The sequence below is a fragment of the Haliotis asinina genome, chromosome 4 (assembly GCF_037392515.1).
Source record: "Haliotis asinina isolate JCU_RB_2024 chromosome 4, JCU_Hal_asi_v2, whole genome shotgun sequence".
Taxonomy (NCBI): Eukaryota; Metazoa; Mollusca; class Gastropoda; order Lepetellida; family Haliotidae; genus Haliotis; species Haliotis asinina.
The window spans coordinates 60,855,797-60,917,086 of NC_090283.1; the positions used below are offsets into that span (position 1 = coordinate 60,855,797).

A 61,290-nucleotide genomic window follows, 5' to 3' on the forward strand; every position below is an offset into this window, starting at 1 on the left:
TCATGGTCATTATCTCTCATGCCATATACTTCTTCATGTCACACTTTCATCTGTGTTCTATCCTTTTGGAATGAACTTACATATATTGCTTGATCTGAACACAAGGGGTTAAACATTGCCAATGCAAACAACATACAATTCCAAAGCAAACTTTCAAATTGGCATCAGCACAAGTCAGTGGCATTTCTTATTCAAGTCAAAGCAGAAACAACTCAAAACATCCGAAGAACCTAACAGGAGACAGTGGTCATCTTTGAAATTGGCATTGTATAAACAAAGCAACATTTACGCATGATTGACTTCAGTGACATTTTCCTGTGCAACTCTCCAACGGAAATGCCCCATATGTATTCAAGGTGTACTTTCTATCCAATTTAACGTGCATGAATGGTCTTCCAACTATATACAATGTATATACATGTTTTATATGGTAAGGTTGGAAACAATCTGACGTCCACCCAGTGTTGTCTCAGAAGGACTATATTCACACACACACACACACACACACACACACACACACACACACACACATACAGACAGACAGACAGAGGTCTTCGGTCTTCGACAATTCGTGCTATATTTTAATGATGTATGAAGCGATAGAGAAATTTGGAGGTTAACAAATAATGTGCTACGTCAAAGAGATTCAGACCATACATTCAATACTTTGACTTGTCCTACTTTAAGAGAGATTTTCTATTATTATGCAACTAGTTTTATCATTCTTAGTTATTACAAATATAAGTTACGTCAGTCGGAAGACGATTTTCCTGCAATGATTTATCAACGACCCTCTTCCTCCACCAACATAAGTCAATGCATTTGAAGTTAGATGACAAACGGCACCGTTAGATTAATCCCGACTTCATCAACAAAGGCTGATTGATATTCCCCGGAGATAACGAGATTGGATTGCTTGAACTTTCCTCAGACCTCCCTTTACCACAGTTAAGCTTGTTTTGACAAGAACATGATTGGTGCTTCAAAGTGGACAGTGAGATCCCCTTTCGATCAAAGCCCAATGAGGTTGCAGTATAGCTTTGATCTCGCCACTGGCTTCCAGAACGCTCTCTTTGATCTCTAAAGCCCCACTTGTTTGTACTAAGGGACAGTATAAAGGCTTTCCAGGTACCAGTGTACTTCACTCCATCTCAATCTGCAGGACCGATTACACCCTCTTTCAATTATCACAGTATTCGCCCCGACTGCAGCCTACAGTTGTGTAGAAAAGCCCTACAACATGGATCCAGTTCAAGTTGCCATCAAGCTGAGAGGTCTCCTTCTTGCCCATGACAATGCAGTAAAAGAGATCTTGACCTTAGGTATATATCAACCGTCCTTATCTGCCTGTAGAAATGTCAATGTTTAGCATCTTCAAATTGAAAATCTTTTATGACTTTATGTTGATGATTTCTGCCAAGACTTCTAATCTCCCCGTTTAACCTTTTTCAGACATGCAGGTGTACAAGCTGATGCAAAAGATGACGGCCAACTCCTCCAACAAGTGTATAATTCGAGGTGAACAGCTGATCCAGAGACGATGGGTGTTGGAAGGTGTCAAGGAGATGTTTACCATCTACAGACAAATCAAGTGGCAAGAGGTACAGGCCTGCGTGAATGCCATCACCAAAGATGCTTCTGGAGAAAGTGATACAGAGGCGGATTGGAATGCTGAAACTTCCTTCAGTGACGATGATGCTTCCTTCACCGAACTCCTGGTCGACAGCTCATACAGTGAGGACGACGAGGGCCAGGAAGACTTCTACAGCAACGACAGCAGCTACGATATGATGACTCTCAGTCGAGCTTTGTCTGTAGACGACTGTGCTCTTGATAGACACGCTTAAAAGAAATCACAAGTTCCTGGCCACATCAAGTAGTGCTACATTAACTTTATTGTTGTTCTTGTTCCGAATGTTGTGCCAAGAGCATCCCGTTATATTGTAACCAGGATTGGTTGTTGATGGTTATATTCATGAAATAAAAGTATGAAGTCGATATCATAACCTTTCTCATTTTTGTGACAAGTTCGCGACATCGTGAGGACAGCCATAGGTGTAGAAAGCTGTTTTGATACTATGAAACAAACGATTCACGCAAGATGATATCTCATGCCTTTGGTCATATTGCTTGGGTTCTGACGGTGTCATATCCCTAAAATCTATCCACTCCAATCAATGTAGTGAAAGGTCATCAGTAATAACCAACTGAAATGAAACACATCTGGATATTGGCGATGGAATTCCCATCTTACACAACTTCGGCTACACCTATGTATAACATGCCCAACCGTTGGCATTTCTTTGACCATATCCATGACGATGACATATCCAAACAATTAAAGGAAACCACTAAAAACACTCATGGTCATTATCTCTCATGCCATATACTTCCTCATGTCACATTTTCATCTGTGTTCTATCCTTTTGGAATGAACTTACATATATTGCTTGATCTGAAGACAAGGGGTTAAACATTGCCAATGCAAACAACCTACAATTCCAAAGCAAACTTTCAAATTGGCATCAGCACAAGTCAGTGGCATTTCTTATTCAAGTCAAAGCAGAAACAACTCAAAACATCCGAAGAACCTAACAGGAGACAGTGGTCATCTTTGAAATTGGCATTGTATAATCAAAGCAACATTTACGCATGACTGACTTCAATGCCATTGTCCTGTGCAACTCTCCAACAGAAATGCCCCATATGTATTCAAGGTGTACTTTCTATCCAATTTAACGTGCATGAATGGTCTTCCAACTATATACAATGTATATACATGTTTTATATGGTAAGGTTGGAAACAATCTGACGTCCACCCAGTGTTGTCTCAGAAGGACTATGTTCACACACACACACACACACACACACACACACACACACACACACACACACACACACACACACAGAGAGAGAGAGAAAGAGGGAGAGAGATCTTCGGTCTTCGGTCTTCGACAATTAGTGCTATATTTTAATGATGTATGAAGCGATAGAGAAATTTGGAGGTTAACAAATAATGAGCTACGTCAAAGAGATTCAGACCATACATTCAATACTTTGACTTGGCCTACTTTAAGAGAGATTTTCTATTATTATGCAACTAGTTTTATCATTCTTAGTTATTACAAATATAAGTTACGTCAGTCGGAAGACGATTTTCCTGCAATGATTTATCAACGACCCTCTTCCTCCACCAACATAAGTCAATGCATTTGAAGTTAGATGACAAACGGCACCGTTAGATTAATCCCGACTTCATCAACAAAGGCTGATTGATATTCCCCGGAGATAACGAGATTGGATTGCTTGAACTTTCCTCAGACCTCCCTTTACCACAGTTAAGCTTGTTTTGACAAGAACATGATTGGTGCTTCAAAGTGGACAGTGAGATCCCCTTTCGATCAAAGCCCAATGAGGTTGCAGTATAGCTTTGATCTCGCCACTGGCTTCCAAAACGCTCTCTTTGATCTCTAAAGCCCTACTTGTTTGTACTAAGGGACAGTATAAAGGCTTTCCAGGTACCAGTGCACTTCACTCCATCTCAATCTGCAGGACCGATTACACCCTCTTTCAATTATCACAGTATTCGCCCCGACTGCAGCCTACAGTTGTGTAGAAAAGCCCTACAAAATGGATCCAGTTCAAGTTGCCATCCAGCTGAGAGGTCTCCTTCTTGCCCATGACAATGCAGTAAAAGAGATCTTGACCTTAGGTATATATCAACCGTCCTTATCTGCCTGTAGAAATGTCAATGTTTAGCATCTTCAAATTGAAAATCTTTTATGACTTTATGTTGATGATTTCTGCCAAGACTTCTAATTTGCCCGTTTAACCTTTTTCAGACATGCAGGTGTACAAGCTGATGCAAAAGATGACGGCCAACTCCTCCAACAAGTGTATAATTCGAGGTGAAGAGCTGATCCAGAGACGATGGGTGTTGGAAGGTGTCAAGGAGATGTTTACCATCTACAGACAAATCAAGTGGCAAGAGGTACAGGCCTGCGTGAATGCCATCACCAAAGACGCTTCTGGAGGAAGTGATACAGAGGCGGATTGGAATGCTGAAATTTCCTTCAGTGACGATGAGGCTTCCTTCACCGAACTCCAGGTCGACAGCTCATACAGTGAGGACGACGAGGACCAGGAAGACTTCTACAGCAACGACAGCAGCTACGATATGATGACTCTCAGTCGAGCTTTGTCTGTAGACGACTGTGCTCTTCATAGACACGCTTAAGACAAATCACAAGTTCCTGGCCACATCAAGTAGTGCTACATTAACTTTATTATTGTTCTTGTTCCGAATGTTGTGCCAAGAGCATCCTGTTATATTGTAACCAGGATTGGTTGTTGATGGTTATATTCATGAAATAAAAGTATGAAGTCGATATCATAACCTTTCTCATTTTTGTGACACGTTCGCGACATCGTGAGGACAGCCCTAGGTATAGAAAGCTGTTTTGATACTATGAAACAAACGATTCACGCGAGATGATATCTCATGCCTTGGGTCATATTGCTTGGGTTCTGACGGTGTCATATCCCAAAAATCTATCCACTCCAATCAATGTAGTGAAAGGTCATCAGTAATAACCAACTGAAATGAAACACATCTGGATATTGGCGATGGAATTCCCATCTTACACAACTTCGGCTACACCTAAGCATAACATGCCCAACCGTTGGCATTTCTTTGACCATATCCATGACGATGACATATCCAAACAATTAAAGGAAAGCACTAAAAACACTCATGGTCATTATCTCTCATGCCATATACTTCCTCATGTCACATTTTCATCTGTGTTCTATCCTTTTGGAATGAACTTACATATATTGCTTGATCTGAAGACAAGGGGTTAAACATTGCCAATGCAAACAACCTACAATTCCAAAGCAAACTTTCAAATTGGCATCAGCACAAGTCAGTGGCATTTCTTATTCAAGTCAAAGCAGAAACAACTCAAAACATCCGAAGAACCTAACAGGAGACAGTGGTCATCTTTGAAATTGGCATTGTATAATCAAAGCAACATTTACGCATGACTGACTTCAATGCCATTGTCCTGTGCAACTCTCCAACAGAAATGCCCCATATGTATTCAAAGTGTACTTTCTATCCAATTTAACGTGCATGAATGGTCTTCCAACTATATACAATGTATATACATGTTTTATATGGTAAGGTTGGAAACAATCTGACGTCCACCCAGTGTTGTCTCAGAAGGACTATGTTCACACACACACACACACACACACACACACACACACACACACACACACACAGAGAGAGAGAGAGAGAGAGAGAGAGAGAGAGAGATCTTCGGTCTTCGGTCTTCGACAATTAGTGCTATATTTTAATGATGTATGAAGCGATAGAGAAATTTGGAGGTTAACAAATAATGAGCTACGTCAAAGAGATTCATACCATACATTCAATACTTTGACTTGGCCTACTTTAAGAGAGATTTTCTATTATTATGCAACTAGTTTTATCATTCTTAGTTATTACAAATATAAGTTACGTCAGTCGGAAGACGATTTTCCTGCAATGATTTATCAACGACCCTCTTCCTCCACCAACATAAGTCAATGCATTTGAAGTTAGATGACAAACGGCACCGTTAGATTAATCCCGACTTCATCAACAAAGGCTGATTGATATTCCCCGGAGATAACGAGATTGGATTGCTTGAACTTTCCTCAGACCTCCCTTTATCACAGTTAAGCTTGTTTTGACAAGAACATGATTGGTGCTTCAAAGTGGACAGTGAGATCCCCTTTCGATCAAAGCCCAATGAGGTTGCAGTATAGCTTTGATCTCGCCACTGGCTTCCAAAACGCTCTCTTTGATCTCTAAAGCCCTACTTGTTTGTACTAAGGGACAGTATAAAGGCTTTCCAGGTACCAGTGCACTTCACTCCATCTCAATCTGCAGGACCGATTACACCCTCTTTCAATTATCACAGTATTCGCCCCGACTGCAGCCTACAGTTGTGTAGAAAAGCCCTACAAAATGGATCCAGTTCAAGTTGCCATCCAGCTGAGAGGTCTCCTTCTTGCCCATGACAATGCAGTAAAAGAGATCTTGACCTTAGGTATATATCAACCGTCCTTATCTGCCTGTAGAAATGTCAATGTTTAGCATCTTCAAATTGAAAATCTTTTATGACTTTATGTTGATGATTTCTGCCAAGACTTCTAATTTGCCCGTTTAACCTTTTTCAGACATGCAGGTGTACAAGCTGATGCAAAAGATGACGGCCAACTCCTCCAACAAGTGTATAATTCGAGGTGAAGAGCTGATCCAGAGACGATGGGTGTTGGAAGGTGTCAAGGAGATGTTTACCATCTACAGACAAATCAAGTGGCAAGAGGTACAGGCCTGCGTGAATGCCATCACCAAAGATGCTTCTGGAGAAAGTGATACAGAGGCGGATTGGAATGCTGAAACTTCCTTCAGTGACGATGATGCTTCCTTCACCGAACTCCTGGTCGACAGCTCATACAGTGAGGACGACGAGGACCAGGAAGACTTCTACAGCAACGACAGCAGCTACGATATGATGACTCTCAGTCGAGCTTTGTCTGTAGACGACTGTGCTCTTCATAGACACGCTTAAGAGAAATCACAAGTTCCTGGCCACATCAAGTAGTGCTACATTAACTTTATTATTGTTCTTGTTCCGAATGTTGTGCCAAGAGCATCCTGTTATATTGTAACCAGGATTGGTTGTTGATGGTTATATTCATGAAATAAAAGTATGAAGTCGATATCATAACCTTTCTCATTTTTGTGACACGTTCGCGACATCGTGAGGACAGCCCTAGGTATAGAAAGCTGTTTTGATACTATGAAACAAACGATTCACGCGAGATGATATCTCATGCCTTGGGTCATATTGCTTGGGTTCTGACGGTGTCATATCCCTAAAATCTATCCACTCCAATCAATGTAGTGAAAGGTCATCAGTAATAACCAACTGAAATGAAACACATCTGGATATTGGCGATGGAATTCCCATCTTACACAACTTCGGCTACACCTAAGCATAACATGCCCAACCGTTGGCATTTCTTTGACCATATCCATGACGATGACATATCCAAACAATTAAAGGAAACCACTAAAAACACTCATGGTCATTATCTCTCATGCCATATACTTCCTCATGTCACATTTTCATCTGTGTTCTATCCTTTTGGAATGAACTTACATATATTGCTTGATCTGAAGACAAGGGGTTAAACATTGCCAATGCAAACAACCTACAATTCCAAAGCAAACTTTCAAATTGGCATCAGCACAAGTCAGTGGCATTTCTTATTCAAGTCAAAGCAGAAACAACTCAAAACATCCGAAGAACCTAACAGGAGACAGTGGTCATCTTTGAAATTGGCATTGTATAATCAAAGCAACATTTACGCATGACTGACTTCAATGCCATTGTCCTGTGCAACTCTCCAACAGAAATGCCCCATATGTATTCAAAGTGTACTTTCTATCCAATTTAACGTGCATGAATGGTCTTCCAACTATATACAATGTATATACATGTTTTATATGGTAAGGTTGGAAACAATCTGACGTCCACCCAGTGTTGTCTCAGAAGGACTATGTTCACACACACACACACACACACACACACACACACACACACACACACACACACAGAGAGAGAGAGAGAGAGAGAGAGAGAGAGAGAGATCTTCGGTCTTCGGTCTTCGACAATTAGTGCTATATTTTAATGATGTATGAAGCGATAGAGAAATTTGGAGGTTAACAAATAATGAGCTACGTCAAAGAGATTCATACCATACATTCAATACTTTGACTTGGCCTACTTTAAGAGAGATTTTCTATTATTATGCAACTAGTTTTATCATTCTTAGTTATTACAAATATAAGTTACGTCAGTCGGAAGACGATTTTCCTGCAATGATTTATCAACGACCCTCTTCCTCCACCAACATAAGTCAATGCATTTGAAGTTAGATGACAAACGGCACCGTTAGATTAATCCCGACTTCATCAACAAAGGCTGATTGATATTCCCCGGAGATAACGAGATTGGATTGCTTGAACTTTCCTCAGACCTCCCTTTACCACAGTTAAGCTTGTTTTGACAAGAACATGATTGGTGCTTCAAAGTGGACAGTGAGATCCCCTTTCGATCAAAGCCCAATGAGGTTGCAGTATAGCTTTGATCTCGCCACTGGCTTCCAAAACGCTCTCTTTGATCTCTAAAGCCCTACTTGTTTGTACTAAGGGACAGTATAAAGGCTTTCCAGGTACCAGTGCACTTCACTCCATCTCAGTGTGGAGGACCGATTACACCCTCTTTCAATTATCACAGTATTCGCCCCGACTGCAGCCTACAGTTGTGTAGAAAAGCCCTACAAAATGGATCCAGTTCAAGTTGCCATCCAGCTGAGAGGTCTCCTTCTTGCCCATGACAATGCAGTAAAAGAGATCTTGACCTTAGGTATATATCAACCGTCCTTATCTGCCTGTAGAAATGTCAATGTTTAGCATCTTCAAATTGAAAATCTTTTATGACTTTATGTTGATGATTTCTGCCAAGACTTCTAATTTGCCCGTTTAACCTTTTTCAGACATGCAGGTGTACAAGCTGATGCAAAAGATGACGGCCAACTCCTCCAACAAGTGTATAATTCGAGGTGAAGAGCTGATCCAGAGACGATGGGTGTTGGAAGGTGTCAAGGAGATGTTTACCATCTACAGACAAATCAAGTGGCAAGAGGTACAGGCCTGCGTGAATGCCATCACCAAAGACGCTTCTGGAGGAAGTGATACAGAGGCGGATTGGAATGCTGAAATTTCCTTCAGTGACGATGAGGCTTCCTTCACCGAACTCCTGGTCGACAGCTCATACAGTGAGGACGACGAGGACCAGGAAGACTTCTACAGCAACGACAGCAGCTACGATATGATGACTCTCAGTCGAGCTTTGTCTGTAGACGACTGTGCTCTTCATAGACACGCTTAAGAGAAATCACAAGTTCCTGGCCACATCAAGTAGTGCTACATTAACTTTATTATTGTTCTTGTTCCGAATGTTGTGCCAAGAGCATCCTGTTATATTGTAACCAGGATTGGTTGTTGATGGTTATATTCATGAAATAAAAGTATGAAGTCGATATCATAACCTTTCTCATTTTTGTGACACGTTCGCGACATCGTGAGGACAGCCCTAGGTATAGAAAGCTGTTTTGATACTATGAAACAAACGATTCACGCGAGATGATATCTCATGCCTTGGGTCATATTGCTTGGGTTCTGACGGTGTCATATCCCAAAAATCTATCCACTCCAATCAATGTAGTGAAAGGTCATCAGTAATAACCAACTGAAATGAAACACATCTGGATATTGGCGATGGAATTCCCATCTTACACAACTTCGGCTACACCTAAGCATAACATGCCCAACCGTTGGCATTTCTTTGACCATATCCATGACGATGACATATCCAAACAATTAAAGGAAACCACTAAAAACACTCATGGTCATTATCTCTCATGCCATATACTTCCTCATGTCACATTTTCATCTGTGTTCTATCCTTTTGGAATGAACTTACATATATTGCTTGATCTGAAGACAAGGGGTTAAACATTGCCAATGCAAACAACCTACAATTCCAAAGCAAACTTTCAAATTGGCATCAGCACAAGTCAGTGGCATTTCTTATTCAAGTCAAAGCAGAAACAACTCAAAACATCCGAAGAACCTAACAGGAGACAGTGGTCATCTTTGAAATTGGCATTGTATAATCAAAGCAACATTTACGCATGACTGACTTCAATGCCATTGTCCTGTGCAACTCTCCAACAGAAATGCCCCATATGTATTCAAAGTGTACTTTCTATCCAATTTAACGTGCATGAATGGTCTTCCAACTATATACAATGTATATACATGTTTTATATGGTAAGGTTGGAAACAATCTGACGTCCACCCAGTGTTGTCTCAGAAGGACTATGTTCACACACACACACACACACACACACACACACAGAGAGAGAGAGAGAGAGAGAGAGAGAGAGAGATCTTCGGTCTTCGGTCTTCGACAATTAGTGCTATATTTTAATGATGTATGAAGCGATAGAGAAATTTGGAGGTTAACAAATAATGAGCTACGTCAAAGAGATTCATACCATACATTCAATACTTTGACTTGGCCTACTTTAAGAGAGATTTTCTATTATTATGCAACTAGTTTTATCATTCTTAGTTATTACAAATATAAGTTACGTCAGTCGGAAGACGATTTTCCTGCAATGATTTATCAACGACCCTCTTCCTCCACCAACATAAGTCAATGCATTTGAAGTTAGATGACAAACGGCACCGTTAGATTAATCCCGACTTCATCAACAAAGGCTGATTGATATTCCCCGGAGATAACGAGATTGGATTGCTTGAACTTTCCTCAGACCTCCCTTTACCACAGTTAAGCTTGTTTTGACAAGAACATGATTGGTGCTTCAAAGTGGACAGTGAGATCCCCTTTCGATCAAAGCCCAATGAGGTTGCAGTATAGCTTTGATCTCGCCACTGGCTTCCAAAACGCTCTCTTTGATCTCTAAAGCCCTACTTGTTTGTACTAAGGGACAGTATAAAGGCTTTCCAGGTACCAGTGCACTTCACTCCATCTCAATCTGCAGGACCGATTACACCCTCTTTCAATTATCACAGTATTCGCCCCGACTGCAGCCTACAGTTGTGTAGAAAAGCCCTACAAAATGGATCCAGTTCAAGTTGCCATCCAGCTGAGAGGTCTCCTTCTTGCCCATGACAATGCAGTAAAAGAGATCTTGACCTTAGGTATATATCAACCGTCCTTATCTGCCTGTAGAAATGTCAATGTTTAGCATCTTCAAATTGAAAATCTTTTATGACTTTATGTTGATGATTTCTGCCAAGACTTCTAATTTGCCCGTTTAACCTTTTTCAGACATGCAGGTGTACAAGCTGATGCAAAAGATGACGGCCAACTCCTCCAACAAGTGTATAATTCGAGGTGAAGAGCTGATCCAGAGACGATGGGTGTTGGAAGGTGTCAAGGAGATGTTTACCATCTACAGACAAATCAAGTGGCAAGAGGTACAGGCCTGCGTGAATGCCATCACCAAAGACGCTTCTGGAGGAAGTGATACAGAGGCGGATTGGAATGCTGAAATTTCCTTCAGTGACGATGAGGCTTCCTTCACCGAACTCCTGGTCGACAGCTCATACAGTGAGGACGACGAGGACCAGGAAGACTTCTACAGCAACGACAGCAGCTACGATATGATGACTCTCAGTCGAGCTTTGTCTGTAGACGACTGTGCTCTTCATAGACACGCTTAAGAGAAATCACAAGTTCCTGGCCACATCAAGTAGTGCTACATTAACTTTATTATTGTTCTTGTTCCGAATGTTGTGCCAAGAGCATCCTGTTATATTGTAACCAGGATTGGTTGTTGATGGTTATATTCATGAAATAAAAGTATGAAGTCGATATCATAACCTTTCTCATTTTTGTGACACGTTCGCGACATCGTGAGGACAGCCCTAGGTATAGAAAGCTGTTTTGATACTATGAAACAAACGATTCACGCGAGATGATATCTCATGCCTTGGGTCATATTGCTTGGGTTCTGACGGTGTCATATCCCAAAAATCTATCCACTCCAATCAATGTAGTGAAAGGTCATCAGTAATAACCAACTGAAATGAAACACATCTGGATATTGGCGATGGAATTCCCATCTTACACAACTTCGGCTACACCTAAGCATAACATGCCCAACCGTTGGCATTTCTTTGACCATATCCATGACGATGACATATCCAAACAATTAAAGGAAACCACTAAAAACACTCATGGTCATTATCTCTCATGCCATATACTTCCTCATGTCACATTTTCATCTGTGTTCTATCCTTTTGGAATGAACTTACATATATTGCTTGATCTGAAGACAAGGGGTTAAACATTGCCAATGCAAACAACCTACAATTCCAAAGCAAACTTTCAAATTGGCATCAGCACAAGTCAGTGGCATTTCTTATTCAAGTCAAAGCAGAAACAACTCAAAACATCCGAAGAACCTAACAGGAGACAGTGGTCATCTTTGAAATTGGCATTGTATAATCAAAGCAACATTTACGCATGACTGACTTCAATGCCATTGTCCTGTGCAACTCTCCAACAGAAATGCCCCATATGTATTCAAAGTGTACTTTCTATCCAATTTAACGTGCATGAATGGTCTTCCAACTATATACAATGTATATACATGTTTTATATGGTAAGGTTGGAAACAATCTGACGTCCACCCAGTGTTGTCTCAGAAGGACTATGTTCACACACACACACACACACACACACACACACACACACACACACACACAGAGAGAGAGAGAGAGAGAGAGAGAGAGAGAGATCTTCGGTCTTCGGTCTTCGACAATTAGTGCTATATTTTAATGATGTATGAAGCGATAGAGAAATTTGGAGGTTAACAAATAATGAGCTACGTCAAAGAGATTCAGACCATACATTCAATACTTTGACTTGGCCTACTTTAAGAGAGATTTTCTATTATTATGCAACTAGTTTTATCATTCTTAGTTATTACAAATATAAGTTACGTCAGTCGGAAGACGATTTTCCTGCAATGATTTATCAACGACCCTCTTCCTCCACCAACATAAGTCAATGCATTTGAAGTTAGATGACAAACGGCACCGTTAGATTAATCCCGACTTCATCAACAAAGGCTGATTGATATTCCCCGGAGATAACGAGATTGGATTGCTTGAACTTTCCTCAGACCTCCCTTTACCACAGTTAAGCTTGTTTTGACAAGAACATGATTGGTGCTTCAAAGTGGACAGTGAGATCCCCTTTCGATCAAAGCCCAATGAGGTTGCAGTATAGCTTTGATCTCGCCACTGGCTTCCAAAACGCTCTCTTTGATCTCTAAAGCCCTACTTGTTTGTACTAAGGGACAGTATAAAGGCTTTCCAGGTACCAGTGTACTTCACTCCATCTCAGTGTGGAGGACCGATTACACACTCTTTCAATTATCACAGTATTCGCCCCGACTGCAGCCTACAGTTGTGTAGAAAAGCCCTACAAAATGGATCCAGTTCAAGTTGCCATCCAGCTGAGAGGTCTCCTTCTTGCCCATGACAATGCAGTAAAAGAGATCTTGACCTTAGGTATATATCAACCGTCCTTATCTGCCTGTAGAAATGTCAATGTTTAGCATCTTCAAATTGAAAATCTTTTATGACTTTATGTTGATGATTTCTGCCAAGACTTCTAATTTGCCCGTTTAACCTTTTTCAGACATGCAGGTGTACAAGCTGATGCAAAAGATGACGGCCAACTCCTCCAACAAGTGTATAATTCGAGGTGAACAGCTGATCCAGAGACGATGGGTGCTGGAAGGTGTCAAGGAGATGTTTACCATCTACAGACAAATCAAGTGGCAAGAGGTACAGGCCTGCGTGAATGCCATCACCAAAGACGCTTCTGGAGAAAGTGATACAGAGGCGGATTGGAATGCTGAAACTTCCTTCAGTGACGATGAGGCTTCCTTCACCGAACTCCAGGTCGACAGCTCATACAGTGAGGACGACGAGGACCAGGAAGACTTCTACAGCAACGACAGTAGCTACGATATGATGACTCTCAGTCGAGCTTTGTCTGTAGACGACTGTGCTCTTCATAGACACGCTTAAGACAAATCACAAGTTCCTGGCCACATCAAGTAGTGCTACATTAACTTTATTATTGTTCTTGTTCCGAATGTTGTGCCAAGAGCATCCTGTTATATTGTAACCAGGATTGGTTGTTGATGGTTATATTCATGAAATAAAAGTATGAAGTCGATATCATAACCTTTCTCATTTTTGTGACACGTTCGCGACATCGTGAGGACAGCCCTAGGTATAGAAAGCTGTTTTGATACTATGAAACAAACGATTCACGCGAGATGATATCTCATGCCTTGGGTCATATTGCTTGGGTTCTGACGGTGTCATATCCCTAAAATCTATCCACTCCAATCAATGTAGTGAAAGGTCATCAGTAATAACCAACTGAAATGAAACACATCTGGATATTGGCGATGGAATTCCCATCTTACACAACTTCGGCTACACCTAAGCATAACATGCCCAACCGTTGGCATTTCTTTGACCATATCCATGACGATGACATATCCAAACAATTAAAGGAAACCACTAAAAACACTCATGGTCATTATCTCTCATGCCATATACTTCCTCATGTCACATTTTCATCTGTGTTCTATCCTTTTGGAATGAACTTACATATATTGCTTGATCTGAAGACAAGGGGTTAAACATTGCCAATGCAAACAACCTACAATTCCAAAGCAAACTTTCAAATTGGCATCAGCACAAGTCAGTGGCATTTCTTATTCAAGTCAAAGCAGAAACAACTCAAAACATCCGAAGAACCTAACAGGAGACAGTGGTCATCTTTGAAATTGGCATTGTATAATCAAAGCAACATTTACGCATGACTGACTTCAATGCCATTGTCCTGTGCAACTCTCCAACAGAAATGCCCCATATGTATTCAAGGTGTACTTTCTATCCAATTTAACGTGCATGAATGGTCTTCCAACTATATACAATGTATATACATGTTTTACATGGTAAGGTTGGAAACAATCTGACGTCCACCCAGTGTTGTCTCAGAAGGACTATGTTCACACACACACACACACACACACACACACACACACACAGACACACACACACACAGAGAGAGAGAGAGAGAGAGAGAGAGAGAGAGAGAGAGATCTTCGGTCTTCGGTCTTCGACAATTAGTGCTATATTTTAATGATGTATGAAGCGATAGAGAAATTTGGAGGTTAACAAATAATGAGCTACGTCAAAGAGATTCAGACCATACATTCAATACTTTGACTTGGCCTACTTTAAGAGAGATTTTCTATTATTATGCAACTAGTTTTATCATTCTTAGTTATTACAAATATAAGTTACGTCAGTCGGAAGACGATTTTCCTGCAATGATTTATCAACGACCCTCTTCCTCCACCAACATAAGTCAATGCATTTGAAGTTAGATGACAAACGGCACCGTTAGATTAATCCCGACTTCATCAACAAAGGCTGATTGATATTCCCCGGAGATAACGAGATTGGATTGCTTGAACTTTCCTCAGACCTCCCTTTACCACAGTTAAGCTTGTTTTGACAAGAACATGATTGGTGCTTCAAAGTGGACAGTGAGATCCCCTTTCGATCAAAGCCCAATGAGGTTGCAGTATAGCTTTGATCTCGCCACTGGCTTCCAAAACGCTCTCTTTGATCTCTAAAGCCCTACTTGTTTGTACTAAGGGACAGTATAAAGGCTTTCCAGGTACCAGTGTACTTCACTCCATCTCAGTGTGGAGGACCGATTACACACTCTTTCAATTATCACAGTATTCGCCCCGACTGCAGCCTACAGTTGTGTAGAAAAGCCCTACAAAATGGATCCAGTTCAAGTTGCCATCCAGCTGAGAGGTCTCCTTCTTGCCCATGACAATGCAGTAAAAGAGATCTTGACCTTAGGTATATATCAACCGTCCTTATCTGCCTGTAGAAATGTCAATGTTTAGCATCTTCAAATTGAAAATCTTTTATGACTTTATGTTGATGATTTCTGCCAAGACTTCTAATTTGCCCGTTTAACCTTTTTCAGACATGCAGGTGTACAAGCTGATGCAAAAGATGACGGCCAACTCCTCCAACAAGTGTATAATTCGAGGTGAACAGCTGATCCAGAGACGATGGGTGCTGGAAGGTGTCAAGGAGATGTTTACCATCTACAGACAAATCAAGTGGCAAGAGGTACAGGCCTGCGTGAATGCCATCACCAAAGACGCTTCTGGAGAAAGTGATACAGAGGCGGATTGGAATGCTGAAACTTCCTTCAGTGACGATGAGGCTTCCTTCACCGAACTCCAGGTCGACAGCTCATACAGTGAGGACGACGAGGACCAGGAAGACTTCTACAGCAACGACAGTAGCTACGATATGATGACTCTCAGTCGAGCTTTGTCTGTAGACGACTGTGCTCTTCATAGACACGCTTAAGACAAATCACAAGTTCCTGGCCACATCAAGTAGTGCTACATTAACTTTATTATTGTTCTTGTTCCGAATGTTGTGCCAAGAGCATCCTGTTATATTGTAACCAGGATTGGTTGTTGATGGTTATATTCATGAAATAAAAGTATGAAGTCGATATCATAACCTTTCTCATTTTTGTGACACGTTCGCGACATCGTGAGGACAGCCCTAGGTATAGAAAGCTGTTTTGATACTATGAAACAAACGATTCACGCGAGATGATATCTCATGCCTTGGGTCATATTGCTTGGGTTCTGACGGTGTCATATCCCTAAAATCTATCCACTCCAATCAATGTAGTGAAAGGTCATCAGTAATAACCAACTGAAATGAAACACATCTGGATATTGGCGATGGAATTCCCATCTTACACAACTTCGGCTACACCTAAGCATAACATGCCCAACCGTTGGCATTTCTTTGACCATATCCATGACGATGACATATCCAAACAATTAAAGGAAACCACTAAAAACACTCATGGTCATTATCTCTCATGCCATATACTTCCTCATGTCACATTTTCATCTGTGTTCTATCCTTTTGGAATGAACTTACATATATTGCTTGATCTGAAGACAAGGGGTTAAACATTGCCAATGCAAACAACCTACAATTCCAAAGCAAACTTTCAAATTGGCATCAGCACAAGTCAGTGGCATTTCTTATTCAAGTCAAAGCAGAAACAACTCAAAACATCCGAAGAACCTAACAGGAGACAGTGGTCATCTTTGAAATTGGCATTGTATAATCAAAGCAACATTTACGCATGACTGACTTCAATGCCATTGTCCTGTGCAACTCTCCAACAGAAATGCCCCATATGTATTCAAGGTGTACTTTCTATCCAATTTAACGTGCATGAATGGTCTTCCAACTATATACAATGTATATACATGTTTTACATGGTAAGGTTGGAAACAATCTGACGTCCACCCAGTGTTGTCTCAGAAGGACTATGTTCACACACACACACACACACACACACACACACACACACACAGACACACACACACACAGAGAGAGAGAGAGAGAGAGAGAGAGAGAGAGAGATCTTCGGTCTTCGGTCTTCGACAATTAGTGCTATATTTTAATGATGTATGAAGCGATAGAGAAATTTGGAGGTTAACAAATAATGAGCTACGTCAAAGAGATTCAGACCATACATTCAATACTTTGACTTGGCCTACTTTAAGAGAGATTTTCTATTATTATGCAACTAGTTTTATCATTCTTAGTTATTACAAATATAAGTTACGTCAGTCGGAAGACGATTTTCCTGCAATGATTTATCAACGACCCTCTTCCTCCACCAACATAAGTCAATGCATTTGAAGTTAGATGACAAACGGCACCGTTAGATTAATCCCGACTTCATCAACAAAGGCTGATTGATATTCCCCGGAGATAACGAGATTGGATTGCTTGAACTTTCCTCAGACCTCCCTTTACCACAGTTAAGCTTGTTTTGACAAGAACATGATTGGTGCTTCAAAGTGGACAGTGAGATCCCCTTTCGATCAAAGCCCAATGAGGTTGCAGTATAGCTTTGATCTCGCCACTGGCTTCCAAAACGCTCTCTTTGATCTCTAAAGCCCTACTTGTTTGTACTAAGGGACAGTATAAAGGCTTTCCAGGTACCAGTGTACTTCACTCCATCTCAGTGTGGAGGACCGATTACACACTCTTTCAATTATCACAGTATTCGCCCCGACTGCAGCCTACAGTTGTGTAGAAAAGCCCTACAAAATGGATCCAGTTCAAGTTGCCATCCAGCTGAGAGGTCTCCTTCTTGCCCATGACAATGCAGTAAAAGAGATCTTGACCTTAGGTATATATCAACCGTCCTTATCTGCCTGTAGAAATGTCAATGTTTAGCATCTTCAAATTGAAAATCTTTTATGACTTTATGTTGATGATTTCTGCCAAGACTTCTAATTTGCCCGTTTAACCTTTTTCAGACATGCAGGTGTACAAGCTGATGCAAAAGATGACGGCCAACTCCTCCAACAAGTGTATAATTCGAGGTGAACAGCTGATCCAGAGACGATGGGTGCTGGAAGGTGTCAAGGAGATGTTTACCATCTACAGACAAATCAAGTGGCAAGAGGTACAGGCCTGCGTGAATGCCATCACCAAAGACGCTTCTGGAGAAAGTGATACAGAGGCGGATTGGAATGCTGAAACTTCCTTCAGTGACGATGAGGCTTCCTTCACCGAACTCCAGGTCGACAGCTCATACAGTGAGGACGACGAGGACCAGGAAGACTTCTACAGCAACGACAGTAGCTACGATATGATGACTCTCAGTCGAGCTTTGTCTGTAGACGACTGTGCTCTTCATAGACACGCTTAAGACAAATCACAAGTTCCTGGCCACATCAAGTAGTGCTACATTAACTTTATTATTGTTCTTGTTCCGAATGTTGTGCCAAGAGCATCCTGTTATATTGTAACCAGGATTGGTTGTTGATGGTTATATTCATGAAATAAAAGTATGAAGTCGATATCATAACCTTTCTCATTTTTGTGACACGTTCGCGACATCGTGAGGACAGCCCTAGGTATAGAAAGCTGTTTTGATACTATGAAACAAACGATTCACGCGAGATGATATCTCATGCCTTGGGTCATATTGCTTGGGTTCTGACGGTGTCATATCCCTAAAATCTATCCACTCCAATCAATGTAGTGAAAGGTCATCAGTAATAACCAACTGAAATGAAACACATCTGGATATTGGCGATGGAATTCCCATCTTACACAACTTCGGCTACACCTAAGCATAACATGCCCAACCGTTGGCATTTCTTTGACCATATCCATGACGATGACATATCCAAACAATTAAAGGAAACCACTAAAAACACTCATGGTCATTATCTCTCATGCCATATACTTCCTCATGTCACATTTTCATCTGTGTTCTATCCTTTTGGAATGAACTTACATATATTGCTTGATCTGAAGACAAGGGGTTAAACATTGCCAATGCAAACAACCTACAATTCCAAAGCAAACTTTCAAATTGGCATCAGCACAAGTCAGTGGCATTTCTTATTCAAGTCAAAGCAGAAACAACTCAAAACATCCGAAGAACCTAACAGGAGACAGTGGTCATCTTTGAAATTGGCATTGTATAATCAAAGCAACATTTACGCATGACTGACTTCAATGCCATTGTCCTGTGCAACTCTCCAACAGAAATGCCCCATATGTATTCAAGGTGTACTTTCTATCCAATTTAACGTGCATGAATGGTCTTCCAACTATATACAATGTATATACATGTTTTATATGGTAAGGTTGGAAACAATCTGACGTCCACCCAGTGTTGTCTCAGAAGGACTATGTTCACACACACACACACACACACACACACACACACACACACACACACACACAGAGAGAGAGAGAGAGAGAGAGAGAGAGAGAGAGAGAGAGATCTTCGGTCTTCGGTCTTCGACAATTAGTGCTATATTTTAATGATGTATGAAGCGATAGAGAAATTTGGAGGTTAACAAATAATGAGCTACGTCAAAGAGATTCAGACCATACATTCAATACTTTGACTTGGCCTACTTTAAGGGAGATTTTCTATTATTATGCAACTAGTTTTATCATTCTTAGTTATTACAAATATAAGTTACGTCAGTCGGAAGACGATTTTCCTGCAATGATTTATCAACGACCCTCTTCCTCCACCAACATAAGTCAATGCATTTGAAGTTAGATGACAAACGGCACCGTTAGATTAATCCCGACTTCATCAACAAAGGCTGATTGATATTCCCCGGAGATAACGAGATTGGATTGCTTGAACTTTCCTCAGACCTCCCTTTACCACAGTTAAGCTTGTTTTGACAAGAACATGATTGGTGCTTCAAAGTGGACAGTGAGATCCCCTTTCGATCAAAGCCCAATGAGGTTGCAGTATAGCTTTGATCTCGCCACTGGCTTCCAAAACGCTCTCTTTGATCTCTAAAGCCCTACTTGTTTGTACTAAGGGACAGTATAAAGGCTTTCCAGGTACCAGTGTACTTCACTCCATCTCAGTGTGGAGGACCGATTACACACTCTTTCAATTATCACAGTATTCGCCCCGACTGCAGCCTACAGTTGTGTAGAAAAGCCCTACAAAATGGATCCAGTTCAAGTTGCCATCCAGCTGAGAGGTCTCCTTCTTGCCCATGACAATGCAGTAAAAGAGATATTGACCTTAGGTATATATCAACCGTCCTTATCTGCCTGTAGAAATGTCAATGTTTAGCATCTTCAAATTGAAAATCTTTTATGACTTTATGTTGATGATTTCTGCCAAGACTTCTAATTTGCCCGTTTAACCTTTTTCAGACATGCAGGTGTACAAGCTGATGCAAAAGATGACGGCCAACTCCTCCAACAAGTGTATAATTCGAGGTGAACAGCTGATCCAGAGACGATGGGTGCTGGAAGGTGTCAAGGAGATGTTTACCATCTACAGACAAATCAAGTGGCAAGAGGTACAGGCCTGCGTGAATGCCATCACCAAAGACGCTTCTGGAGAAAGTGATACAGAGGCGGATTGGAATGCTGAAACTTCCTTCAGTGACGATGAGGCTTCCTTCACCGAACTCCAGGTCGACAGCTCATACAGTGAGGACGACGAGGACCAGGAAGACTTCTACAGCAACGACAGTAGCTACGATATGATGACTCTCAGTCGAGCTTTGTCTGTAGACGACTGTGCTCTTCATAGACACGCTTAAGACAAATCACAAGTTCCTGGCCACATCAAGTAGTGCTACATTAACTTTATTATTGTTCTTGTTCCGAATGTTGTGCCAAGAGCATCCTGTTATATTGTAACCAGGATTGGTTGTTGATGGTTATATTCATGAAATAAAAGTATGAAGTCGATATCATAACCTTTCTCATTTTTGTGACACGTTCGCGACATCGTGAGGACAGCCCTAGGTATAGAAAGCTGTTTTGATACTATGAAACAAACGATTCACGCGAGATGATATCTCATGCCTTGGGTCATATTGCTTGGGTTCTGACGGTGTCATATCCCTAAAATCTATCCACTCCAATCAATGTAGTGAAAGGTCATCAGTAATAACCAACTGAAATGAAACACATCTGGATATTGGCGATGGAATTCCCATCTTACACAACTTCGGCTACACCTAAGCATAACATGCCCAACCGTTGGCATTTCTTTGACCATATCCATGACGATGACATATCCAAACAATTAAAGGAAACCACTAAAAACACTCATGGTCATTATCTCTCATGCCATATACTTCCTCATGTCACATTTTCATCTGTGTTCTATCCTTTTGGAATGAACTTACATATATTGCTTGATCTGAAGACAAGGGGTTAAACATTGCCAATGCAAACAACCTACAATTCCAAAGCAAACTTTCAAATTGGCATCAGCACAAGTCAGTGGCATTTCTTATTCAAGTCAAAGCAGAAACAACTCAAAACATCCGAAGAACCTAACAGGAGACAGTGGTCATCTTTGAAATTGGCATTGTATAATCAAAGCAACATTTACGCATGACTGACTTCAATGCCATTGTCCTGTGCAACTCTCCAACAGAAATGCCCCATATGTATTCAAGGTGTACTTTCTATCCAATCTAACGTGCATGAATGGTCTTCCAACTATATACAATGTATATACATGTTTTATATGGTAAGGTTGGAAACAATCTGACGTCCACCCAGTGTTGTCTCAGAAGGACTATGTTCACACACACACACACACACACACACACACACACACACACACACACACACACACACACACACACACACACACACACACACACACACACACAGAGAGAGAGAGAGAGAGAGAGAGAGAGAGATCTTCGGTCTTCGGTCTTCGACAATTAGTGCTATATTTTAATGATGTATGAAGCGATAGAGAAATTTGGAGGTTAACAAATAATGAGCTACGTCAAAGAGATTCAGACCATACATTCAATACTTTGACTTGGCCTACTTTAAGGGAGATTTTCTATTATTATGCAACTAGTTTTATCATTCTTAGTTATTACAAATATAAGTTACGTCAGTCGGAAGACGATTTTCCTGCAATGATTTATCAACGACCCTCTTCCTCCACCAACATAAGTCAATGCATTTGAAGTTAGATGACAAACGGCACCGTTAGATTAATCCCGACTTCATCAACAAAGGCTGATTGATATTCCCCGGAGATAACGAGATTGGATTGCTTGAACTTTCCTCAGACCTCCCTTTACCACAGTTAAGCTTGTTTTGACAAGAACATGATTGGTGCTTCAAAGTGGACAGTGAGATCCCCTTTCGATCAAAGCCCAATGAGGTTGCAGTATAGCTTTGATCTCGCCACTGGCTTCCAAAACGCTCTCTTTGATCTCTAAAGCCCTACTTGTTTGTACTAAGGGACAGTATAAAGGCTTTCCAGGTACCAGTGTACTTCACTCCATCTCAGTGTGGAGGACCGATTACACACTCTTTCAATTATCACAGTATTCGCCCCGACTGCAGCCTACAGTTGTGTAGAAAAGCCCTACAAAATGGATCCAGTTCAAGTTGCCATCCAGCTGAGAGGTCTCCTTCTTGCCCATGACAATGCAGTAAAAGAGATATTGACCTTAGGTATATATCAACCGTCCTTATCTGCCTGTAGAAATGTCAATGTTTAGCATCTTCAAATTGAAAATCTTTTATGACTTTATGTTGATGATTTCTGCCAAGACTTCTAATTTGCCCGTTTAACCTTTTTCAGACATGCAGGTGTACAAGCTGATGCAAAAGATGACGGCCAACTCCTCCAACAAGTGTATAATTCGAGGTGAACAGCTGATCCAGAGACGATGGGTGCTGGAAGGTGTCAAGGAGATGTTTACCATCTACAGACAAATCAAGTGGCAAGAGGTACAGGCCTGCGTGAATGCCATCACCAAAGACGCTTCTGGAGAAAGTGATACAGAGGCGGATTGGAATGCTGAAACTTCCTTCAGTGACGATGAGGCTTCCTTCACCGAACTCCAGGTCGACAGCTCATACAGTGAGGACGACGAGGACCAGGAAGACTTCTACAGCAACGACAGCAGCTACGATATGATGACTCTCAGTCGAGCTTTGTCTGTAGACGACTGTGCTCTTCATAGACACGCTTAAGACAAATCACAAGTTCCTGGCCACATCAAGTAGTGCTACATTAACTTTATTATTGTTCTTGTTCCGAATGTTGTGCCAAGAGCATCCTGTTATATTGTAACCAGGATTGGTTGTTGATGGTTATATTCATGAAATAAAAGTATGAAGTCGATATCATAACCTTTCTCATTTTTGTGACACGTTCGCGACATCGTGAGGACAGCCCTAGGTATAGAAAGCTGTTTTGATACTATGAAACAAACGATTCACGCGAGATGATATCTCATGCCTTGGGTCATATTGCTTGGGTTCTGACGGTGTCATATCCCTAAAATCTATCCACTCCAATCAATGTAGTGAAAGGTCATCAGTAATAACCAACTGAAATGAAACACATCTGGATATTGGCGATGGAATTCCCATCTTACACAACTTCGGCTACACCTAAGCATAACATGCCCGACCGTTGGCATTTCTTTGACCATATCCATGACGATGACATATCCAAACAATTAAAGGAAACCACTAAAAACACTCATGGTCATTATCTCTCATGCCATATACTTCCTCATGTCACATTTTCATCTGTGTTCTATCCTTTTGGAATGAACTTACATATATTGCTTGATCTGAAGACAAGGGGTTAAACATTGCCAATGCAAACAACCTACAATTCCAAAGCAAACTTTCAAATTGGCATCAGCACAAGTCAGTGGCATTTCTTATTCAAGTCAAAGCAGAAACAACTCAAAACATCCGAAGAACCTAACAGGAGACAGTGGTCATCTTTGAAATTGGCATTGTATAATCAAAGCAACATTTACGCATGACTGACTTCAATGCCATTGTCCTGTGCAACTCTCCAACAGAAATGCCCCATATGTATTCAAGGTGTACTTTCTATCCAATTTAACGTGCATGAATGGTCTTCCAACTATATACAATGTATATACATGTTTTATATGGTAAGGTTGGAAACAATCTGACGTCCACCCAGTGTTGTCTCAGAAGGACTATGTTCACACACACACACACACACACACACACACACACACACACACACACACACACAGAGAGAGAGAGAGAGAGAGAGAGAGAGAGAGAGATCTTCGGTCTTCGGTCTTCGACAATTAGTGCTATATTTTAATGATGTATGAAGCGATAGAGAAATTTGGAGGTTAACAAATAATGAGCTACGTCAAAGAGATTCAGACCATACATTCAATACTTTGACTTGGCCTACTTTAAGAGAGATTTTCTATTATTATGCAACTAGTTTTATCATTCTTAGTTATTACAAATATAAGTTACGTCAGTCGGAAGACGATTTTCCTGCAATGATTTATCAACGACCCTCTTCCTCCACCAACATAAGTCAATGCATTTGAAGTTAGATGACAAACGGCACCGTTAGATTAATCCCGACTTCATCAACAAAGGCTGATTGATATTCCCCGGAGATAACGAGATTGGATTGCTTGAACTTTCCTCAGACCTCCCTTTACCACAGTTAAGCTTGTTTTGACAAGAACATGATTGGTGCTTCAAAGTGGACAGTGAGATCCCCTTTCGATCAAAGCCCAATGAGGTTGCAGTATAGCTTTGATCTCGCCACTGGCTTCCAAAACGCTCTCTTTGATCTCTAAAGCCCTACTTGTTTGTACTAAGGGACAGTATAAAGGCTTTCCAGGTACCAGTGTACTTCACTCCATCTCAGTGTGGAGGACCGATTACACACTCTTTCAATTATCACAGTATTCGCCCCGACTGCAGCCTACAGTTGTGTAGAAAAGCCCTACAAAATGGATCCAGTTCAAGTTGCCATCCAGCTGAGAGGTCTCCTTCTTGCCCATGACAATGCAGTAAAAGAGATATTGACCTTAGGTATATATCAACCGTCCTTATCTGCCTGTAGAAATGTCAATGTTTAGCATCTTCAAATTGAAAATCTTTTATGACTTTATGTTGATGATTTCTGCCAAGACTTCTAATTTGCCCGTTTAACCTTTTTCAGACATGCAGGTGTACAAGCTGATGCAAAAGATGACGGCCAACTCCTCCAACAAGTGTATAATTCGAGGTGAACAGCTGATCCAGAGACGATGGGTGCTGGAAGGTGTCAAGGAGATGTTTACCATCTACAGACAAATCAAGTGGCAAGAGGTACAGGCCTGCGTGAATGCCATCACCAAAGACGCTTCTGGAGAAAGTGATACAGAGGCGGATTGGAATGCTGAAACTTCCTTCAGTGACGATGAGGCTTCCTTCACCGAACTCCAGGTCGACAGCTCATACAGTGAGGACGACGAGGACCAGGAAGACTTCTACAGCAACGACAGTAGCTACGATATGATGACTCTCAGTCGAGCTTTGTCTGTAGACGACTGTGCTCTTCATAGACACGCTTAAGACAAATCACAAGTTCCTGGCCACATCAAGTAGTGCTACATTAACTTTATTATTGTTCTTGTTCCGAATGTTGTGCCAAGAGCATCCTGTTATATTGTAACCAGGATTGGTTGTTGATGGTTATATTCATGAAATAAAAGTATGAAGTCGATATCATAACCTTTCTCATTTTTGTGACACGTTCGCGACATCGTGAGGACAGCCCTAGGTATAGAAAGCTGTTTTGATACTATGAAACAAACGATTCACGCGAGATGATATCTCATGCCTTGGGTCATATTGCTTGGGTTCTGACGGTGTCATATCCCTAAAATCTATCCACTCCAATCAATGTAGTGAAAGGTCATCAGTAATAACCAACTGAAATGAAACACATCTGGATATTGGCGATGGAATTCCCATCTTACAGAACTTCGGCTACACCTAAGCATAACATGCCCAACCGTTGGCATTTCTTTGACCATATCCATGACGATGACATATCCAAACAATTAAAGGAAACCACTAAAAACACTCATGGTCATTATCTCTCATGCCATATACTTCCTCATGTCACATTTTCATCTGTGTTCTATCCTTTTGGAATGAACTTACATATATTGCTTGATCTGAAGACAAGGGGTTAAACATTGCCAATGCAAACAACCTACAATTCCAAAGCAAACTTTCAAATTGGCATCAGCACAAGTCAGTGGCATTTCTTATTCAAGTCAAAGCAGAAACAACTCAAAACATCCGAAGAACCTAACAGGAGACAGTGGTCATCTTTGAAATTGGCATTGTATAATCAAAGCAACATTTACGCATGACTGACTTCAATGCCATTGTCCTGTGCAACTCTCCAACAGAAATGCCCCATATGTATTCAAGGTGTACTTTCTATCCAATTTAACGTGCATGAATGGTCTTCCAACTATATACAATGTATATACATGTTTTATATGGTAAGGTTGGAAACAATCTGACGTCCACCCAGTGTTGTCTCAGAAGGACTATGTTCACACACACACACACACACACACACACACACACACACACACACACAGAGAGAGAGAGAGAGAGAGAGAGATCTTCGGTCTTCGACAATTAGTGCTATATTTTAATGATGTATGAAGCGATAGAGAAATTTGGAGGTTAACAAATAATGAGCTACGTCAAAGAGATTCAGACCATACATTCAATACTTTGACTTGGCCTACTTTAAGAGAGATTTTCTATTATTATGCAACTAGTTTTATCATTCTTAGTTATTACAAATATAAGTTACGTCAGTCGGAAGACGATTTTCCTGCAATGATTTATCAACGACCCTCTTCCTCCACCAACATAAGTCAATGCATTTGAAGTTAGATGACAAACGGCACCGTTAGATTAATCCCGACTTCATCAACAAAGGCTGATTGATATTCCCCGGAGATAACGAGATTGGATTGCTTGAACTTTCCTCAGACCTCCCTTTACCACAGTTAAGCTTGTTTTGACAAGAACATGATTGGTGCTTCAAAGTGGACAGTGAGATCCCCTTTCGATCAAAGCCCAATGAGGTTGCAGTATAGCTTTGATCTCGCCACTGGCTTCCAAAACGCTCTCTTTGATCTCTAAAGCCCTACTTGTTTGTACTAAGGGACAGTATAAAGGCTTTCCAGGTACCAGTGTACTTCACTCCATCTCAGTGTGGAGGACCGATTACACACTCTTTCAATTATCACAGTATTCGCCCCGACTGCAGCCTACAGTTGTGTAGAAAAGCCCTACAAAATGGATCCAGTTCAAGTTGCCATCCAGCTGAGAGGTCTCCTTCTTGCCCATGACAATGCAGTAAAAGAGATATTGACCTTAGGTATATATCAACCGTCCTTATCTGCCTGTAGAAATGTCAATGTTTAGCATCTTCAAATTGAAAATCTTTTATGACTTTATGTTGATGATTTCTGCCAAGACTTCTAATTTGCCCGTTTAACCTTTTTCAGACATGCAGGTGTACAAGCTGATGCAAAAGATGACGGCCAACTCCTCCAACAAGTGTATAATTCGAGGTGAACAGCTGATCCAGAGACGATGGGTGCTGGAAGGTGTCAAGGAGATGTTTACCATCTACAGACAAATCAAGTGGCAAGAGGTACAGGCCTGCGTGAATGCCATCACCAAAGACGCTTCTGGAGAAAGTGATACAGAGGCGGATTGGAATGCTGAAACTTCCTTCAGTGACGATGAGGCTTCCTTCACCGAACTCCAGGTCGACAGCTCATACAGTGAGGACGACGAGGACCAGGAAGACTTCTACAGCAACGACAGTAGCTACGATATGATGACTCTCAGTCGAGCTTTGTCTGTAGACGACTGTGCTCTTCATAGACACGCTTAAGACAAATCACAAGTTCCTGGCCACATCAAGTAGTGCTACATTAACTTTATTATTGTTCTTGTTCCGAATGTTGTGCCAAGAGCATCCTGTTATATTGTAACCAGGATTGGTTGTTGATGGTTATATTCATGAAATAAAAGTATGAAGTCGATATCATAACCTTTCTCATTTTTGTGACACGTTCGCGACATCGTGAGGACAGCCCTAGGTATAGAAAGCTGTTTTGATACTATGAAACAAACGATTCACGCGAGATGATATCTCATGCCTTGGGTCATATTGCTTGGGTTCTGACGGTGTCATATCCCTAAAATCTATCCACTCCAATCAATGTAGTGAAAGGTCATCAGTAATAACCAACTGAAATGAAACACATCTGGATATTGGCGATGGAATTCCCATCTTACACAACTTCGGCTACACCTAAGCATAACATGCCCAACCGTTGGCATTTCTTTGACCATATCCATGACGATGACATATCCAAACAATTAAAGGAAACCACTAAAAACACTCATGGTCATTATCTCTCATGCCATATACTTCCTCATGTCACATTTTCATCTGTGTTCTATCCTTTTGGAATGAACTTACATATATTGCTTGATCTGAAGACAAGGGGTTAAACATTGCCAATGCAAACAACCTACAATTCCAAAGCAAACTTTCAAATTGGCATCAGCACAAGTCAGTGGCATTTCTTATTCAAGTCAAAGCAGAAACAACTCAAAACATCCGAAGAACCTAACAGGAGACAGTGGTCATCTTTGAAATTGGCATTGTATAATCAAAGCAACATTTACGCATGACTGACTTCAATGCCATTGTCCTGTGCAACTCTCCAACAGAAATGCCCCATATGTATTCAAGGTGTACTTTCTATCCAATTTAACGTGCATGAATTATCTTCCAACTATATACAATGTATATACATGTTTTATATGGTAAGGTTGGAAACAATCTGACGTCCACCCAGTGTTGTCTCAGAAGGACTATGTTCACACACACACACACACACACACACACACACACACACAGACACACACACACACACACACACAGAGAGAGAGAGAGAGAGAGAGAGAGAGAGAGAGAGAGAGAGAGAGATCTTCGGTCTTCGGTCTTCGACAATTAGTGCTATATTTTAATGATGTATGAAGCGATAGAGAAATTTGGAGGTTAACAAATAATGAGCTACGTCAAAGAGATTCAGACCATACATTCAATACTTTGACTTGGCCTACTTTAAGAGAGATTTTCTATTATTATGCAACTAGTTTTATCATTCTTAGTTATTACAAATATAAGTTACGTCAGTCGGAAGACGATTTTCCTGCAATGATTTATCAACGACCCTCTTCCTCCACCAACATAAGTCAATGCATTTGAAGTTAGATGACAAACGGCACCGTTAGATTAATCCCGACTTCATCAACAAAGGCTGATTGATATTCCCCGGAGATAACGAGATTGGATTGCTTGAACTTTCCTCAGACCTCCCTTTACCACAGTTAAGCTTGTTTTGACAAGAACATGATTGGTGCTTCAAAGTGGACAGTGAGATCCCCTTTCGATCAAAGCCCAATGAGGTTGCAGTATAGCTTTGATCTCGCCACTGGCTTCCAAAACGCTCTCTTTGATCTCTAAAGCCCTACTTGTTTGTACTAAGGGACAGTATAAAGGCTTTCCAGGTACCAGTGTACTTCACTCCATCTCAGTGTGGAGGACCGATTACACACTCTTTCAATTATCACAGTATTCGCCCCGACTGCAGCCTACAGTTGTGTAGAAAAGCCCTACAAAATGGATCCAGTTCAAGTTGCCATCCAGCTGAGAGGTCTCCTTCTTGCCCATGACAATGCAGTAAAAGAGATCTTGACCTTAGGTATATATCAACCGTCCTTATCTGCCTGTAGAAATGTCAATGTTTAGCATCTTCAAATTGAAAATCTTTTATGACTTTATGTTGATGATTTCTGCCAAGACTTCTAATTTGCCCGTTTAACCTTTTTCAGACATGCAGGTGTACAAGCTGATGCAAAAGATGACGGCCAACTCCTCCAACAAGTGTATAATTCGAGGTGAACAGCTGATCCAGAGACGATGGGTGCTGGAAGGTGTCAAGGAGATGTTTACCATCTACAGACAAATCAAGTGGCAAGAGGTACAGGCCTGCGTGAATGCCATCACCAAAGACGCTTCTGGAGAAAGTGATACAGAGGCGGATTGGAATGCTGAAACTTCCTTCAGTGACGATGAGGCTTCCTTCACCGAACTCCAGGTCGACAGCTCATACAGTGAGGACGACGAGGACCAGGAAGACTTCTACAGCAACGAAAGTAGCTACGATATGATGACTCTCAGTCGAGCTTTGTCTGTAGACGACTGTGCTCTTCATAGACACGCTTAAGACAAATCACAAGTTCCTGGCCACATCAAGTAGTGCTACATTAACTTTATTATTGTTCTTGTTCCGAATGTTGTGCCAAGAGCATCCTGTTATATTGTAACCAGGATTGGTTGTTGATGGTTATATTCATGAAATAAAAGTATGAAGTCGATATCATAACCTTTCTCATTTTTGTGACACGTTCGCGACATCGTGAGGACAGCCCTAGGTATAGAAAGCTGTTTTGATACTATGAAACAAACGATTCACGCGAGATGATATCTCATGCCTTTGGTCATATTGCTTGGGTTCTGACGGTGTCATATCCCTAAAATCTATCCACTCCAATCAATGTAGTGAAAGGTCATCAGTAATAACCAACTGAAATGAAACACATCTGGATATTGGCGATGGAATTCCCATCTTACACAACTTCGGCTACACCTAAGCATAACATGCCCAACCGTTGGCATTTCTTTGACCATATCCATGACGATGACATATCCAAACAATTAAAGGAAACCACTAAAAACACTCATGGTCATTATCTCTCATGCCATATACTTCCTCATGTCACATTTTCATCTGTGTTCTATCCTTTTGGAATGAACTTACATATATTGCTTGATCTGAAGACAAGGGGTTAAACATTGCCAATGCAAACAACCTACAGTTCCAAAGCAAACTTTCAAATTGGCATCAGCACAAGTCAGTGGCATTTCTTATTCAAGTCAAAGCAGAAACAACTCAAAACATCCGAAGAACCTAACAGGAGACAGTGGTCATCTTTGAAATTGGCATTGTATAATCAAAGCAACATTTACGCATGACTGACTTCAATGCCATTGTCCTGTGCAACTCTCCAACAGAAATGCCCCATATGTATTCAAGGTGTACTTTCTATCCAATTTAACGTGCATGAATGGTCTTCCAACTATATACAATGTATATACATGTTTTATATGGTAAGGTTGGAAACAATCTGACGTCCACCCAGTGTTGTCTCAGAAGGACTATGTTCACACACACACACACACAGACACACACACACACACACACACACACACACACAGAGAGAGAGAGAGAGAGAGAGAGAGATCTTCGGTCTTCGACAATTAGTGCTATATTTTAATGATGTATGAAGCGATAGAGAAATTTGGAGGTTAACAAATAATGAGCTACGTCAAAGAGATTCAGACCATACATTCAATACTTTGACTTGGCCTACTTTAAGAGAGATTTTCTATTATTATGCAACTAGTTTTATCATTCTTAGTTATTACAAATATAAGTTACGTCAGTCGGAAGACGATTTTCCTGCAATGATTTATCAACGACCCTCTTCCTCCACCAACATAAGTCAATGCATTTGAAGTTAGATGACAAACGGCACCGTTAGATTAATCCCGACTTCATCAACAAAGGCTGATTGATATTCCCCGGAGATAACGAGATTGGATTGCTTGAACTTTCCTCAGACCTCCCTTTACCACAGTTAAGCTTGTTTTGACAAGAACATGATTGGTGCTTCAAAGTGGACAGTGAGATCCCCTTTCGATCAAAGCCCAATGAGGTTGCAGTATAGCTTTGATCTCGCCACTGGCTTCCAAAACGCTCTCTTTGATCTCTAAAGCCCTACTTGTTTGTACTAAGGGACAGTATAAAGGCTTTCCAGGTACCAGTGTACTTCACTCCATCTCAGTGTGGAGGACCGATTACACACTCTTTCAATTATCACAGTATTCGCCCCGACTGCAGCCTACAGTTGTGTAGAAAAGCCCTACAAAATGGATCCAGTTCAAGTTGCCATCCAGCTGAGAGGTCTCCTTCTTGCCCATGACAATGCAGTAAAAGAGATCTTGACCTTAGGTATATATCAACCGTCCTTATCTGCCTGTAGAAATGTCAATGTTTAGCATCTTCAAATTGAAAATCTTTTATGACTTTATGTTGATGATTTCTGCCAAGACTTCTAATTTGCCCGTTTAACCTTTTTCAGACATGCAGGTGTACAAGCTGATGCAAAAGATGACGGCCAACTCCTCCAACAAGTGTATAATTCGAGGTGAACAGCTGATCCAGAGACGATGGGTGCTGGAAGGTGTCAAGGAGATGTTTACCATCTACAGACAAATCAAGTGGCAAGAGGTACAGGCCTGCGTGAATGCCATCACCAAAGACGCTTCTGGAGAAAGTGATACAGAGGCGGATTGGAATGCTGAAACTTCCTTCAGTGACGATGAGGCTTCCTTCACCGAACTCCAGGTCGACAGCTCATACAGTGAGGACGACGAGGACCAGGAAGACTTCTACAGCAACGACAGTAGCTACGATATGATGACTCTCAGTCGAGCTTTGTCTGTAGACGACTGTGCTCTTCATAGACACGCTTAAGACAAATCACAAGTTCCTGGCCACATCAAGTAGTGCTACATTAACTTTATTATTGTTCTTGTTCCGAATGTTGTGCCAAGAGCATCCTGTTATATTGTAACCAGGATTGGTTGTTGATGGTTATTTTCATGAAATAAAAGTATGAAGTCGATATCATAACCTTTCTCATTTTTGTGACACGTTCGCGACATCGTGAGGACAGCCCTAGGTATAGAAAGCTGTTTTGATACTATGAAACAAACGATTCACGCGAGATGATATCTCATGCCTTTGGTCATATTGCTTGGGTTCTGACGGTGTCATATCCCTAAAATCTATCCACTCCAATCAATGTAGTGAAAGGTCATCAGTAATAACCAACTGAAATGAAACACATCTGGATATTGGCGATGGAATTCCCATCTTACACAACTTCGGCTACACCTAAGCATAACATGCCCAACCGTTGGCATTTCTTTGACCATATCCATGACGATGACATATCCAAACAATTAAAGGAAACCACTAAAAACACTCATGGTCATTATCTCTCATGCCATATACTTCCTCATGTCACATTTTCATCTGTGTTCTATCCTTTTGGAATGAACTTACATATATTGCTTGATCTGAAGACAAGGGGTTAAACATTGCCAATGCAAACAACCTACAATTCCAAAGCAAACTTTCAAATTGGCATCAGCACAAGTCAGTGGCATTTCTTATTCAAGTCAAAGCAGAAACAACTCAAAACATCCGAAGAACCTAACAGGAGACAGTGGTCATCTTTGAAATTGGCATTGTATAATCAAAGCAACATTTACGCATGACTGACTTCAATGCCATTGTCCTGTGCAAGTCTCCAACAGAAATGCCCCATATGTATTCAAGGTGTACTTTCTATCCAATTTAACGTGCATGAATGGTCTTCCAACTATATACAATGTATATACATGTTTTATATGGTAAGGTTGGAAACAATCTGACGTCCACCCAGTGTTGTCTCAGAAGGACTATGTTCACACACACACACACACACACACACACACACACACACACACACACACACACACACACAGGGAGAGAGAGAGAGAGAGAGAGAGAGAGAGAGAGAGAGAGAGATCTTCGGTCTTCGGTCTTCGACAATTAGTGCTATATTTTAATGATGTATGAAGCGATAGAGAAATTTGGAGGTTAACAAATAATGAGCTACGTCAAAGAGATTCAGACCATACATTCAATACTTTGACTTGGCCTACTTTAAGAGAGATTTTCTATTATTATGCAACTAGTTTTATCATTCTTTTTTATTACAAATATAAGTTACGTCAGTCGGAAGACGATTTTCCTGCAATGATTTATCAACGACCCTCTTCCTCCACCAACATAAGTCAATGCATTTGAAGTTAGATGACAAACGGCACCGTTAGATTAATCCCGACTTCATCAACAAAGGCTGATTGATATTCCCCGGAGATAACGAGATTGGATTGCTTGAACTTTCCTCAGACCTCCCTTTACCACAGTTAAGCTTGTTTTGACAAGAACATGATTGGTGCTTCAAAGTGGACAGTGAGATCCCCTTTCGATCAAAGCCCAATGAGGTTGCAGTATAGCTTTGATCTCGCCACTGGCTTCCAAAACGCTCTCTTTGATCTCTAAAGCCCTACTTGTTTGTACTAAGGGACAGTATAAAGGCTTTCCAGGTACCAGTGCACTTCACTCCATCTCAATCTGCAGGACCGATTACACACTCTTTCAATTATCACAGTATTCGCCCCGACTGCAGCCTACAGTTGTGTAGAAAAGCCCTACAAAATGGATCCAGTTCAAGTTGCCATCCAGCTGAGAGGTCTCCTTCTTGCCCATGACAATGCAGTAAAAGAGATCTTGACCTTAGGTATATATCAACCGTCCTTATCTGCCTGTAGAAATGTCAATGTTTAGCATCTTCAAATTGAAAATCTTTTATGACTTTATGTTGATGATTTCTGCCAAGACTTCTAATTTGCCCGTTTAACCTTTTTCAGACATGCAGGTGTACAAGCTGATGCAAAAGATGACGGCCAACTCCTCCAACAAGTGTATAATTCGAGGTGAAGAGCTGATCCAGAGACGATGGGTGTTGGAAGGTGTCAAGGAGATGTTTACCATCTACAGACAAATCAAGTGGCAAGAGGTACAGGCCTGCGTGAATGCCATCACCAAAGACGCTTCTGGAGAAAGTGATACAGAGGCGGATTGGAATGCTGAAACTTCCTTCAGTGACGATGAGGCTTCCTTCACCGAACTCCAGGTCGACAGCTCATACAGTGAGGACGACGAGGACCAGGAAGACTTCTACAGCAACGACAGCAGCTACCATATGATGACTCTCAGTCGAGCTTTGTCTGTAGACGACTGTGCTCTTCATAGACACGCTTAAGACAAATCACAAGTTCCTGGCCACATCAAGTAGTGCTACATTAACTTTATTATTGTTCTTGTTCCGAATGTTGTGCCAAGAGCATCCTGTTATATTGTAACCAGGATTTGTTGTTGATGGTTATATTCATGAAATGAAAGTATGAAGTCGATATCATAACCTTTCTCATTTTTGTGACACGTTCGCGACATCGTGAGGACAGCCCTAGGTATAGAAAGCTGTTTTGATACTATGAAACAAACGATTCACGCGAGATGATATCTCATGCCTTGGGTCATATTGCTTGGGTTCTGACGGTGTCATATCCCTAAAATCTATCCACTCCAATCAATGTAGTGAAAGGTCATCAGTAATAACCAACTGAAATGAAACACATCTGGATATTGGCGATGGAATTCCCATCTTACACAACTTCAGCTACACCTAAGCATAACATGTCCAACCGTTGGCATTTCTTTGACCATATCCATGACGATGACATATCCAAACAATTAAAGGAAACCACTAAAAACACTCATGGTCATTATCTCTCATGCCATATACTTCCTCATGTCACACTTTCATCTGTGTTCTATCCTTTTGGAATGAACTTACATATATTGCTTGATCTGAACACAAGGGGTTAAACATTGCCAATGCAAACAACCTACAATTCCAAAGCAAACTTTCAAATTGGCATCAGCACAAGTCAGTGGCATTTCTTATTCAAGTCAAAGCAGAAACAACTCAAAACATCCGAAGAACCTAACAGGAGACAGTGGTCATCTTTGAAATTGGCATTGTATAATCAAAGCAACATTTACGCATGATTGACTTCAATGCCATTGTCCTGTGCAACTCTCCAACAGAAATGCCCCATATGTATTCAAGATGTACTTTCTATCCAATTTAACGTGCATGAATGGTCTTCCAACTATATACAACGTATATACATGTTTTATATGGTAAGTTTGGAAAGAATCTGACGTCCACCCAGTGTTGTCTCAGAAGGACTATGTTCACACACACACACACACACACACACACACACACACACACACACACACACACACACACACACACACAGAGAGAGAGAGAGAGAGAGAGAGAGAGAGAGAGAGATCTTCGGTCTTCTGTCTTCGACAATTAGTGCTATATTTTAATGATGTATGAAGCGATAGAGAAATTTGGAGGTTAACAAATAATGAGCTACGTCAAAGAGATTCAGACCATACATTCAATACTTTGACTTGGCCTACCTTAAGAGAGATTTTCTATTATTATGCAACTAGTTTTATCATTCTTAGTTATTACAAATATAAGTTACGTCAGTCGGAAGACGATTTTCCTGCAATAATTTATCAACGACCCTCTTCCTCCACCAACATAAGTCAATGCATTTGAAGTTAGATGACAAACGGCACCGTTAGATTAATCCCGACTTCATCAACAAAGGCTGATTGATATTCCCCGGAGATAACGAGATTGGATTGCTTGAACTTTCCTCAGACCTCCCTTTACCACAGTTAAGCTTGTTTTGACAAGAACATGATTGGTGCTTCAAAGTGGACAGTGAGATCCCCTTTCGATCAAAGCCCAATGAGGTTGCAGTATAGCTTTGATCTCGCCACTGGCTTCCAAAACGCTCTCTTTGATCTCTAAAGCCCTACTTGTTTGTACTAAGGGACAGTATAAAGGCTTTCCAGGTACCAGTGCACTTCACTCCATCTCAATCTGCAGGACCGATTACACCCTCTTTCAATTATCACAGTATTCGCCCCGACTGCAGCCTACAGTTGTGTAGAAAAGCCCTACAAAATGGATCCAGTTCAAGTTGCCATCCAGCTGAGAGGTCTCCTTCTTGCCCATGACAATGCAGTAAAAGAGATCTTGACCTTAGGTATATATCAACCGTCCTTATCTGCCTGTAGAAATGTCAATGTTTAGCATCTTCAAATTGAAAATCTTTTATGACTTTATGTTGATGATTTCTGCCAAGACTTCTAATTTGCCCGTTTAACCTTTTTCAGACATGCAGGTGTACAAGCTGATGCAAAAGATGACGGCCAACTCCTCCAACAAGTGTATAATTCGAGGTGAACAGCTGATCCAGAGACGATGGGTGTTGGAAGGTGTCAAGGAGATGTTTACCATCTACAGACAAATCAAGTGGCAAGAGGTACAGGCCTGCGTGAATGCCATCACCAAAGACGCTTCTGGAGAAAGTGATACAGAGGCGGATTGGAATGCTGAAACTTCCTTCAGTGACGATGAGGCTTCCTTCACCGAACTCCAGGTCGACAGCTCATACAGTGAGGACGACGAGGACCAGGAAGACTTCTACAGCAACGACAGCAGCTACCATATGATGACTCTCAGTCGAGCTTTGTCTGTAGACGACTGTGCTCTTCATAGACACGCTTAAGACAAATCACAAGTTCCTGGCCACATCAAGTAGTGCTACATTAACTTTATTATTGTTCTTGTTCCGAATGTTGTGCCAAGAGCATCCTGTTATATTGTAACCAGGATTGGTTGTTGATGGTTATATTCATGAAATAAAAGTATGAAGTCGATATCATAACCTTTCTCATTTTTGTGACACGTTCGCGACATCGTGAGGACAGCCCTAGGTATAGAAAGCTGTTTTGATACTATGAAACAAACGATTCACGCGAGATGATATCTCATGCCTTGGGTCATATTGCTTGGGTTCTGACGGTGTCATATCCCTAAAATCTATCCACTCCAATCAATGTAGTGAAAGGTCATCAGTAATAACCAACTGAAATGAAACACATCTGGATATTGGCGATGGAATTCCCATCTTACACAACTTCGGCTACACCTAAGCATAACATGCCCAACCGTTGGCATTTCTTTGACCATATCCATGACGATGACATATCCAAACAGTTAAAGGAAACCACTAAAAACACTCATGGTCATTATCTCTCATGCCATATACTTCCTCATGTCACATTTTCATCTGTGTTCTATCCTTTTGGAATGAACTTACATATATTGCTTGATCTGAAGACAAGGGGTTAAACATTGCCAATGCAAACAACCTACAATTCCAAAGCAAACTTTCAAATTGGCATCAGCACAAGTCAGTGGCATTTCTTATTCAAGTCAAAGCAGAAACAACTCAAAACATCCGAAGAACCTAACAGGAGACAGTGGTCATCTTTGAAATTGGCATTGTATAATCAAAGCAACATTTACGCATGACTGACTTCAATGCCATTGTCCTGTGCAAGTCTCCAACAGAAATGCCCCATATGTATTCAAGGTGTACTTTCTATCCAATTTAACGTGCATGAATTATCTTCCAACTATATACAATGTATATACATGTTTTATATGGTAAGGTTGGAAACAATCTGACGTCCACCCAGTGTTGTCTCAGAAGGACTATGTTCACACACACACACACACACACACACACACACACACACACACAGAGAGAGAGAGAGAGAGAGAGAGAGAGATCTTCGGTCTTCGGTCTTCGACAATTAGTGCTATATTTTAATGATGTATGAAGCGATAGAGAAATTTGGAGGTTAACAAATAATGAGCTACGTCAAAGAGATTCAGACCATACATTCAATACTTTGACTTGGCCTACTTTAAGAGAGATTTTCTATTATTATGCAACTAGTTTTATCATTCTTAGTTATTACAAATATAAGTTACGTCAGTCGGAAGACGATTTTCCTGCAATGATTTATCAACGACCCTCTTCCTCCACCAACATAAGTCAATGCATTTGAAGTTAGATGACAAACGGCACCGTTAGATTAATCCCGACTTCATCAACAAAGGCTGATTGATATTCCCCGGAGATAACGAGATTGGATTGCTTGAACTTTCCTCAGACCTCCCTTTACCACAGTTAAGCTTGTTTTGACAAGAACATGATTGGTGCTTCAAAGTGGACAGTGAGATCCCCTTTCGATCAAAGCCCAATGAGGTTGCAGTATAGCTTTGATCTCGCCACTGGCTTCCAAAACGCTCTCTTTGATCTCTAAAGCCCTACTTGTTTGTACTAAGGGACAGTATAAAGGCTTTCCAGGTACCAGTGCACTTCACTCCATCTCAATCTGCAGGACCGATTACACCCTCTTTCAATTATCACAGTATTCGCCCCGACTGCAGCCTACAGTTGTGTAGAAAAGCCCTACAAAATGGATCCAGTTCAAGTTGCCATCCAGCTGAGAGGTCTCCTTCTTGCCCATGACAATGCAGTAAAAGAGATCTTGACCTTAGGTATATATCAACCGTCCTTATCTGCCTGTAGAAATGTCAATGTTTAGCATCTTCAAATTGAAAATCTTTTATGACTTTATGTTGATGATTTCTGCCAAGACTTCTAATTTGCCCGTTTAACCTTTTTCAGACATGCAGGTGTACAAGCTGATGCAAAAGATGACGGCCAACTCCTCCAACAAGTGTATAATTCGAGGTGAACAGCTGATCCAGAGACGATGGGTGTTGGAAGGTGTCAAGGAGATGTTTACCATCTACAGACAAATCAAGTGGCAAGAGGTACAGGCCTGCGTGAATGCCATCACCAAAGACGCTTCTGGAGAAAGTGATACAGAGGCGGCTTGGAATGCTGAAACTTCCTTCAGTGACGATGAGGCTTCCTTCACCGAACTCCAGGTCGACAGCTCATACAGTGAGGACGACGAGGACCAGGAAGACTTCTACAGCAACGACAGCAGCTACCATATGATGACTCTCAGTCGAGCTTTGTCTGTAGACGACTGTGCTCTTCATAGACACGCTTAAGACAAATCACAAGTTCCTGGCCACATCAAGTAGTGCTACATTAACTTTATTATTGTTCTTGTTCCGAATGTTGTGCCAAGAGCATCCTGTTATATTGTAACCAGGATTGGTTGTTGATGGTTATATTCATGAAATAAAAGTATGAAGTCGATATCATAACCTTTCTCATTTTTGTGACACGTTCGCGACATCGTGAGGACAGCCCTAGGTATAGAAAGCTGTTTTGATACTATGAAACAAACGATTCACGCGAGATGATATCTCATGCCTTGGGTCATATTGCTTGGGTTCTGACGGTGTCATATCCCTAAAATCTATCCACTCCAATCAATGTAGTGAAAGGTCATCAGTAATAACCAACTGATTTGAAACACATCTGGATATTGGCGATGGAATTCCCATCTTACACAACTTCGGCTACACCTAAGCATAACATGCCCAACCGTTGGCATTTCTTTGACCATATCCATGACGATGACATATCCAAACAGTTAAAGGAAACCACTAAAAACACTCATGGTCATTATCTCTCATGCCATATACTTCCTCATGTCACATTTTCATCTGTGTTCTATCCTTTTGGAATGAACTTACATATATTGCTTGATCTGAACACAAGGGGTTAAACATTGCCAATGCAAACAACCTACAATTCCAAAGCAAACTTTCAAATTGGCATCAGCACAAGTCAGTGGCATTTCTTATTCAAGTCAAAGCAGAAACAACTCAAAACATCCGAAGAACCTAACAGGAGACAGTGGTCATCTTTGAAATTGGCATTGTATAATCAAAGCAACATTTACGCATGACTGACTTCAATGCCATTGTCCTGTGCAAGTCTCCAACAGAAATGCCCCATATGTATTCAAGGTGTACTTTCTATCCAATTTAACGTGCATGAATTATCTTCCAACTATATACAATGTATATACATGTTTTATATGGTAAGGTTGGAAACAATCTGACGTCCACCCAGTGTTGTCTCAGAAGGACTATGTTCACACACACACACACACACACACACACACACACACACAGAGAGAGAGAGAGAGAGAGAGAGAGAGAGAGAGATCTTCGGTCTTCGGTCTTCGACAATTAGTGCTATATTTTAATGATGTATGAAGCGATAGAGAAATTTGGAGGTTAACAAATAATGAGCTACGTCAAAGAGATTCAGACCATACATTCAATACTTTGACTTGGCCTACTTTAAGAGAGATTTTCTATTATTATGCAACTAGTTTTATCATTCTTAGTTATTACAAATATAAGTTACGTCAGTCGGAAGACGATTTTCCTGCAATGATTTATCAACGACCCTCTTCCTCCACCAACATAAGTCAATGCATTTGAAGTTAGATGACAAACGGCACCGTTAGATTAATCCCGACTTCATCAACAAAGGCTGATTGATATTCCCCGGAGATAACGAGATTGGATTGCTTGAACTTTCCTCAGACCTCCCTTTACCACAGTTAAGCTTGTTTTGACAAGAACATGATTGGTGCTTCAAAGTGGACAGTGAGATCCCCTTTCGATCAAAGCCCAATGAGGTTGCAGTATAGCTTTGATCTCGCCACTGGCTTCCAAAACGCTCTCTTTGATCTCTAAAGCCCTACTTGTTTGTACTAAGGGACAGTATAAAGGCTTTCCAGGTACCAGTGCACTTCACTCCATCTCAATCTGCAGGACCGATTACACCCTCTTTCAATTATCACAGTATTCGCCCCGACTGCAGCCTACAGTTGTGTAGAAAAGCCCTACAAAATGGATCCAGTTCAAGTTGCCATCCAGCTGAGAGGTCTCCTTCTTGCCCATGACAATGCAGTAAAAGAGATCTTGACCTTAGGTATATATCAACCGTCCTTATCTGCCTGTAGAAATGTCAATGTTTAGCATCTTCAAATTGAAAATCTTTTATGACTTTATGTTGATGATTTCTGCCAAGACTTCTAATTTGCCCGTTTAACCTTTTTCAGACATGCAGGTGTACAAGCTGATGCAAAAGATGACGGCCAACTCCTCCAACAAGTGTATAATTCGAGGTGAACAGCTGATCCAGAGACGATGGGTGTTGGAAGGTGTCAAGGAGATGTTTACCATCTACAGACAAATCAAGTGGCAAGAGGTACAGGCCTGCGTGAATGCCATCACCAAAGACGCTTCTGGAGAAAGTGATACAGAGGCGGATTGGAATGCTGAAACTTCCTTCAGTGACGATGAGGCTTCCTTCACCGAACTCCAGGTCGACAGCTCATACAGTGAGGACGACGAGGACCAGGAAGACTTCTACAGCAACGACAGCAGCTACCATATGATGACTCTCAGTCGAGCTTTGTCTGTAGACGACTGTGCTCTTCATAGACACGCTTAAGACAAATCACAAGTTCCTGGCCACATCAAGTAGTGCTACATTAACTTTATTATTGTTCTTGTTCCGAATGTTGTGCCAAGAGCATCCTGTTATATTGTAACCAGGATTGGTTGTTGATGGTTATATTCATGAAATAAAAGTATGAAGTCGATATCATAACCTTTCTCATTTTTGTGACACGTTCGCGACATCGTGAGGACAGCCCTAGGTATAGAAAGCTGTTTTGATACTATGAAACAAACGATTCACGCGAGATGATATCTCATGCCTTGGGTCATATTGCTTGGGTTCTGACGGTGTCATATCCCTAAAATCTATCCACTCCAATCAATGTAGTGAAAGGTCATCAGTAATAACCAACTGATTTGAAACACATCTGGATATTGGCGATGGAATTCCCATCTTACACAACTTCGGCTACACCTAAGCATAACATGCCCAACCGTTGGCATTTCTTTGACCATATCCATGACGATGACATATCCAAACAGTTAAAGGAAACCACTAAAAACACTCATGGTCATTATCTCTCATGCCATATACTTCCTCATGTCACATTTTCATCTGTGTTCTATCCTTTTGGAATGAACTTACATATATTGCTTGATCTGAACACAAGGGGTTAAACATTGCCAATGCAAACAACCTACAATTCCAAAGCAAACTTTCAAATTGGCATCAGCACAAGTCAGTGGCATTTCTTATTCAAGTCAAAGCAGAAACAACTCAAAACATCCGAAGAACCTAACAGGAGACAGTGGTCATCTTTGAAATTGGCATTGTATAATCAAAGCAACATTTACGCATGACTGACTTCAATGCCATTGTCCTGTGCAAGTCTCCAACAGAAATGCCCCATATGTATTCAAGGTGTACTTTCTATCCAATTTAACGTGCATAAATTATCTTCCAACTATATACAATGTATATACATGTTTTATATGGTAAGGTTGGAAACAATCTGACGTCCACCCAGTGTTGTCTCAGAAGGACTATGTTCACACACACACACACACACACACACACACACACACACACACACACACACACACACACACACACAGAGAGAGAGAGAGAGAGAGAGAGATCTTCGGTCTTCGGTCTTCGACAATTAGTGCTATATTTTAATGATGTATGAAGCGATAGAGAAATTTGGAGGTTAACAAATAATGAGCTACGTCAAAGAGATTCAGACCATACATTCAATACTTTGACTTGGCCTACTTTAAGAGAGATTTTCTATTATTATGCAACTAGTTTTATCATTCTTAGTTATTACAAATATAAGTTACGTCAGTCGGAAGACGATTTTCCTGCAATGATTTATCAACGACCCTCTTCCTCCACCAACATAAGTCAATGCATTTGAAGTTAGATGACAAACGGCACCGTTAGATTAATCCCGACTTCATCAACAAAGGCTGATTGATATTCCCCGGAGATAACGAGATTGGATTGCTTGAACTTTCCTCAGACCTCCCTTTACCACAGTTAAGCTTGTTTTGACAAGAACATGATTGGTGCTTCAAAGTGGACAGTGAGATCCCCTTTCGATCAAAGCCCAATGAGGTTGCAGTATAGCTTTGATCTCGCCACTGGCTTCCAAAACGCTCTCTTTGATCTCTAAAGCCCTACTTGTTTGTACTAAGGGACAGTATAAAGGCTTTCCAGGTACCAGTGCACTTCACTCCATCTCAATCTGCAGGACCGATTACACCCTCTTTCAATTATCACAGTATTCGCCCCGACTGCAGCCTACAGTTGTGTAGAAAAGCCCTACAAAATGGATCCAGTTCAAGTTGCCATCCAGCTGAGAGGTCTCCTTCTTGCCCATGACAATGCAGTAAAAGAGATCTTGACCTTAGGTATATATCAACCGTCCTTATCTGCCTGTAGAAATGTCAATGTTTAGCATCTTCAAATTGAAAATCTTTTATGACTTTATGTTGATGATTTCTGCCAAGACTTCTAATTTGCCCGTTTAACCTTTTTCAGACATGCAGGTGTACAAGCTGATGCAAAAGATGACGGCCAACTCCTCCAACAAGTGTATAATTCGAGGTGAACAGCTGATCCAGAGACGATGGGTGTTGGAAGGTGTCAAGGAGATGTTTACCATCTACAGACAAATCAAGTGGCAAGAGGTACAGGCCTGCGTGAATGCCATCACCAAAGACGCTTCTGGAGAAAGTGATACAGAGGCGGATTGGAATGCTGAAACTTCCTTCAGTGACGATGAGGCTTCCTTCACCGAACTCCAGGTCGACAGCTCATACAGTGAGGACGACGAGGACCAGGAAGACTTCTACAGCAACGACAGCAGCTACCATATGATGACTCTCAGTCGAGCTTTGTCTGTAGACGACTGTGCTCTTCATAGACACGCTTAAGACAAATCACAAGTTCCTGGCCACATCAAGTAGTGCTACATTAACTTTATTATTGTTCTTGTTCCGAATGTTGTGCCAAGAGCATCCTGTTATATTGTAACCAGGATTGGTTGTTGATGGTTATATTCATGAAATAAAAGTATGAAGTCGATATCATAACCTTTCTCATTTTTGTGACACGTTCGCGACATCGTGAGGACAGCCCTAGGTATAGAAAGCTGTTTTGATACTATGAAACAAACGATTCACGCGAGATGATATCTCATGCCTTGGGTCATATTGCTTGGGTTCTGACGGTGTCATATCCCTAAAATCTATCCACTCCAATCAATGTAGTGAAAGGTCATCAGTAATAACCAACTGAAATGAAACACATCTGGATATTGGCGATGGAATTCCCATCTTACACAACTTCGGCTACACCTAAGCATAACATGCCCAACCGTTGGCATTTCTTTGACCATATCCATGACGATGACATATCCAAACAATTAAAGGAAACCACTAAAAACACTCATGGTCATTATCTCTCATGCCATATACTTCCTCATGTCACATTTTCATCTGTGTTCTATCCTTTTGGAATGAACTTACATATATTGCTTGATCTGAACACAAGGGGTTAAACATTGCCAATGCAAACAACCTACAATTCCAAAGCAAACTTTCAAATTGGCATCAGCACAAGTCAGTGGCATTTCTTATTCAAGTCAAAGCAGAAACAACTCAAAACATCCGAAGAACCTAACAGGAGACAGTGGTCATCTTTGAAATTGGCATTGTATAATCAAAGCAACATTTACGCATGACTGACTTCAATGCCATTGTCCTGTGCAAGTCTCCAACAGAAATGCCCCATATGTATTCAAGGTGTACTTTCTATCCAATTTAACGTGCATGAATTATCTTCCAACTATATACAATGTATATACATGTTTTATATGGTAAGGTTGGAAACAATCTGACGTCCACCCAGTGTTGTCTCAGAAGGACTATGTTCACACACACACACACACACACACACACACACACACACAGAGAGAGAGAGAGAGAGAGATCTTCGGTCTTCGGTCTTCGACAATTAGTGCTATATTTTAATGATGTATGAAGCGATAGAGAAATTTGGAGGTTAACAAATAATGAGCTACGTCAAAGAGATTCAGACCATACATTCAATACTTTGACTTGGCCTACTTTAAGAGAGATTTTCTATTATTATGCAACTAGTTTTATCATTCTTAGTTATTACAAATATAAGTTACGTCAGTCGGAAGACGATTTTCCTGCAATGATTTATCAACGACCCTCTTCCTCCACCAACATAAGTCAATGCATTTGAAGTTAGATGACAAACGGCACCGTTAGATTAATCCCGACTTCATCAACAAAGGCTGATTGATATTCCCCGGAGATAACGAGATTGGATTGCTTGAACTTTCCTCAGACCTCCCTTTACCACAGTTAAGCTTGTTTTGACAAGAACATGATTGGTGCTTCAAAGTGGACAGTGAGATCCCCTTTCGATCAAAGCCCAATGAGGTTGCAGTATAGCTTTGATCTCGCCACTGGCTTCCAAAACGCTCTCTTTGATCTCTAAAGCCCTACTTGTTTGTACTAAGGGACAGTATAAAGGCTTTCCAGGTACCAGTGCACTTCACTCCATCTCAATCTGCAGGACCGATTACACCCTCTTTCAATTATCACAGTATTCGCCCCGACTGCAGCCTACAGTTGTGTAGAAAAGCCCTACAAAATGGATCCAGTTCAAGTTGCCATCCAGCTGAGAGGTCTCCTTCTTGCCCATGACAATGCAGTAAAAGAGATCTTGACCTTAGGTATATATCAACCGTCCTTATCTGCCTGTAGAAATGTCAATGTTTAGCATCTTCAAATTGAAAATCTTTTATGACTTTATGTTGATGATTTCTGCCAAGACTTCTAATTTCCCCGTTTAACCTTTTTCAGACATGCAGGTGTACAAGCTGATGCAAAAGATGACGGCCAACTCCTCCAACAAGTGTATAATTCGAGGTGAACAGCTGATCCAGAGACGATGGGTGTTGGAAGGTGTCAAGGAGATGTTTACCATCTACAGACAAATCAAGTGGCAAGAGGTACAGGCCTGCGTGAATGCCATCACCAAAGACGCTTCTGGAGAAAGTGATACAGAGGCGGATTGGAATGCTGAAACTTCCTTCAGTGACGATGAGGCTTCCTTCACCGAACTCCAGGTCGACAGCTCATACAGTGAGGACGACGAGGACCAGGAAGACTTCTACAGCAACGACAGCAGCTACCATATGATGACTCTCAGTCGAGCTTTGTCTGTAGACGACTGTGCTCTTCATAGACACGCTTAAGACAAATCACAAGTTCCTGGCCACATCAAGTAGTGCTACATTAACTTTATTATTGTTCTTGTTCCGAATGTTGTGCCAAGAGCATCCTGTTATATTGTAACCAGGATTGGTTGTTGATGGTTATATTCATGAAATAAAAGTATGAAGTCGATATCATAACCTTTCTCATTTTTGTGACACGTTCGCGACATCGTGAGGACAGCCCTAGGTATAGAAAGCTGTTTTGATACTATGAAACAAACGATTCACGCGAGATGATATCTCATGCCTTGGGTCATATTGCTTGGGTTCTGACGGTGTCATATCCCTAAAATCTATCCACTCCAATCAATGTAGTGAAAGGTCATCAGTAATAACCAACTGAAATGAAACACATCTGGATATTGGCGATGGAATTCCCATCTTACACAACTTCGGCTACACCTAAGCATAACATGCCCAACCGTTGGCATTTCTTTGACCATATCCATGACGATGACATATCCAAACAATTAAAGGAAACCACTAAAAACACTCATGGTCATTATCTCTCATGCCATTTACTTCCTCATGTCACATTTTCATCTGTGTTCTATCCTTTTGGAATGAACTTACATATATTGCTTGATCTGAAGACAAGGGGTTAAACATTGCCAATGCAAACAACCTACAATTCCAAAGCAAACTTTCAAATTGGCATCAGCACAAGTCAGTGGCATTTCTTATTCAAGTCAAAGCAGAAACAACTCAAAACATCCGAAGAACCTAACAGGAGACAGTGGTCATCTTTGAAATTGGCATTGTATAATCAAAGCAACATTTACGCATGACTGACTTCAATGCCATTGTCCTGTGCAAGTCTCCAACAGAAATGCCCCATATGTATTCAAGGTGTACTTTCTATCCAATTTAACGTGCATGAATTATCTTCCAACTATATACAATGTATATACATGTTTTATATGGTAAGGTTGGAAACAATCTGACGTCCACCCAGTGTTGTCTCAGAAGGACTATGTTCACACACACACACACACACACACACACACACACACACACACACACAGAGAGAGAGAGAGAGAGAGAGAGAGAGAGAGAGATCTTCGGTCTTCGGTCTTCGACAATTAGTGCTATATTTTAATGATGTATGAAGCGATAGAGAAATTTGGAGGTTAACAAATAATGAGCTACGTCAAAGAGATTCAGACCATACATTCAATACTTTGACTTGGCCTACTTTAAGAGAGATTTTCTATTATTATGCAACTAGTTTTATCATTCTTAGTTATTACAAATATAAGTTACGTCAGTCGGAAGACGATTTTCCTGCAATGATTTATCAACGACCCTCTTCCTCCACCAACATAAGTCAATGCATTTGAAGTTAGATGACAAACGGCACCGTTAGATTAATCCCGACTTCATCAACAAAGGCTGATTGATATTCCCCGGAGATAACGAGATTGGATTGCTTGAACTTTCCTCAGACCTCCCTTTACCACAGTTAAGCTTGTTTTGACAAGAACATGATTGGTGCTTCAAAGTGGACAGTGAGATCCCCTTTCGATCAAAGCCCAATGAGGTTGCAGTATAGCTTTGATCTCGCCACTGGCTTCCAAAACGCTCTCTTTGATCTCTAAAGCCCTACTTGTTTGTACTAAGGGACAGTATAAAGGCTTTCCAGGTACCAGTGCACTTCACTCCATCTCAATCTGCAGGACCGATTACACCCTCTTTCAATTATCACAGTATTCGCCCCGACTGCAGCCTACAGTTGTGTAGAAAAGCCCTACAAAATGGATCCAGTTCAAGTTGCCATCCAGCTGAGAGGTCTCCTTCTTGCCCATGACAATGCAGTAAAAGAGATCTTGACCTTAGGTATATATCAACCGTCCTTCTCTGCCTGTAGAAATGTCAATGTTTAGCATCTTCAAATTGAAAATCTTTTATGACTTTATGTTGATGATTTCTGCCAAGACTTCTAATTTGCCCGTTTAACCTTTTTCAGACATGCAGGTGTACAAGCTGATGCAAAAGATGACGGCCAACTCCTCCAACAAGTGTATAATTCGAGGTGAACAGCTGATCCAGAGACGATGGGTGTTGGAAGGTGTCAAGGAGATGTTTACCATCTACAGACAAATCAAGTGGCAAGAGGTACAGGCCTGCGTGAATGCCATCACCAAAGACGCTTCTGGAGAAAGTGATACAGAGGCGGATTGGAATGCTGAAACTTCCTTCAGTGACGATGAGGCTTCCTTCACCGAACTCCAGGTCGACAGCTCATACAGTGAGGACGACGAGGACCAGGAAGACTTCTACAGCAACGACAGCAGCTACCATATGATGACTCTCAGTCGAGCTTTGTCTGTAGACGACTGTGCTCTTCATAGACACGCTTAAGACAAATCACAAGTTCCTGGCCACATCAAGTAGTGCTACATTAACTTTATTATTGTTCTTGTTCCGAATGTTGTGCCAAGAGCATCCTGTTATATTGTAACCAGGATTGGTTGTTGATGGTTATATTCATGAAATAAAAGTATGAAGTCGATATCATAACCTTTCTCATTTTTGTGACACGTTCGCGACATCGTGAGGACAGCCCTAGGTATAGAAAGCTGTTTTGATACTATGAAACAAACGATTCACGCGAGATGATATCTCATGCCTTGGGTCATACTGCTTGGGTTCTGACGGTGTCATATCCCTAAAATCTATCCACTCCAATCAATGTAGTGAAAGGTCATCAGTAATAACCAACTGAAATGAAACACATCTGGATATTGGCGATGGAATTCCCATCTTACACAACTTCGGCTACACCTAAGCATAACATGCCCAACCGTTGGCATTTCTTTGACCATATCCATGACGATGACATATCCAAACAATTAAAGGAAACCACTAAAAACACTCATGGTCATTATCTCTCATGCCATTTACTTCCTCATGTCACATTTTCATCTGTGTTCTATCCTTTTGGAATGAACTTACATATATTGCTTGATCTGAAGACAAGGGGTTAAACATTGCCAATGCAAACAACCTACAATTCCAAAGCAAACTTTCAAATTGGCATCAGCACAAGTCAGTGGCATTTCTTATTCAAGTCAAAGCAGAAACAACTCAAAACATCCGAAGAACCTAACAGGAGACAGTGGTCATCTTTGAAATTGGCATTGTATAATCAAAGCAACATTTACGCATGACTGACTTCAATGCCATTGTCCTGTGCAAGTCTTCAACAGAAATGCCCCATATGTATTCAAGGTGTACTTTCTATCCAATTTAACGTGCATGAATTATCTTCCAACTATATACAATGTATATACATGTTTTATATGGTAAGGTTGGAAACAATCTGACGTCCACCCAGTGTTGTCTCAGAAGGACTATGTTCACACACACACACACACACACACACACACACACACACACAGAGAGAGAGAGAGAGAGAGATCTTCGGTCTTCGGTCTTCGACAATTAGTGCTATATTTTAATGATGTATGAAGCGATAGAGAAATTTGGAGGTTAACAAATAATGAGCTACGTCAAAGAGATTCAGACCATACATTCAATACTTTGACTTGGCCTACTTTAAGAGAGATTTTCTATTATTATGCAACTAGTTTTATCATTCTTAGTTATTACAAATATAAGTTACGTCAGTCGGAAGACGATTTTCCTGCAATAATTTATCAACGACCCTCTTCCTCCACCAACATAAGTCAATGCATTTGAAGTTAGATGACAAACGGCACCGTTAGATTAATCCCGACTTCATCAACAAAGGCTGATTGATATTCCCCGGAGATAACGAGATTGGATTGCTTGAACTTTCCTCAGACCTCCCTTTACCACAGTTAAGCTTGTTTTGACAAGAACATGATTGGTGCTTCAAAGTGGACAGTGAGATCCCCTTTCGATCAAAGCCCAATGAGGTTGCAGTATAGCTTTGATCTCGCCACTGGCTTCCAAAACGCTCTCTTTGATCTCTAAAGCCCTACTTGTTTGTACTAAGGGACAGTATAAAGGCTTTCCAGGTACCAGTGCACTTCACTCCATCTCAATCTGCAGGACCGATTACACCCTCTTTCAATTATCACAGTATTCGCCCCGACTGCAGCCTACAGTTGTGTAGAAAAGCCCTACAAAATGGATCCAGTTCAAGTTGCCATCCAGCTGAGAGGTCTCCTTCTTGCCCATGACAATGCAGTAAAAGAGATCTTGACCTTAGGTATATATCAACCGTCCTTATCTGCCTGTAGAAATGTCAATGTTTAGCATCTTCAAATTGATAATCTTTTATGACTTTATGTTGATGATTTCTGCCAAGACTTCTAATTTGCCCGTTTAACCTTTTTCAGACATGCAGGTGTACAAGCTGATGCAAAAGATGACGGCCAACTCCTCCAACAAGTGTATAATTCGAGGTGAACAGCTGATCCAGAGACGATGGGTGTTGGAAGGTGTCAAGGAGATGTTTACCATCTACAGACAAATCAAGTGGCAAGAGGTACAGGCCTCCGTGAATGCCATCACCAAAGACGCTTCTGGAGAAAGTGATACAGAGGCGGATTGGAATGCTGAAACTTCCTTCAGTGACGATGACGCTTCCTTCACCGAACTCCAGGTCGACAGCTCATACAGTGAGGATGACGAGGACCAGGAAGACTTCTACAGCAACGACAGCAGCTACCATATGATGACTCTCAGTCGAGCTTTGTCTGTAGACGACTGTGCTCTTCATAGACACGCTTAAGACAAATCACAAGTTCCTGGCCACATCAAGTAGTGCTACATTAACTTTATTATTGTTCTTGTTCCGAATGTTGTGCCAAGAGCATCCTGTTATATTGTAACCAGGATTGGTTGTTGATGGTTATATTCATGAAATAAAAGTATGAAGTCGATATCATAACCTTTCTCATTTTTGTGACACGTTCGCGACATCGTGAGGACAGCCCTAGGTATAGAAAGCTGTTTTGATACTATGAAACAAACGATTCACGCGAGATGATATCTCATGCCTTGGGTCATATTGCTTGGGTTCTGACGGTGTCATATCCCTAAAATCTATCCACTCCAATCAATGTAGTGAAAGGTCATCAGTAATAACCAACTGAAATGAAACACATCTGGATATTGGCGATGGAATTCCCATCTTACACAACTTCGGCTACACCTAAGCATAACATGCCCAACCGTTGGCATTTCTTTGACCATATCCATGACGATGACATATCCAAACAATTAAAGGAAACCACTAAAAACACTCATGGTCATTATCTCTCATGCCATATACTTCCTCATGTCACACTTTCATCTGTGTTCTATCCTTTTGGAATGAACTTACATATATTGCTTGATCTGAACACAAGGGGTTAAACATTGCCAATGCAAACAACCTACAATTCCAAAGCAAACTTTCAAATTGGCATCAGCACAAGTCAGTGGCATTTCTTATTCAAGTCAAAGCAGAAACAACTCAAAACATCCGAAGAACCTAACAGGAGACAGTGGTCATCTTTGAAATTGGTATTGTATAATCAAAGCAACATTTACGCATGATTGACTTCAATGACATTGTCTTGTGCAAATCTCCAACAGAAATGCCCCATATGTATTCAAGATGTACTTTCTATCCAATTCAACGTGCATGAATGGTCTTCCAACTATATACAATATATATACATGTTTTATATGGTAAGTTTGGAAAGAATCTGACGTCCACCCAGTGTTGTCTCAGAAGGACTATGTTCACACACACACACACACACACACACACACACACACACAGAGAGAGAGAGAGAGAGAGAGAGGGAGAGAGAGAGAGAGAGAGAGAGAGAGAGTGAGAGATCTTCGGTCTTCGGTCTTCGACAATTAGTGCTATATTTTAATGATGTATGAAGCGATAGTGAAATTTGGAGGTTAACAAATAATGAGCTACGTCAAAGAGATTCAGACCATACATTCAATACTTTGACTTGGCCTACTTTAAGAGAGATTTTCTATTGTTATGCAACTAGTTTTATCATTCTTAGTTATTACAAATATAAGTTACGTCAGTCGGAAGACGATTTTCCTGCAATGATTTATCAACGACCCTCTTCCTCCACCAACATAAGTCAATGCATTTGAAGTTAGATGACAAACGGCACCGTTAGATTAATCCCGACTTCATCAACAAAGGCTGATTGATATTCCCCGGAGATAACGAGATTGGATTGCTTGAACTTTCCTCAGACCTCCCTTTACCACAGTTAAGCTTGTTTTGACAAGAACATGATTGGTGCTTCAAAGTGGACAGTGAGATCCCCTTTCGATCAAAGCCCAATGAGGTTGCAGTATAGCTTTGATCTCGCCACTGGCTTCCAAAACGCTCTCTTTGATCTCTAAAGCCCTACTTGTTTGTACTAAGGGACAGTATAAAGGCTTTCCAGGTACCAGTGCACTTCACTCCATCTCAGTCTGGAGGACCGATTACACCCTCTTTCAATTATCACAGTATTCGCCCCGACTGCAGCCTACAGTTGTGTAGAAAAGCCCTACAAAATGGATCCAGTTCAAGTTGCCATCCAGCTGAGAGGTCTCCTTCTTGCCCATGACAATGCAGTAAAAGAGATCTTGACCTTAGGTATATATCAACCGTCCTTATCTGCCTGTAGAAATGTCAATGTTTAGCATCTTCAAATTGAAAATCTTTTATGACTTTATGTTGATGATTTCTGCCAAGACTTCTAATTTGCCCGTTTAACCTTTTTCAGACATGCAGGTGTACAAGCTGATGCAAAAGATGACGGCCAACTCCTCCAACAAGTGTATAATTCGAGGTGAACAGCTGATCCAGAGACGATGGGTGTTGGAAGGTGTCAAGGAGATGTTTACCATCTACAGACAAAGCAAGTGGCAAGAGGTACAGGCCTCCGTGAATGCCATCACCAAAGACGCTTCTGGAGAAAGTGATACAGAGGCGGATTGGAATGCTGAAACTTCCTTCAGTGACGATGAGGCTTCCTTCACCGAACTCCAGGTCGACAGCTCATACAGTGAGGACGACGAGGACCAGGAAGACTTCTACAGCAACGACAGTAGCTACGATATGATGACTCTCAGTCGAGCTTTGTCTGTAGACGACTGTGCTCTTCATAGACACGCTTAAGACAAATCACAAGTTCCTGGCCACATCAAGTAGTGCTACATTAACTTTATTATTGTTTTTGTTCCGAATGTTGTGCCAAGAGCATCCTGTTATATTGTAACCAGGATTGGTTGTTGATGGTTATATTCATGAAATAAAAGTATGAAGTCGATATCATAACCTTTCTCATTTTTGTGACACGTTCGCGACATCGTGAGGACAGCCCTAGGTATAGAAAGCTGTTTTGATACTATGAAACAAACGATTCACACGAGATGATATCTCATGCCTTGGGACATATTGCTTGGGTTCTGACGGTGTCATATCCCTAAAATCTATCCACTCCAATCAATGTAGTGAAAGGTCATCAGTAATAACCAACTGAAATGAAACACATCTGGATATTGGCGATGGAATTCCCATCTTACACAACTTCGGCTACACCTATGTATAACATGCCCAACCGTTGGCATTTCTTTGACCATATCCATGACGATGACATATCCAAACAATTAAAGGAAACCACTAAAAACACTCATGGTCATTATCTCTCATGCCATGTGTCACACTTTCATCTGTGTTCTATCCTTTTGGAATGAACTTACATATATTGCTTGATCTGAACACAAGAGGTTAAACATTGCCAATGCAAACAACCTACAATTCCAAAGCAAACTTTCAAATTGGCATCAGCACAAGTCAGTGGCATTTCTTATTCAAGTCAGAGCAGAAACAACTCAAAACATCCGAAGAACCTAACAGGAGACAGTGGTCATCTTTGAAACTGGCATTGTATAATCAAAGCAACATTTACGCATGATTGACTTCAGTGACATTGTCCTGTGCAACTCTCCAACGGAAATGCCCCATATGTATTCAAGATGTACTTTCTATCCAATTTAACGTGCATGAATGGTCTTCCAACTATATACAATGTATATACATGTTTTATATGGTAAGGTTGGAAACAATCTGACGTCCACCCAGTGTTGTCTCAGAAGGACTATATTCACACACACACACACACACACACACACACACACACACACACACACACACACCACACACACACACACACACACACACACACACACACACACACACACACACACACACACACACACACACACACACACACACACACACACACACAAAGGTCTTCGGTCTTCGACAATTCGTGCTATATTTTAATGATGTGTGAAGCCATAGAGAAATTTGGAGGTTAACAAATAATGAGCTACGTCAAAGAGATTCAGACCATACATTCAATACTTTGACTTGGCCTACTTTAAGAGAGATTTTCTATTATTATGCAACTAGTTTTATCATTCTTTTTTATTACAAATATAAGTTACGTCAGTCGGAAGACGATTTTCCTGCAATGATTTATCAACGACCCTCTTCCTCCACCAACATAAGTCAATGCATTTGAAGTTAGATGACAAACGGCACCGTTAGATTAATCCCGACTTCATCAACAAAGGCTGATTGATATTCCCCGGAGATAACGAGATTGGATTGCTTGAACTTTCCTCAGACCTCCCTTTACCACAGTTAAGCTTGTTTTGACAAGAACATGATTGGTGCTTCAAAGTGGACAGTGAGATCCCCTTTCGATCAAAGCCCAATGAGGTTGCAGTATAGCTTTGATCTCGCCACTGGCTTCCAAAACGCTCTCTTTGATCTCTAAAGCCCCACTTGTTTGTACTAAGGGACAGTATAAAGGCTTTCCAGGTACCAGTGTACTTCACTCCATCTCAATCTGCAGGACCGATTACACCCTCTTTCAATTATCACAGTATTCGCCCCGACTGCAGCCTACAGTTGTGTAGAAAAGCCCTACAAAATGGATCCAGTTCAAGTTGCCATCAAGCTGAGAGGTCTCCTTCTTGTCCATGACAATGCAGTAAAAGAGATCTTGACCTTAGGTATATATCAACCGTCCTTATCTGCCTGTAGAAATGTCAATGTTTAGCATCTTCAAATTGAAAATCTTTTATGACTTTATGTTGATGATTTCTGCCAAGACTTCTAATTTCCCCGTTTAACCTTTTTCAGACATGCAGGTGTACAAGCTGATGCAAAAGATGACGGCCAACTCCTCCAACAAGTGTATAATTCGAGGTGAACAGCTGATCCAGAGACGATGGGTGTTGGAAGGTGTCAAGGAGATGTTTACCATCTACAGACAAATCAAGTGGCAAGAGGTACAGGCCTGCGTGAATGCCATCACCAAAGATGCTTCTGGAGAAAGTGATACAGGGGCGGATTGGAATGCTGAAACTTCCTTCAATGACGATGATGCTTCTTTCACCGAACTCCAGGTCAACAGCTCATACAGTGAGGACGACGAGGACCAGGAAGACTTCTACAGCAACGACAGCAGCTACGATATGATGACTCTCAGTCGAGCTTTGTCTGTAGACGACTGTGCTCTTCATAGACACGCTTAAGAGAAATCACAAGTTCCAGGCCACATCAAGTAGTGCTACATTAACTTTATTATTGTTCTTGTTCCGAATGCTGTGCCAAGAGCATCCTGTTATATTGTAACCAGGATTGGTTGTTGATGGTTATATTCATGAAATAAAAGTATGAAGTCGATATCATAACCTTTCTCATTTTTGTGACACGTTCGCGACATCGTGAGGACAGCCCTAGGTATAGAAAGCTGTTTTGATACTATGAAACAAACGATTCACACGAGATGATATCTCATGCCTTGGGACATATTGCTTGGGTTCTGACGGTGTCATATCCCTAAAATCTATCCACTCCAATCAATGTAATGAAAGGTCATCAGTAATAACCAACTGAAATGAAACACATCTGGATATTGGCGATGGAATTCCCATCTTACACAACTTCGGCTACACCTAAGCATAACATGCCCAACCGTTGGCATTTCTTTGACCATATCCATGACGATGACATATCCAAACAATTAAAGGAAACCACTAAAAACACTCATGGTCATTATCTCTCATGCCATATGTCACACTTTCATCTGTGTTCTATCCTTTTGGAATGAACTTACATATATTGCTTGATCTGAACACAAGGGGTTAAACATTGCCAGTGCAAACAACATACAATTCCAAAGCAAACTTTCAAATTGGCATCAGCACAAGTCAGTGGCATTTCTTATTCAAGTCAGAGCAGAAACAACTCAAAACATCCGAAGAACCTAACAGGAGACAGTGGTCATCTTTGAAATTGGCATTGTATAATCAAAGCAACATTTACGCATGATTGACTTCAGTGACATTGTCCTGTGCAACTCTCCAACGGAAATGCCCCATATGTATTCAAGGTGTACTTTCTATCCAATTTAACGTGCATGAATGGTCTTCCAACTACATACAATGTATATACATGTTTTATATGGTAAGGTTGGAAACAATCTGACGTCCACCCAGTGTTGTCTCAGAAGGACTATATTCACACACACACACACACACACACACACACACACACACACACACACACACACACACACACACACACACACACACACACAGACACACACACACACACACACACACACACACACACACACACACAGACAGACAGAGGTCTTCGGTCTTCGACAATTCGTGCTATATTTTAATGATGTGTGAAGCCATAGAGAAATTTGGAGGTTAACAAATAGTGAGCTACGTCAAAGAGATTCAGACCATACATTCAATACTTTGACTTGGCCTACTTTAAGAGAGATTTTCTATTATTATGCAACTAGTTTTATCATTCTTAGTGATTACAAATATAAGTTACGTCAGTCAGAAGACGATTTTCCTGCAATGATTTATCAACGACCCTCTTCCTCCACCAACATAAGTCAATGCATTTGAAGTTAGATGACAAACGGCACCGTTAGATTAATCCCGACTTCATCAACAAAGGCTGATTGATATTCCCCGGAGATAACGAGATTGGATTGCTTGAACTTTCCTCAGACCTCCCTTTACCACAGTTAAGCTTGTTTTGACAAGAACATGATTGGTGCTTCAAAGTGGACAGTGAGATCCCCTTTCGATCAAAGCCCAATGAGGTTGCAGTATAGCTTTGATCTCGCCACTGGCTTCCAAAACGCTCTCTTTGATCTCTAAAGCCCCACTTGTTTGTACTAAGGGACAGTATAAAGGCTTTCCAGGTACCAGTGTACTTCACTCCATCTCAATCTGCAGGACCGATTACACCCTCTTTCAATTATCACAGTATTCGCCCCGACTGCAGCCTACAGTTGTGTAGAAAAGCCCTACAAAATGGATCCAGTTCAAGTTGCCATCAAGCTGAGAGGTCTCCTTCTTGCCCATGACAATGCAGTCAAAGAGATCTTGACCTTAGGTATATATCAACCGTCCTTATCTGCCTGTAGAAATGTCAATGTTTAGCATCTTCAAATTGAAAATCTTTTATGACTTTATGTTGATGATTTCTGCCAAGACTTCTAATTTCCCCGTTTAACCTTTTTCAGACATGCAGGTGTACAAGCTGATGCAAAAGATGACGGCCAACTCCTCCAACAAGTGTATAATTCGAGGTGAACAGCTGATCCAGAGACGATGGGTGTTGGAAGGTGTCAAGGAGATGTTTACCATCTACAGACAAATCAAGTGGCAAGAGGTACAGGCCTGCGTGAATGCCATCACCAAAGATGCTTCTGGAGAAAGTGATACAGGGGCGGATTGGAATGCTGAAACTTCCTTCAATGACGATGATGCTTCTTTCACCGAACTCCAGGTCGACAGCTCATACAGTGAGGACGACGAGGACCAGGAAGACTTCTACAGCAACGACAGCAGCTACGATATGATGACTCTCAGTCGAGCTTTGTCTGTAGACGACTGTGCTCTTCATAGACACGCTTAAGAGAAATCACAAGTTCCAGGCCACATCAAGTAGTGCTACATTAACTTTATTATTGTTCTTGTTCCGAATGCTGTGCCAAGAGCATCCTGTTATATTGTAAAGTAGGATTGGTTATATTCATGAAATAAAAGTATGAAGTCGATATCATAACCTTTCTCATTTTTGTGACACGTTCGCGACATCGTGAGGACAGCCCTAGGTATAGAAAGCTGTTTTGATACTATGAAACAAACGATTCACACGAGATGATATCTCATGCCTTGGGACATATTGCTTGGGTTCTGACGGTGTCATATCCCTAAAATCTATCCACTCCAATCAATGTAATGAATTAACAAATAATGAGCTACGTCAAAGAGATTCAGACCATACATTCAATACTTTGACTTGGCCTACTTTAAGAGAGATTTTCTATTGTTATGCAACTAGTTTTATCATTCTTAGTTATTACAAATATAAGTTACGTCAGTCGGAAGACGATTTTCCTGCAATGATTTATCAACGACCCTCTTCCTCCACCAACATAAGTCAATGCATTTGAAGTTAGATGACAAACGGCACCGTTAGATTAATCCCGACTTCATCAACAAAGGCTGATTGATATTCCCCGGAGATAACGAGATTGGATTGCTTGAACTTTCCTCAGACCTCCCTTTACCACAGTTAAGCTTGTTTTGACAAGAACATGATTGGTGCTTCAAAGTGGACAGTGAGATCCCCTTTCGATCAAAGCCCAATGAGGTTGCAGTATAGCTTTGATCTCGCCACTGGCTTCCAAAACGCTCTCTTTGATCTCTAAAGCCCTACTTGTTTGTACTAAGGGACAGTATAAAGGCTTTCCAGGTACCAGTGCACTTCACTCCATCTCAGTCTGGAGGACCGATTACACCCTCTTTCAATTATCACAGTATTCGCCCCGACTGCAGCCTACAGTTGTGTAGAAAAGCCCTACAAAATGGATCCAGTTCAAGTTGCCATCCAGCTGAGAGGTCTCCTTCTTGCCCATGACAATGCAGTAAAAGAGATCTTGACCTTAGGTATATATCAACCGTCCTTATCTGCCTGTAGAAATGTCAATGTTTAGCATCTTCAAATTGAAAATCTTTTATGACTTTATGTTGATGATTTCTGCCAAGACTTCTAATTTGCCCGTTTAACCTTTTTCAGACATGCAGGTGTACAAGCTGATGCAAAAGATGACGGCCAACTCCTCCAACAAGTGTATAATTCGAGGTGAACAGCTGATCCAGAGACGATGGGTGTTGGAAGGTGTCAAGGAGATGTTTACCATCTACAGACAAAGCAAGTGGCAAGAGGTACAGGCCTGCGTGAATGCCATCACCAAAGACGCTTCTGGAGAAAGTGATACAGAGGCGGATTGGAATGCTGAAACTTCCTTCAGTGACGATGAGGCTTCCTTCACCGAACTCCAGGTCGACAGCTCATACAGTGAGGACGACGAGGACCAGGAAGACTTCTACAGCAACGACAGTAGCTACGATATGATGACTCTCAGTCGAGCTTTGTCTGTAGACGACTGTGCTCTTCATAGACACGCTTAAGACAAATCACAAGTTCCTGGCCACATCAAGTAGTGCTACATTAACTTTATTATTGTTTTTGTTCCGAATGTTGTGCCAAGAGCATCCTGTTATATTGTAACCAGGATTGGTTGTTGATGGTTATATTCATGAAATAAAAGTATGAAGTCGATATCATAACCTTTCTCATTTTTGTGACACGTTCGCGACATCGTGAGGACAGCCCTAGGTATAGAAAGCTGTTTTGATACTATGAAACAAACGATTCACACGAGATGATATCTCATGCCTTGGGACATATTGCTTGGGTTCTGACGGTGTCATATCCCTAAAATCTATCCACTCCAATCAATGTAGTGAAAGGTCATCAGTAATAACCAACTGAAATGAAACACATCTGGATATTGGCGATGGAATTCCCATCTTACACAACTTCGGCTACACCTATGTATAACATGCCCAACCGTTGGCATTTCTTTGACCATATCCATGACGATGACATATCCAAACAATTAAAGGAAACCACTAAAAACACTCATGGTCATTATCTCTCAT

General features: G+C 41.1%; 15 protein-coding genes across 15 annotated transcripts; all 15 read left to right on the forward strand.

The window, feature by feature from the left end:
- Positions 1–6,016: 6,016 nt before the first annotated feature.
- LOC137282033 (uncharacterized) lies at positions 6,017–6,623 on the forward strand. Its single transcript, XM_067813787.1, has 2 exons — positions 6,017–6,098; positions 6,229–6,623. The coding sequence occupies exons 1-2, from the start codon at positions 6,017–6,019 to the stop codon at positions 6,621–6,623; spliced, it is 477 nt and encodes a 158-aa protein (XP_067669888.1).
- A 6,529-nt stretch (positions 6,624–13,152) lies between these two features.
- LOC137282017 (uncharacterized) lies at positions 13,153–13,759 on the forward strand. Its single transcript, XM_067813770.1, has 2 exons — positions 13,153–13,234; positions 13,365–13,759. The coding sequence occupies exons 1-2, from the start codon at positions 13,153–13,155 to the stop codon at positions 13,757–13,759; spliced, it is 477 nt and encodes a 158-aa protein (XP_067669871.1).
- A 1,787-nt stretch (positions 13,760–15,546) lies between these two features.
- LOC137282016 (uncharacterized) lies at positions 15,547–16,153 on the forward strand. Its single transcript, XM_067813769.1, has 2 exons — positions 15,547–15,628; positions 15,759–16,153. Exons 1-2 carry the CDS (start codon positions 15,547–15,549, stop codon positions 16,151–16,153), a joined length of 477 nt encoding a protein of 158 aa, XP_067669870.1.
- Positions 16,154–17,938: 1,785 nt separating this feature from the next.
- LOC137282009 (uncharacterized) lies at positions 17,939–18,545 on the forward strand. The gene is made up of 2 exons (XM_067813762.1): positions 17,939–18,020; positions 18,151–18,545. The coding sequence occupies exons 1-2, from the start codon at positions 17,939–17,941 to the stop codon at positions 18,543–18,545; spliced, it is 477 nt and encodes a 158-aa protein (XP_067669863.1).
- A 1,785-nt stretch (positions 18,546–20,330) lies between these two features.
- LOC137282025 (uncharacterized) lies at positions 20,331–20,937 on the forward strand. Its single transcript, XM_067813779.1, has 2 exons — positions 20,331–20,412; positions 20,543–20,937. Exons 1-2 carry the CDS (start codon positions 20,331–20,333, stop codon positions 20,935–20,937), a joined length of 477 nt encoding a protein of 158 aa, XP_067669880.1.
- Positions 20,938–22,752: 1,815 nt separating this feature from the next.
- LOC137282022 (uncharacterized) lies at positions 22,753–23,359 on the forward strand. Its single transcript, XM_067813776.1, has 2 exons — positions 22,753–22,834; positions 22,965–23,359. Exons 1-2 carry the CDS (start codon positions 22,753–22,755, stop codon positions 23,357–23,359), a joined length of 477 nt encoding a protein of 158 aa, XP_067669877.1.
- A 1,781-nt stretch (positions 23,360–25,140) lies between these two features.
- Positions 25,141–25,747, forward strand: LOC137282012 (uncharacterized). Its single transcript, XM_067813764.1, has 2 exons — positions 25,141–25,222; positions 25,353–25,747. The coding sequence occupies exons 1-2, from the start codon at positions 25,141–25,143 to the stop codon at positions 25,745–25,747; spliced, it is 477 nt and encodes a 158-aa protein (XP_067669865.1).
- Positions 25,748–27,505: 1,758 nt separating this feature from the next.
- LOC137282019 (uncharacterized) lies at positions 27,506–28,112 on the forward strand. The gene is made up of 2 exons (XM_067813772.1): positions 27,506–27,587; positions 27,718–28,112. The coding sequence occupies exons 1-2, from the start codon at positions 27,506–27,508 to the stop codon at positions 28,110–28,112; spliced, it is 477 nt and encodes a 158-aa protein (XP_067669873.1).
- A 1,803-nt stretch (positions 28,113–29,915) lies between these two features.
- On the forward strand, positions 29,916–30,522 carry LOC137282030 (uncharacterized). The gene is made up of 2 exons (XM_067813783.1): positions 29,916–29,997; positions 30,128–30,522. Exons 1-2 carry the CDS (start codon positions 29,916–29,918, stop codon positions 30,520–30,522), a joined length of 477 nt encoding a protein of 158 aa, XP_067669884.1.
- A 1,766-nt stretch (positions 30,523–32,288) lies between these two features.
- Positions 32,289–32,895, forward strand: LOC137282007 (uncharacterized). Its single transcript, XM_067813760.1, has 2 exons — positions 32,289–32,370; positions 32,501–32,895. The coding sequence occupies exons 1-2, from the start codon at positions 32,289–32,291 to the stop codon at positions 32,893–32,895; spliced, it is 477 nt and encodes a 158-aa protein (XP_067669861.1).
- Positions 32,896–37,096: 4,201 nt separating this feature from the next.
- LOC137282031 (uncharacterized) lies at positions 37,097–37,703 on the forward strand. Its single transcript, XM_067813785.1, has 2 exons — positions 37,097–37,178; positions 37,309–37,703. The coding sequence occupies exons 1-2, from the start codon at positions 37,097–37,099 to the stop codon at positions 37,701–37,703; spliced, it is 477 nt and encodes a 158-aa protein (XP_067669886.1).
- A 4,139-nt stretch (positions 37,704–41,842) lies between these two features.
- LOC137282029 (uncharacterized) lies at positions 41,843–42,449 on the forward strand. The gene is made up of 2 exons (XM_067813782.1): positions 41,843–41,924; positions 42,055–42,449. The coding sequence occupies exons 1-2, from the start codon at positions 41,843–41,845 to the stop codon at positions 42,447–42,449; spliced, it is 477 nt and encodes a 158-aa protein (XP_067669883.1).
- A 1,783-nt stretch (positions 42,450–44,232) lies between these two features.
- Positions 44,233–44,839, forward strand: LOC137282032 (uncharacterized). The gene is made up of 2 exons (XM_067813786.1): positions 44,233–44,314; positions 44,445–44,839. Exons 1-2 carry the CDS (start codon positions 44,233–44,235, stop codon positions 44,837–44,839), a joined length of 477 nt encoding a protein of 158 aa, XP_067669887.1.
- A 13,748-nt stretch (positions 44,840–58,587) lies between these two features.
- LOC137282011 (uncharacterized) lies at positions 58,588–59,194 on the forward strand. Its single transcript, XM_067813763.1, has 2 exons — positions 58,588–58,669; positions 58,800–59,194. Exons 1-2 carry the CDS (start codon positions 58,588–58,590, stop codon positions 59,192–59,194), a joined length of 477 nt encoding a protein of 158 aa, XP_067669864.1.
- A 955-nt stretch (positions 59,195–60,149) lies between these two features.
- LOC137282015 (uncharacterized) lies at positions 60,150–60,756 on the forward strand. Its single transcript, XM_067813768.1, has 2 exons — positions 60,150–60,231; positions 60,362–60,756. The coding sequence occupies exons 1-2, from the start codon at positions 60,150–60,152 to the stop codon at positions 60,754–60,756; spliced, it is 477 nt and encodes a 158-aa protein (XP_067669869.1).
- Positions 60,757–61,290: the final 534 nt, after the last annotated feature.

Coding starts and splice junctions, on each gene's coding strand:
- LOC137282007 (XM_067813760.1), top strand. CDS start 32,289: ATGGATCCAGTTCAAGTTGCCATCCAGCTGAGAGGTCTCCTTCTTGCC. Junction 32,371..32,500: donor AAAAGAGATCTTGACCTTAG/GTATATATCAAC, acceptor AACCTTTTTCAG/ACATGCAGGTGTACAAGCTG.
- LOC137282030 (XM_067813783.1), top strand. CDS start 29,916: ATGGATCCAGTTCAAGTTGCCATCCAGCTGAGAGGTCTCCTTCTTGCC. Junction 29,998..30,127: donor AAAAGAGATCTTGACCTTAG/GTATATATCAAC, acceptor AACCTTTTTCAG/ACATGCAGGTGTACAAGCTG.
- LOC137282033 (XM_067813787.1), top strand. CDS start 6,017: ATGGATCCAGTTCAAGTTGCCATCCAGCTGAGAGGTCTCCTTCTTGCC. Junction 6,099..6,228: donor AAAAGAGATCTTGACCTTAG/GTATATATCAAC, acceptor AACCTTTTTCAG/ACATGCAGGTGTACAAGCTG.
- LOC137282012 (XM_067813764.1), top strand. CDS start 25,141: ATGGATCCAGTTCAAGTTGCCATCCAGCTGAGAGGTCTCCTTCTTGCC. Junction 25,223..25,352: donor AAAAGAGATATTGACCTTAG/GTATATATCAAC, acceptor AACCTTTTTCAG/ACATGCAGGTGTACAAGCTG.
- LOC137282016 (XM_067813769.1), top strand. CDS start 15,547: ATGGATCCAGTTCAAGTTGCCATCCAGCTGAGAGGTCTCCTTCTTGCC. Junction 15,629..15,758: donor AAAAGAGATCTTGACCTTAG/GTATATATCAAC, acceptor AACCTTTTTCAG/ACATGCAGGTGTACAAGCTG.
- LOC137282031 (XM_067813785.1), top strand. CDS start 37,097: ATGGATCCAGTTCAAGTTGCCATCCAGCTGAGAGGTCTCCTTCTTGCC. Junction 37,179..37,308: donor AAAAGAGATCTTGACCTTAG/GTATATATCAAC, acceptor AACCTTTTTCAG/ACATGCAGGTGTACAAGCTG.
- LOC137282032 (XM_067813786.1), top strand. CDS start 44,233: ATGGATCCAGTTCAAGTTGCCATCCAGCTGAGAGGTCTCCTTCTTGCC. Junction 44,315..44,444: donor AAAAGAGATCTTGACCTTAG/GTATATATCAAC, acceptor AACCTTTTTCAG/ACATGCAGGTGTACAAGCTG.
- LOC137282015 (XM_067813768.1), top strand. CDS start 60,150: ATGGATCCAGTTCAAGTTGCCATCCAGCTGAGAGGTCTCCTTCTTGCC. Junction 60,232..60,361: donor AAAAGAGATCTTGACCTTAG/GTATATATCAAC, acceptor AACCTTTTTCAG/ACATGCAGGTGTACAAGCTG.
- LOC137282025 (XM_067813779.1), top strand. CDS start 20,331: ATGGATCCAGTTCAAGTTGCCATCCAGCTGAGAGGTCTCCTTCTTGCC. Junction 20,413..20,542: donor AAAAGAGATATTGACCTTAG/GTATATATCAAC, acceptor AACCTTTTTCAG/ACATGCAGGTGTACAAGCTG.
- LOC137282029 (XM_067813782.1), top strand. CDS start 41,843: ATGGATCCAGTTCAAGTTGCCATCCAGCTGAGAGGTCTCCTTCTTGCC. Junction 41,925..42,054: donor AAAAGAGATCTTGACCTTAG/GTATATATCAAC, acceptor AACCTTTTTCAG/ACATGCAGGTGTACAAGCTG.
- LOC137282009 (XM_067813762.1), top strand. CDS start 17,939: ATGGATCCAGTTCAAGTTGCCATCCAGCTGAGAGGTCTCCTTCTTGCC. Junction 18,021..18,150: donor AAAAGAGATCTTGACCTTAG/GTATATATCAAC, acceptor AACCTTTTTCAG/ACATGCAGGTGTACAAGCTG.
- LOC137282011 (XM_067813763.1), top strand. CDS start 58,588: ATGGATCCAGTTCAAGTTGCCATCAAGCTGAGAGGTCTCCTTCTTGCC. Junction 58,670..58,799: donor CAAAGAGATCTTGACCTTAG/GTATATATCAAC, acceptor AACCTTTTTCAG/ACATGCAGGTGTACAAGCTG.
- LOC137282019 (XM_067813772.1), top strand. CDS start 27,506: ATGGATCCAGTTCAAGTTGCCATCCAGCTGAGAGGTCTCCTTCTTGCC. Junction 27,588..27,717: donor AAAAGAGATATTGACCTTAG/GTATATATCAAC, acceptor AACCTTTTTCAG/ACATGCAGGTGTACAAGCTG.
- LOC137282022 (XM_067813776.1), top strand. CDS start 22,753: ATGGATCCAGTTCAAGTTGCCATCCAGCTGAGAGGTCTCCTTCTTGCC. Junction 22,835..22,964: donor AAAAGAGATATTGACCTTAG/GTATATATCAAC, acceptor AACCTTTTTCAG/ACATGCAGGTGTACAAGCTG.
- LOC137282017 (XM_067813770.1), top strand. CDS start 13,153: ATGGATCCAGTTCAAGTTGCCATCCAGCTGAGAGGTCTCCTTCTTGCC. Junction 13,235..13,364: donor AAAAGAGATCTTGACCTTAG/GTATATATCAAC, acceptor AACCTTTTTCAG/ACATGCAGGTGTACAAGCTG.